This window comes from Mangifera indica, chromosome 1 (genome assembly GCF_011075055.1).
Source record: "Mangifera indica cultivar Alphonso chromosome 1, CATAS_Mindica_2.1, whole genome shotgun sequence".
Lineage (NCBI taxonomy): Eukaryota > Viridiplantae > Streptophyta > Magnoliopsida > Sapindales > Anacardiaceae > Mangifera > Mangifera indica.
Genome location: NC_058137.1, coordinates 14,022,079 through 14,094,167, shown reverse-complemented (window position 1 = coordinate 14,094,167; position 72,089 = coordinate 14,022,079). Strand labels below are relative to the sequence as shown.

At 35.7% G+C, this 72,089-nt stretch overlaps 2 protein-coding genes across 2 annotated transcripts; one reads left to right on the top strand and one right to left on the bottom strand.

Moving 5' to 3' along the window:
* Positions 1 to 7,786: 7,786 nt before the first annotated feature.
* LOC123217662 lies at positions 7,787 to 8,842 on the bottom strand. The gene has a single exon (XM_044638790.1). The coding sequence runs from the start codon at positions 8,840 to 8,842 to the stop codon at positions 7,787 to 7,789; it is 1,056 nt and encodes a 351-aa protein (XP_044494725.1).
* Positions 8,843 to 20,944: 12,102 nt separating this feature from the next.
* On the top strand, positions 20,945 to 22,348 carry LOC123217567. The gene has a single exon (XM_044638689.1). The coding sequence runs from the start codon at positions 20,945 to 20,947 to the stop codon at positions 22,346 to 22,348; it is 1,404 nt and encodes a 467-aa protein (XP_044494624.1).
* Positions 22,349 to 72,089: the final 49,741 nt, after the last annotated feature.

Here is a 72,089-nt window from a genome sequence, read left to right as displayed (position 1 = left end):
AAGTCATTTTGAGTGGAAACAGTTGGAGAAGTTACATTATCAAGTTATACACTTTGCACTCTTAAAAAACCTTTTATACTTTCTCTCTAAGCATTTCTTTCAAATACCTAGAGAATTTTTTACATTTAACTTATTGTAATCAGTCTTACAAAGACATTTTACTCATCTAATCTTTTATTCAAACTCTTTTAGGTTAATTCCATATAATTATTGTACTTGGTCACAATTTCAAATAACTAATGTAAAAAGTTTTCTATATTTAAAAGAATTGCACTTTGCCTAAAAAAATTGATGTAGGAGGCTTAGGTCGAAAAGCTCTTAACCATTAAAATTCCTAATATTTTATTTTGTGCTTATAATTATTTTGCTTGCATTATTGGTTTGTGCTATAAATTTTAATTAATCTTATTCACCTCCTCTAATTATTACTTGAAAATATTGAAGTGTTTTAGTACCCAAATTGATATTTATTATAAGTGCATATAACATTACTCTTTTTTTTTTTTTTTTTGGTTGGTAAGTATATATTAACAAAGAACAAGAAATACATCCTAAGGTCAACTTGAAGCATGAATCACCAAGCTAGCATAGCTTAGCAAAGACCATATAAAGGTCCATGTCAAGTCCTTTCCATATGACAAGTCCTTAAGTGAAAAGAAAATAAGGAGAAACAAACAAAGCAACATAAAACCTTCTTGAGAGCCAACCAATTTGTCACATTCTTCCATTGCCAATTTAGGCTCACCAATTTGACATAAACACGACACAACATTGTAACTCAAATTGCTCTATTGAAAGATCTCTCTCTAAATTCTCCTTGTCACCAAGTAAGCAAAAAATAGATGGGTAAGAGATTCCAAAGGCCTATGACAAAACACACAATCCATATTATTAATCAGACCAATTTGCATAAGGTGATCATAACATCCTTCTCAAGACACCTACCTTTATTTGGAATATACACCCTAAGAGACATGACCTATCAGACTCTCATGGTATGATATCACAGTTATTAGATGCAATACATTGAAAACAGACCCATAATCCCAAAAGTGTAATAAGAAAATATAGTACGATATTTCAACACTATCTGAATAACATATATGAGACCATCTAAATGTAAATATGAGTCCATACAAATCAAAGCAAAACCAATATCTATGAAATCCAAATGCATCAATACATGTAAAAGAATCCATAAAAATATAATGAATAATTCATAAATAAAAACATCCAAGCCCCCTGCCCTCATTCACTGTATAGAGCCATACCACTAGTCTCTCTATCACCACCCTGTTGCTTTGGAATTGTACCTATAAAATCACACAACAAACACATTAGTTAACTTACACTCAGTAAGTAACAAAAGTAATAGATGAAGTAATGTTACTTTTTTCATATGCACATCCACAGATGTATTCCCAACATCCTAGATACCTATTAGGATTATCTCAACATCTAGTGCCCTTATTTATATAACGAGGTGTCATCTCAAATGACTAACCTTTACAATGTACATCGATGTCCTGAACATCATGTGAAAGTTTTTGACATCTTGAATGCCATTTTTATGTGTAATTGATACACATACGGTCGGACTTAGGCTATTAAGACAATATTGCTCATATGATAGGTCCTTGGACTTTTTTTATCTTCGCACACGTGTCCCAAATGTTATGACGCCCATTATCGGTGTGAAATTACATAGATTTTATTAGTCCCATTGCTTTCACTGCCACTTTCATATAGTTTGGTGGCTTGTAACATTATTGTACATCATGTCCATTTTTAGATATGAACATGATTCGATAAAGTACATGCCATCGTCCACATAATCAAACATACTTTATTGATTTCCATCACCAACAACTCTCATTAAGGTCTTATTGTTGCCTTTCTTTCATCAACATCCCTTATAGGGGTAAGTTTATCATTTCTCTAATCCATATATTTATAATAAAGCTTTTACATTCTTTATCAATTTCAAGTGTTTACATTTCCAAGTTTCCCTAAATCAACACCGCTATGTATCCTTTACACAAGAGACGTGTATTACCCAATCTACATGACCCGCGCTCTAAGCACACGAGAGTGTATCCTTGGTACAAGGTATACTTTTGTGTGTCTCATAGCACACAGGCATATGTCCATCCCCAATTCCACACTCTCGTGTTACATGGATAAAATTTCCTAAATGTGCACAAACGTGTGTCACTAAAAATCCAAAATTTCCAGAATTTCAAATCTATGTTTCTTGCACTTTTTCAGACATCCATATATAACCAATACACTTATAAGAAAAACATACCAATAACTTAGAAATCACCAACATGGTTCACATACATACCTAATCTTTATGTCTCATCCTACACTACATTTCAAATGTATTTTCCTCCACATACAAATATAGGTGAAATTTCCAACATTCTATCAACCCCAATAAACCATTACAAAAATTTAAACAATTCATACATAAAGAGAATCAACACTTAACCAAGATCTAACAATTCCAAATTATAAATTGAACCATAACTATGCAAACTCAATTAATCCTAACATCAGTTATCAATCAACATATACACATAACTATCCTAAGTAATCAAACATCCCGTACACATTCAATTCAGGAGTTTTAGAAGTAATTCAATACAAAATATCACATGAAACCATGTTACTTACCTTGATACAATGACGACAATAGTTTTCTTATGGCTTGAATGGCTTTAAAAGCTTCTTTCCTAGCAAGACATGACTCAAGCACCTATTAAAAGCTTTAAAAACCATGTTTGACTGAAAGGATTTTAGAGAAAAAAAAGTGTTGCATGTTCTGCTATTTTTTTAATTTTCAGATTAAACAAACATACATAGGCATATATACTAAACTCATGGGCATGTATGCTTGTTATGAAGCATTAAAACCATGTCAAGCAATTTTTGTGAAACATATTCTTATCCCAAAGTTCAAAATTCGTTGACTAGACATGATCGTATACCTTACTTACACAGACATGTATTCTGGCCAACTTTGACCAAATTATCCAATACATAAAAAATGATTTTGCCTTCTCTAACACATCATGCATGTGCATGTAGCCTCTCATACATGGTCGTGCATGCCACAAATCATCAAAATAGCTTCTTAAGCACAACATCACATAGGAAAAATATTAAAAGACCAAAATAACCTCAAGCATACTTGTGGATGTTACAGTGATCTTTAGTTTGCAACTTTCCTTTCATGGCTATAATTGACAAGAACCAAAAGTATAAAAAATCTTGACCTAACAATTATAGATAATCATGAACTAAAGGTTTAAAAACATTGATCCAATGTCTATAATTGACATAAACCAAAGATATAAATTGGTGCTACACTCTATAATAGAAAAAAATAAGAGTGATAAGTCATATTTGAACGTCATAAGAAAATATTCTTGATAAGTTCATGAGTTCTCAAAAGAGCCAAAGGAATAGATCTCACAATTTCATTATGTTAATGTGTATCTTCTATCATAGGGTTACATGATTATTTATAGCCCTATTCTAATTAGGATAATAACAAACATAATCTCTAGGTTAATAACAATCTCAATCTAAATAAGATAATAATAATCATAAATAATAATCTTAATGTAATTATAATTCCTAAAGGAAATAAAACTAAGACTCTTAAAACAAATAAAACTCCTAAACAACTAGAAAACCGAAAATATTAGGAAGCTGAACTTTAATTGAATTCTTTGCTTCTTCACATGAATTTTGACCTAATAAAGCTTTCACTTCATAATTTGACAAGTAAAAATTGTCATTAACTTTTTTTTTTTGGTAAGTAATGATTTTATACCAAAGATAAAAGGATGTACAAATGGTTTATCTAGGACAAAAACCCCTAGATTAAACCTAATACAAGCATACCTAGGACAAGCCCCTAGATTATGCCAAAACTCAACATGGAACAAAGAGCATCAAAGCTACAACACAAAACAAAAAAAAAAACACAAGAAGGCAAACAACCACAAGGACCAATGGAAGCAAAGCAACCTGAAATAAGACTCTATACAAAGGAATCTCACACATAAAGCTAGAAACAAGTATCACAAAGACACAACACATACAATATTCGACACTCAATTGAAAGGCTAACGGAATATTGATCTTGGCAAATCCCATATCAATGCAATGGAGTCATTTATGAATGAGCTTGGAATGTTTAATAAGGATGACATTCTAGCGCTCATGTAATCCTTGATGGCAGCAATGATCCTATCTTCCGAAGATTTGCTCCTACCAAAGAGAACATGGTTTCTTTCATACCAAATGTGGTATATAGTGGCTCCAAAACATAGCTTGCAAATGATGTGGAGAAGAGTATCACTCTTCCATTTGTTTGCATAAAAAGGAACAAGAGTGCCCCATTGTTGGGGGGGATTATCCAAACAGCAAAGAGTAGCAATATAATTCCAAATGGAGGCAAAATAGGAACATTGAAAGAATAGATGGTCTATGCTTTTCGGAGCCAAATTGCAAAGTCCACACACATTGTTTGGAATGATGTCGAGGTTATGTAGCTTATCCTTGGTTTTCATACCACCCTTAATACCCATCCATGCAATGAATGGGTGCCTAGGGAAGTGTCTTTTGAACCAAATGATATTATGCCACGGAACCTTGGCTTTGGATTCCCTTATGTTGTTCCAAGCCGACTTGATGGAGAATTGACCATTTGAGCTTGGTTTCCACCAAAGGATATCTTCACCATAGGAGGGGGCTGGAATAACGGTATTTTTGATTTCCAAGAGGGCTGTAGAATATGTCAAAGGCCATTTCCATGCTTCTTCCTCAATTACCTCCTTTACTTTGCAATGCAACAGAAGCCTTGAGTCATAAACCACCCTAGGACCATACTTATCAATAAGGGGACTTAAAGGATGCCAATTGTCATGCCAAAGGTGAGTATTCTGCCCATTTCCCACAATTTTCTGAATTTTTTCTTTAATGTTTTTCCTAAGTAAAAGCAATTTCCTTCAAACCCAAGAACAATTGCCATTTGGTTTAACCTCCCAAAAACTCTTGTTACTAAGCCAATTATCATTGATCCAATCAGCCCATAAAGAGGTACTAGCTTTTTGAAGGAGTTTCCAGATATACTTCATCATTGCAGCCTTGTTCCAAGATTTACTTTTCATAATACCCAATCCTCCTTCTTCTTTTGGAAGACAAATATCATCCCATGCAACCTTTGCCTTCTTGCTATAGGTTATGTCTCCACTCCAAAGGAAATTTCTAAGGTAGCCATCAATTACCTTGTGAACTTTAGTGGGAAGGATAAATGTTGATGACCAATATACTTGGATGCTAAAAAGGATGGCTTTGATGAGAATAAGTCTTCCAGCATAAAAGAGGAACTTACTTTTCCAAGAGGATATCCTAGCCACAATCTTATCAATGAAGGGCTTGCAATCATCAACCTTAAGTTTGGAGGATATCATAGGTATACCAAGGTATTTAAAAGGAAGAGAGCCAAGCTCAATATAGAGAATGGATTTAAGGTGCTCCGCTTCAGAATTATTGACTCCGGAGAGATAAATATTACTCTTGGACAGATTTGTTCTAAGTCCAGACCATGAATGGAAGCAATCTAATATCTCCTTCATTAAAGATATGGAGCCCACATCCGCCCTACAAAAAATCATGAGGTCATCGGCAAAACACAAGTGAGTGATATTATTTTTCTTACACTTCCAATGATGGCTAAAACAAGCATTCTCCTTTAGTTCGCTAAGCATGCAAGAGAGCACCTCTATGGCAATGACAAAAAGATGTGAAGAGAAAAGATCCCCTTGCCTTAAACCTCTATTGCTCTTGAAGAAGTCAATAAGTTCACCATTTAGGCCTATCGAATACATAGGACTAGAGATGCAAGTCTTTATCCAAGTAATGAATTTTTGCGGCATATCAATGGAATCAAGGACAACAAGCAAGAAATCCTAATTCAAGGTGTCATAAGCTTTCATGATATCAATCTTTATGGCACATTTCTTTTCATGAGTGTCCTTTTGGTAGCTATGCATAAGCTTTTGGCATAATAAGATGTTTTCACCAATGCTACGACCTCCAACAAAAGCACCTTGAGCTTTGTTGATGAACTGCAGAAAAATGACTTTGAGGCGGTTTGCCATGATTTTAGTGATGCATTTGTACAAAGTATTGCAACAAGCAATAGGCCTAAAATCCTTACAAAGAGAAGGGTTAGAGACTTCTGGGACAAGAGCAAGTATAGTGCAATTTACCTCTTTTAAAAGATGTCCCGTTTTAAAGAAGTACTTGATTGCTTTTACAACATCATCACCAACTATGTTCCATGCTGCCTTGAAGAAGCATGCACCATATCCATCCGGGCCCGGGGCCTTGTTATTATCCATGGCAAAGATGGTTTCTTTGGTCTCCTCTGCTGAGATTTCTCTTGTAAGCATATCTTTTTCTTCACTTCCTAGCCAAATTTTGACTACTCTTTTAAGCTTCTCAAAGTTCACATTTGAATGCTCCTTTCCATTTAGGTCAGATTTGAAGTGATCCATAAATTCCTCCTTGACCTCCTCCATGTTATGAATAAAAGTTTCATTCTCCCTTTGGATCCCATAGATAAAGTTCCTATTTCTCCTATCTTTGATGCTCTTGAAGAAGAACTTTGTATTTTGATCACCTTCCTTCAACCAATGAACTTTTGATTTTTGTCTAGCTAAAGATTCCTCAACTAATGAAAGAGATCTATAGGATTCTAAAATTATTTTTTCCTCTCGAGCAAGTTCCTTATCCAAAGGGCTTATTCGAAGTAGCTCTTGGACGTTTTCAAGTTGCCTTCTAGCTTCTAGCACTCTTTTGAAAATGTGGCCAAAAGACTCTTTATTGAACTTTTTTAACATAACTTTCAGTTTTTTAAGTTTGTTTGTCACATTGAACATAGGGTTGCCTTGTGCTTCTTGGTTCCATACTTCAGCAACAATGTTAAGAAAGTTTTCATGGTGTGTCCACATGTTGAAGAATTTAAAAGGGACTTTCCTACAATCTTCTAAGGTTCCCATTCTCACCAAGCAAGGAGAGTGATCTGATATGGAAGGGTTAAGGAAATGAGCTATAGCATTCAGGAATATATCCTTCCAAGAATCATTAATAAGAGCCCTATCAAGTTTACATGCAATCCTTCTCTCACCTTCACTATAATTGCTCCAAGTTAGGAGATGACCCATGAACCTTAGGTTATCCAATTTAGCATCCCTCATGCAATTTCTAAGGTCTTCACAGTAGTAATTACCGCAAGTTGCCCTACCAACCTTTTCTTGAGGGTGTTTGATAGAATTAAAATCTCCCAATATAATCCAAAGGGAGTTTTGTATCATATGAGATTTATTTATGAGATTACGCTAAAGAACCTTCCTCTCCATAGGATTATTGCTGCCATAGACTATTGTCACGCCAATGCTAATATTTTCCCTTACAAGTTCCACATCACAATGCACATATTAGGTATCTTCCGCTAAAACTTTGAGTCTAATAGTAGTTTTATTCCATCCAATCCAAATTCTGCCTATAGAACCATCTCTTATATTACTACAATGTTCCCAATCTTCCCAAATGCTAGAGCATACTCTATTGACATTTGTACTTTGAACTTTTGTTTCAAGAATAGCCATGATATCAATTTTATTTTGCAAAATGAATCTACTAACCTCCTTTTGCTTAATAGGAGCATTTAGGCCTCTAATGTTCCAACATGCTAAATTGGTCATTAATGAGAATTGATAGGGGAAGAGTTTTGCCTTTGCTTCACCAATCTCCTCTGCTGCGATTTGCTTAGAGTGTCACCCTTCTCCCTTTTGAAATCCACCTCATCAATCTTAATTTTACCTCCAAAGTGATTAATTGCTAGAGATTCACAAAGCTTCTGATCAAAAACTTCATCTTTTGAAGGATTCTCCTCCACCAACTCTAAATTTGAAGGATCAGCTACTTTTGATAATATGGTGTTGGAAGAAGATGCCCCATGATTTGATTCCAATATATTCGAAGGGCCTAATTTCTCATATGCCTCACCTACCATGATAACCTCCCCTACATTTTGAGCACTCTTAATTTCACTATTTCCATTTGTGGCTAAGGCTGCAAATTTGTTAGTATTCAACACCCTCATACTATTGTCTTGGTTCTCCTTTCTGACCACAAGCTTCCTCCTTGGTATCGCTAAACTTAGTCTACCATTCCCATTATTAGCCTCTATAGTTTTGTGAAATTCAGAATTTGCCATCCCTACCTTTGCACCTGAGGTTTCCTCCTTACTACTCACCTTTTTCCCTTTATACAAACCAAATTTCCCTTTTTCAGCTTCACCTCTTTCCTCTCTCCTTTTACACTCTTCATTTCCGTGACCAAACATATTACACAAGTTGCATTTTAAAGGTTTCCATGCATACTCCAGCTGAATTTCAACCTTTTCTTTAGTTGGTAGGACAAGCTCTAATTTCTCCAGGAAATCATGGTTAACGCTAAGCTCCACATAAATATGTGCATACTCTAATCTACTCCCTTCCTCCGTGACTGAATCCACATAGAGGGGCCGGCTAAGAACGCTAGCAATATGGCTAAATCCCTTCAAACTCCAAAATTCCAATGGAATTCCATAGAATTTAACCCAAACTACTATTTTCTTAATGTTTTCTGCCACCATTGAAAGATTCTTTTCCCATCTCCTAACAAAAAGGGGCTGCCCTCCAATAATCCATGTCTCTTCTTCCAAGACTTTCATCATACCTTCTTCATCCTTGAATTTTAGAAGATAAACTCCCATTCTGGTGGATATAATATCAGTAAGCCTGTAGTTGGACCAATGAGAGATTGCATACCTTTTGACAAGAAGAAAAGGCATTCTTCTATCCATGAAGAAACCAATGGCACACTTCTCCCATTTCTTTGTACCTTTATTCACAACTTCAGGAATAGGGGAAATGGAGTATTTTCCTCTAGCATGGTTTTCCAAGGGCAGAAAATATTCTAGCTTCTAGCTTGATAATTGTTTCTCCTTAAATAGATTGTTCCAAGAGCGTTTTCCTTCAATCATCAGAACCAAGGGAGTGGTCACCAAAGAAGAGTGTTCAAGAGAGGACCCTTCTTTGCAAGACTCCTTAACGGAAATAATAGATGCATTTCCTACAACATTGCAGGACATGAGAGAAAGGTCATCATGGTGATTCATGCAAGAGGTAACGTGAGTTGACAAAAGACTTTCCTTTTTTGACATAACTTCTCCAAAGTGTATAGCCAAAAAGGAAAGAAAACCGGCCTAAGCAAGGTACAACAATCAAAGTTTCACAGATAAGAAAAGCACAGCAGTCTATGAACTCCGAAAATGGAAATAATAACACTGAAACAAGGAAAAAGAGACTGTTGCTTTCACCAAAAAGGGATGAACACAAAAAGATAAAAAAGTTGGTGATTTTAAAAATTGAGAGTGAGAGAAGAAAAATGCCAAGGAAGATGGAAGCAAACAACAAAGATGGATGCCAGGCAAAAATCAAACTGGAAAATGAGGGAACAAAGTAACAAAGCTGTGAATGTAGAGAAACTAAGAAAAAAGATTACACACAAAAAAACAAAAACAAAAAACTAATAGTAGTGGAATGGAAAGAAGACCGGATGAGAGAAAACAATGGGGAGAGCACCGATGACTGGTGGGGTCACCGGACTGGAGATTGGTGCCGAAAGGGCCACCAGCCAAGGGAGAAGTTGACGGAAGGTGGAAAATTCAAAAAGAAAGGGAGGAGTTTTTAGAGAGAAGGGAGAGCATTTTCAAGAGAGAGAAAGACACAACTATGTACGTCATTAACTTTTTCCATATCACCTCTTATGTGTTTGATGGCTTCTATGTCATTTGTCACGTCATTTTTTACTGCTATATAATGTTTCTTACTTTAACTTGTGTCTTCAACCTTTTCAATGCTATGTAGCCTACTACACTTTGCTATAATGCTTCATTATTAGATCACACGTTCTTGGTATTCTATGGATCACATCATTTCCCCTATTTTCAAAAGGATTTATCCTCAAATAGTCACTTTTAATGGAACTTTTATTTTGGCTTGATGACATGATTGTAACTTGTAAAATATGTTAGAAAGGACCTCACACACTTCTTCACATGTTTCACTTCTCTCCAAAAAAAGGTCACTCAATCACTTGTGTAATCGCTCATGTTTGCACACTTTAAATTGGTTTTTCACTCTAATGTGATTGCATTCTTACCTTTTTCCCACTTGATTAAACTTCCCTCTTCAATTCTTTATCAAACTAATAGAACTGAATAAAAAATACACTATTAACAAGCGAAAATCAACAAATTAGAATAAATGGAAGAATTAGACTCAATATGCACACAAAAGGAATTTAAAGGAAATAAGGCTATTTTGTTTAGTTCACTTGCTTCTTTCTTTTTCTTTTTCGTTCTTTTCCTTTTTTTTTCTAATTTTTCCCTTAATTTTTAGGTTTTTTAAATCCTTTTTTTGTTTTTTATACTACTCAAGAACGTAAATAACAAAAGCAAATAACTAGACTTAAAAGCTTATGCACACAAGTAACTTTGGAATTACACACAAGGGAAGAAACAAGAAACAAAACAAAATGAATCATTTTTTTTAATGAAAACAAAATAATTTTAAGAATAGGCAAACCTGATTTAGAGCCAAACTTTGATACCACGATGATGCGAACTCTAAAGAGCACAATCAGACCCACAAACAAAATAAGGAATTCAAGCCCCAAGAAGGCTAAATTAGATTTGTATAAGCGAAAACCTTGACCCAATGTTTATTAAGAACACAAACCAAAGGTATAAGAAAGGATTTGACTCCACACTCAAGAACAATTTGAGAATGTGAGTGATAAGTCATATTAGATAGCCACAAGAATAATCTTAATAAGATCAAAAAGTTCTCAAAAGCACCAAGAGAAAAGATCTTACAATTTCTTTTTTTTTGGTAAGTAATAATAATTTTATACCAAAGAAAGATGTACAAATGCCTATCTAGGACAAAACCCCTAGATTAAGCTTAAAACACAAGCATACCTTGGACAAGCCCCTAGGTTATGCCGAGACAACATAAAGCTCAAACCATTCAACCAATGGAACAAAGAAATCCAAAGATACATCACAAACGCAAAACAACATAACTCACAAGCATACCAAAGACAAGTCCCTTGGTTATGCTGAAACACCTACCTACCATCCATTTGCTACAAAACACATAGCATGACCTTACAACTCAATACCAAAACATAATACAAGCCAACACCACCACATCTATTCAAAAATTGTATGAGGAATATCCCAATTGTTTGCAAGAATCATATTTTCTCTAGACTTGGTAACCTTTCTCAAGCATGAAGCTCTAACTCTAACACCTTCTTGAATAAGCATACGGACTCTCTCCCTTGGTAATCCGGCTCTTCCAAAGCAAGTGTCATTCCTAGCCTTCCAAATGTAGTACACGGCTGCCCCAAAGCAAAGCTTACTCACAGTATTCTTGAAGCTATTTTCCTTCCATTTGTTTGCTAATTCCGGGATCAATGAAGTCCATGAGCTATACATGATTTGTTGATGGCAAAGATTGAGCATTCCATTCCAGATTTGGGAGCTGAAGACACACCTAAAAAATAGATGGTCCATGCTTTCCGGATCCACATTGCATAATGGGCATACATTGTGGGAAATAAGGCCAATTCTTGCTAACCTATCTCTTGTCATTAGTTTACCTCTAATACCCAACCATACAATGAATGAATGTCTTAGGAAATGCCTTTTAAACCATACAATGTTGTGCCAACTAACCTTGTCCTTCCTACTCCTCATAATCTCCCATGCCGATTTGATTGTGAACTTGCCATTAGTATTAGGGGCCCATGTTAGAGCATCCTCCCCTCCCATTGGGCAGCAAGGGAGAGCTCCCTTTATCTCCATGAGGTGGCAAGAATTCGCTGCTGGCCATTTCCACCCATGCTCATCAATGACTTCTTTTACTAAAGCATGCTTAGGAATTCCGAAATCATAGATAATCCGGTTACCAAACTTGTCCATTAATGGTCCAAATGGGTGCCAATTATCAAGCCAAAGAAAGGTGTTTTCCCCATTGCCGATGACTTTCTTGAACTTGGTTTTCATTTGTTCCCTAAGTTTTAAAATTTTCCTCCAAACCCATGAGCTCTCACTATTCGGTTTGATCTCCCAAAAACTTTTTCCTCTAAGCTTGTTTGCCTTAATCCATTCCACCCATAGTGAGTTCCCCTTATCAAGGAGAATCTTCCACATATTCTTTGTTATGGCAGCCTTGTTCCACACTTTGCACCTCATAATGCCAAGACCTCCCTCCTCTTTAGGCACACATACCTCTTCCCAAGCAACTTTTGCCTTTCTTCCATCCATGGCAGCACCATTCCAAAGAAAATCCCTCAATATTCCATCTATTTCCTTATGCACATTTGAAGGAAGAATAAATATAGAAGACCAATACACTTGAATGCTAAATAGGACAGCCTTGATAAGTAACAATCTCCCTGCATAAGATAAGGACTTGTTCCGCCACGAATAAATTCTCCCCACAATCTTATCAATGAGCATCTTGCAATCACTTCTTTTAAGCTTTGAAGAAGTTATTGGAACTCCTAGATACTTGAAAGGCAATTCTCCCACCTCCACATTGATAGAATCCGCAAGCTTGATCTTCTCCTCTTGGGGTAATCCGGAGATGTATATATTGCTTTTGTTGCAATTCATTTGGAGACCGGACCATTCATGAAAAAGATTTAAGGATCTTTTCATGAGAGTAAGTGATTCAACATCTGCCCTACAAAACAAAATAAGGTCATCGGCAAAGCACAAATGAGTTATGTTGTTTTTCTTATATTTCCAATGATGGCCAAAAGAAGGAATGTTCTTGAGTTCTCCAAGCATCCGTGAGAGGATCTCCATTGCCATGACAAAGAGGTAAGGGGATAAAGGGTCCCCTTGTCTAAGCCCATGAGAACTCTTGAAAAATCCCACCAATTCACCATTTATTCCCAAAGAGAAAGAGGGGGTTGAGATGCAGCTCCTAATCCATCCAATGAATTTTCCATGAAAACCAATTGCTTCAAGAATAGCAAGGATGAAATCCCAATGAACCGTATCATATGCCTTCAATAAATCAATCTTCATGGCACACTTCTTGTCTTTGCTCATTCTATGGTAATTATGCATTAGGTCTTGACACAGCATAATATTCTCTCCAATGCACCTTCCTCCCACAAATGCTCCTTGGGCTTTATCAATGAAACTCGGAAGTATGGCTTTGAGCAGATTTGCAAGGATCTTTGAAATGCACTTGTAGATTATATTGCAGCAAGCTATCGGCCTATACTCCATACACCTTGAAGCGTTAGCAACCTTAGGGACAAGAGCTAAGATAGTGCAATTTACCTCCTTGAGAAGATGGCCTGAAGAGAAAAAGTGCTGGACTGCCTTGATCACATCATTCCCCACAATCTCCCAAGTGGCTTTAAAGAAGAAGGCTCCATAACCATCCGGACCCGGAGCTTTGTTGTTGTCCATGGCAAAGATAATGGATTTGATTTCCTCTTCCCCCACTTCCTTGATCATGTTTTCTTTCTCTTGAATCTCTATTTGAAAATTAAGCAGCCTTTGAATTTCCTCTACATTGGAATTGCATGAAACCGTGGAGTTAAGGACCTTTTTGAAATAGCTCACAAACTCCTCTTTAACATCCTCCATATTACTAACAAAGGTTCCATCATCTAGGCACACCCCATTGATAGAGTTCCTACTCCTACGGGCTTTGATACATTTGAAGAAAAATTTGGAATATTGATCTCCTTCTTGAAGCCAATGAACTTTAGCTTTTTGGCGAGCTAAAGATTCTTCAGCTTCACTTAGATTTTTGTAGTTCTCCATCCAAACCTTTTCTTCCTTAGCTAAATCTTCATTTAGTGGGCTGCTTTGAAGTCTATTTTGAACATCCTCCAACCTTCCTTTTGCTTCTTCCACCTTCTCTGAAATTCTCCAAAACCCCTCCTTATTTAGCCTCCTAAGAACCTTTTTTAATCTCTTGAGCTTGCTGATGAGCTTATACATAGGGCTGCCTTCTACATCCTCTTGCCAAGACTCCCTCACAATATTAAGGAAATTATCATGTGTTGCCCACATGTTATAGAACTTGAAAGGGACCCTCCTCCTCCTTACACCACCTCCACAAGTCACAATGCATGGGGAATGGTTAGAGATGGAATGGTTGAGAAACATGGCAAAGGATTCCTCAAAAACATCTTTCCATTGTTCATTTACAAGGGCTCTATCCAACTTGCATGCTATCCTCCTATGTCCCTCACTACAATTACTCCAAGTGAGTTGGTTTCCCATGTACCGAAGATCATCTAGATTTGCTTCCTCACAACACTTATTTAGGTCATCACTATAAGTATCTCCCCATGACACTCCTCCAATTTTCTCACTTGGACCCCTAATTGCATTAAAGTCCCCCATTATTAGCCACGGTTTGTTCCCCATCCCATTGGAGATCCTATCAATTTCCTTCCATAGTCTTCTCCTTTCCATAGGTTGATTATACCCATAGACTATAGTTAAGGCTATAAGAGAGTTCTCCTCTACTAACCAAGCCTCCCCATGTATGAATTGCGGATTTTTCTCAATGACATTAAAACTGATAGTATCCTTATTCCATCCTACCCAAATTCTCCCATTAGGGTGACTATCATTGTTATTAGCATTCTCCCACTCTTTCCAAATATTACCATTCACTCTACTTAAGCTATCATTCCCCACTTTAGTTTCCAACACAGCCATTATTTCAATGTTATTATGCTTGATAAAATGCCTTACCTCCCTTTGTTTGATAGGAGCATTGAGGCCCCTAATGTTCCAGCAAGCTATCTTTGTCATTTGGATGATAGTGGAGGGGAATTTGCTTTCTTGAGCTTTGCCAATTTTTTCCCCAAGTTCATAGTCTTCGCATCCACTTCCTTCTTCCTAAAATCCATCTCATCCACCTTTAGTTTTCCTCCGAATGGGACTATTGTTGGAGAGCCCTCAATTACCAAGTCCTCCCCCCCATTTGTACTAGCTCCTTCTTCCTCCATATCTATTCCTTTTGCTGTTGTACCTTGACTACTCTTGGAAGTGCTAGCTTCATTCAACTTCTCTTTTCCTGCCGAAATGACTTCTTCATTGGTTTTCTCCGGGTTTACCTCTTCTACCATCATTGTGCTCCTTTTGATTTGCTCATTGGACTCATGGTTGGCTAATGCTGAATATCTATTGTTCTTATTTGTGTTTCCCCCCAAATTATGAAACTCCACGCCTTTACCTTTGGCCTTTTTGTCATTGCCATTTGCCACCTTTAGTTTACTGTCTTTCCCAATTAGCTTCTTTGTTGTTATCATTCCATCCCCAACCTTGAGGTTTTTCCATGAAGATGTGCTACCTTCATGTTTCGGAGCACAATGACAATTGGCAGTGGAGTGTCCAAAGCATTGGCACCCATTGCATTTTAGTGGTTTCCAACTATACTCTACATTGATCATCAAGTTTTCACCATTTGGAAGAGTTAAGTTGATAGTCTCCGGGCATTCCTCATCCACTTTGATCTCAATACATATCCGTGCAAACTCTAATCTTGTCCCTCCTTCCATAACAGCATCCATATAAAGAGGATTCCCAATGGCATTTGCTATGTAGCTAAGTCCTTTTGGAGACCAAAACTCAAGTGGAATGCCATACAATCTCACCCATATAGCCACCTTTTTGACATAATTGATCATCATGGGAAGGTTTGTAGTCCATTTCCGAACTATAAACGGCTGCCCACCAATTGTAATCTGTCCTACTTCCACCGCTCTAGAGACTCCATCCATGTCTTGAAATTTTAGTATAAAAACTCCTTGACCAGAGGTCATAACCTCTCTTAGTCCGTATGATGCCCATATCTTCTCTAGTGTTCTTTTTACAGTCAAGAATGGAGGCCTTTTGCCTAGGAAGAATCCCACCGCACAAGTTCTCCATTTTGCAGCTCCCTCATCCGCAATTTCTTGAGGAGGAGCTACACACACACGCCCTTTTGCATCTCTTCCACTAGGCTCATAATATTCCAGCTTAGTACAAGGCTCCTTAGGAGAGAAAAGGGAGCTCCATGAAGCCTTCTTATCTTTCTCTCCAACGGAAACCACAGCTGCTTCAGAAGGTTTGACTTGTCCAGAAGTTGACATACTAATAAAGGTTAAGCACAATATAGGATAAAGGATGGGAGAAAGAGAAAGGTGAGACCAAATTAATGCAAGACAGCCTGTTACACTGAGCAGACCAAAAAGCACAGCAGCCTAAACTATCCTGAAGAGGAAAAGAGGAAGCCTGCCACGGAAAGCAAAGAACAGATTGCACCAAAGAGGAAATGGCGCACAGCACAAGCCACCTTTTGAAAATTTGAAATTTAGAAGAGAGGGAAACCTGCAAAGGCTTACAAACTCCTGAGCAGACCGGAAAAGGAGTAAACCACCGGAAAAGAAGACAGAAAACCGCACCTGGGAAAGATGACACCGGAGGTTTAAGACTGGAGAATCATTTAAAAATCACAACCTACAAAACAAGAATACAAGGACTCCAACGCTAACATCATTATAACCGACTATGATATTAAACAGGCCGGAACAGGAAAGGGAGCCGGTGACCAAGGTCACCGGACCGGAGGAAAGGCCTTGGAAGTACCACCACAGCCGAGAAGGAAGACACTAGGCCTAAAAGGATATGGAAGAGGGGAGAGGGGGATTTTTAGAGAGAAGGGAGAGCATATTTTAGTGAGAGGATGTTTTTGGTACGCCTAGATACTTGAAAGGCCTAAAAGGATAGAGATCTTACAATTTCATTATGCCAATATGTATCATCTGCCTCAAGGCTTACACGCTTATTTATAGTCATAGTCTAAATAGGATAATAACAATCCTAATCTAATTAAGATAATAATAATCCTGAATACTAATCCTAATGTAATTATAATTCCTAAAGAAAATAAAACTAAGACTCTTAAAACAAATAAAACTTTTAAACAATTAGACAACTAGCAATACGAGGAAGTTGAACTTCAATTGGATTCTTTTGCTTTCTTTACATGAATTTTCACCTAATAAAACTTCCTCTTCATATTTTGACAAGTAAAAATGTCACCAAGGATGTGTCATATCATTTCCTATATGTTTAATGGTCGCCATATCATTTGTCATGTCATCTTTTACTACCATATCATGCTTCTTACCTTTAACTTATGTCTTTAATGTTTTCAATGATATCCAGCCTACCATACTCTTGTTATTGTCCTTCATTATTGGATCACCTGTTTTTAGTCTTCTATAGATCACATTATATCCTCTATAGTTAAGACATTTTAATAAATTTTTAATGGCATAAAAATAAATTATTAGACATTTATAATAATTCAAAAGAAAGTAATTAAAAAATAAAAACTAAACTCTTTGGATTTATTGGTTAAAAGAAATTGTAACCTTATCCAATTCTAATGTTCCTCTATTTCGAACCCAACACCCTTTTTTTATTCTTGTTGTAACATCAATCATAGGTCAAGATAAGTTGGGTTGTTGATGAGATTGATTCAAAAGGACAATTGCTAGAGAAGATTTGGAACAAGAACGAAGAATAGTGATGTGAAAGCAAGAAGCTTTAAAAATCCAATTACCATACTTAACCTTGTAAAGATAAGCACAATTGTAGGATACGTCTTTACCCACACACTGGAGTAGCTTAGAATCTTACCTTAGTAGCACTTGGAAGTGTTGATACTTCTTCTTGTGTGAAGACATTGTCATTTTTGTCTATGTTAGAGTCGATTTCTCCTCATATGAGTCACCCATGAATCAATCTTTGAGTTGGTCACTTAGTTCAAGTTCAATAATGGCTTTTCTAAGGAATCTATAGTTGGAAAGGTAATATCTTTTCCATGTTCATGGAATATCCATATGAGTGGCTTTTTTATTGTACCAATCTCCTTGTAAGTCTATGCTTAGACCCAATGATAGAGGCATCGCAAGCCCATTGAGCCATCAAGGAGATCTGCTACATATTCCGATTAGGCCAATTACGACGAGCAGAGCTAAGAAGATGCATGCAACAAGCCTTAGTTGGACTCGTGGAGGGCTACTTGGAGACTAAGATAAGCTTACTCAAGGACGATTGGATGCTTGAAGGAGCCAACAGAGAGGTTAACTTGATTCAGGCCTAAGCTTATATACGAACAAACTTTGAACGACCATAACTTTTGATCTTGGAGGAGTTACGAGCCTGTAATACATCAACGCAAAGCTTGTTTCAAGCTCTATAACCGCAATCAACTTCGCCAATTGCACCCAATTTGGAGGCCCAAATAACATCGTTTCAGTTCGTATTTCACAGTTTTTTGTTTACCCAAATTTAGGATTTTCAGTTTTATGATTTTGATCTTGTTTGTGATCGGCTAGAGTTTATTAAGCCCAAGTGATATATTTTCTTTTAATTTAATTAGTGCTTTGGGTAGTTACTTAGGTAATGGGCTTTGGGAAGTTTGGAAGTCCATTGGGTCATGGGTAGTTTAGGGTTAAGTTGGCATTGTACTATAAAAACAAAACATTTTCATGAGGAAAAAAAAACTTTTTTTTTGGTTGACTTTTCACAAATAGATTGTTTATTGTTGAGTTTACAATTTTTGAACTTATCAAGCCTGTCTTGAGGCGTTCACCATTCTCAATACCAAGGTTCGTTCAATTCCATATCGATTCGGGTCAAGGTTTAATTACATGACGAAACCGATTCAATCCTAAGAAAATATCTTCTTGAGTGTTGGGTCTTGCATCAAATCATCAAGGTTCGCATCAGTTGGTATCAAAGCCTAATCGAATCAGGTTTCGTATCTATCTTTTCTTGTGTTTTCAATTAGGAATTCTCTTCTTCATTAGTCATGATTTCATTCTCTCGGTGATTTCGTTTTCGTTCTTTTGGTTATGTTTTGGTGTCCTTGCTTCCATCAAATTCTTGAACTCTTGATTGTGTTTTGGTGTCCTTGTTTCTATTAAATTCTTGATTGTGTTTTAGTGTCCTTGTTTCTGTCAAATTCTTGAATTCATGATTAACCTTGGAATAGTCAAATTCTAGGTTGTGGGGGTGTCTAATTGTCTTCTTGATTGATCCAAAAAAAAAAAAAAACAAAAAAACAAAAAAAAAAGCAAAAAACGATATATATATATATATATATATATATATATATATATATATTGTTGAAGGCCGAAAGTAATTTAAATTGAGGGTGGCATGATTTTTTATCTAGATTCAAACAAACCTTTGGGGAGTGAATTAGGGATTAGCTTTGTGTGGGATTCTTGACCTCTTGGGAAAGATTTTGTTGTTGCCGAAAGTGCAAGGGTAGTTCTTGGTGGAAATCATTGTTTGATTGCCTTGATTGTCAAAATAAAAAAACAATATAATTAAAAAAAAAAAGTGGGAAGAAAGTAGGGATTCTAAAATTAGGGAGAATAATCTTGGATTAGGATTGCCTTGTTTCCTTTAATCTTTAGGAGAAACATTGTAATTATCTAAGTTGGGAGATTGAGTTCTTGATTTGTTCCTAAAAATTTAAATTTTCCTTGAAAATTTTGGTATTCCTAGATTAGACCTTGGTTATTCCCTTAATTGCTTTGAATTTTTTTTAGGAAGGGATTTTGTGTGATCTAAAGAAGTTATTTCTTTCCCATTTTTGGCCAAGTAGCTTAAAAAAAAAAAGACAAAAAAAACAGTAAAAAAAAGATAGAAAAAAAAGCAAAAAAACTTTAAAAAAAAAAAGAGAGAGATAAAGGAGAAAGTTAGCACACTTACCTCCTTTGAATTTGATTTCTTTTATTCTTGTCATCTCTTTTGAATTTCTTTCCCTTGACTATTCATTCTTGTAATTGTGTTCATTTTTTTTTTCCGATTCTGAAAATTTTCTTTCTTCTTGAATCTTAGTCTTTTTATTTTAGTTGTCAGTAATCGTAACATAACCTAGATTGACTAGTAGTTATTTGTCATAAGTACCATTTTGATTAGAGAGTTCGTGAGAACATTAGAGTGAAAACACAAGTGCGAGTGTAAACACGTGAGGGAGCGTGTGAGGATTATTGTTCACAAACACATTTTATTTTCTAAAATTATAACATGGTAGAAGATTCAGGTAAAACCGAGGCTTTTACAATGCAAGCAATCCAACAACAATTTGAGTGAACTTCATTCTTGATTGAAGTTTGTTTGCAAGAGTGAGAAAATGCTCTCCCTTCTCTCTATAATCCTTACCCTTTTCCTTCAACATCTCCACCCCATTGTCAACCTTTCCTTAGGTTGGTGACCACTCCGGCACCAACCCTTGGCCGGAGACCCCTTGGTCGCCGGCTCCTCCCTCCGTGCAGCTCCTCTCTCCTGTTTTCTCTATTCGGACATCCTCTTGTTTCTAGCTTTAGTTCTTTTAGTAATGCAAGCTGTGTTTTCTTCCATTCTCTTCCCTCTTCCCCTATTACTATGATGTTGTGTTTTTATTTTTTCTCGCATTTTCAGTTTGCATTGCTCCGGTGACCTTAGTTCTTCCTCTCCTTCCTTCCTCGGTGTGTCTAAACCCCTCCAAAAAATTCAAATTTCAAAGTTTTTACTCTTTCTTTGGTCTTTCCTTTTTTGGAAGTCTGCAGCTGTCTTCTTTTCTTCCAAAACTGAACTTTCCTCTTTCGGCATTGCATAGTCTGCTGTGCATTGTCTCTTCCGTGTATCTTTGACTGCTGCGCCTAGCATAGGCTGTTTTTTCTCCTTTCTTGGCATATCCACTTGATTGAAGACATGCATAACAAGGAACCTTCTTTACCACCTCATTTGTCAACTTCTTCTCTTCTCCAAAACAGGTTGGTTCCCCTTGCCATTGAAAAGGTTTCTACTTCTTCCCCTAACACTCCCTCGGCAGTAGCTGGAGAAGGTGAAAAGAAAAGTTCATGGAACTCCCTTTTCTCCCCTCGGAAACCCTCTATGAAGCTGGAGTTTTTTGAACCTAAAGGGAAGGATACCTTGGGGCGAATTTGTGTGGCACCTCCTCCCGAAGTAGCTGAGCAAGGAGCAACTAGATGGAATTCATGTGCGGTGGGCTTCTTCCTTGGCAAAAGGCCACCATTCTTGACTGTTAAAAGAGCTTTGGAGAGGTATTGGTCCTCGTTTGGCCTCAAAGATGTTATGACCTCCGGCCAAGGTGTCTTCATCCTTAAGTTTCAAGACATTGATGGAGTTATGAGAGCTGTGGAAGAGGGACAACTAACCATTGCAGGGCAGCCATTCCTTGTTAGGAAATGGACTACAAATCTTCCAATGGTAATCAATGATGTCAAAAAGGTTGCTATTTGGGTTAGATTGTATGGCATACCTCTTGAATTTTGGACCCCAAAAGGTCTTAGCTACATAGCAAGTGCAATTGGAAATCCTCTCTATGTGGACTCCATAACTGAAGAAGGGACAAGGCTGGACTTTGCAAGAATTTGTATAGAGGTAAAGGTGGATGCGGAATGTCCTGATTCAATATGTTTAGCTTTGCCGAATGGAGAATCAGTGATAATCCAAGTGGAATACACATGGAAACCTATTAAATGCAAGGGATGTCAATGTTTCGGTCACACCACAACAAGTTGTTCTCTAGCACCAAAGCAAAATGTTGTCTCTATCCCACGGAAAACTCCAAAGGAAGGGGCTGGAAGAGTGCTCCCTGTGAACTTTAATGGGAAAGACAAACTAGAGCAAGTAACAAAAGACTTTGACAATAAAACCAAAGGTAGAAAGATGGAGGTGCAAAAGCTGGAGGGGAAAACTTTGCTAACTCATAAGAATAATAGATTCTCTGCATTAACTATAAAGGAGACTCAAGAACTTGGAAAGGAGAATATAATTCTGACTGAGGAAGGAAAGCATGGGATTTCCACTGGTGATAGTGATGCCATAATGGAGGGTAAGAAATACACTACATCGGCAGCAAATGAGAAAGCTCAAGAGAATGACGAAAGCTCCAAAAGCAGCACTAAAAATGCAACTGGAGGGGATGACTCGGACCAAGTTGCCTCTCCTATGATGCTTTCTTTTGGAGGGAAACTAAGAGTGGATGAGATGGACTTTAAAAAAGAAGATGCTGATTTGAAAAGTAGGAACTTGGGGAAGAAAGCGGCAAAGCAAAGAAAAGAAAATTCCCCTCCCATCCCATCCAAATGACAAAAGTTGCTTGCTGGAATATTAGGGGCCTTAATGCCCCTATTAAACAAAGAGAGGTTAGACATTTCATCTTGCAAAATAATATTGATTTCATGGCTGTTTTAGAAACTAAAGTAGGAGCCCATAATATCACTAGTGTGACTCGTAATATATGGAGGGAATGGGAATATGATAATAATAATGAGGTGTGCCCTAATGGAAGGATTTGGGTAGGATGGAATAAAGAAGCAATCAGAATAGACATCAAAGAGAAGGCCTCCCAATTCATTCATGGTGATGCTTGGTTAGTGAAGGAGAATATTCATGTGGCTTTATCCATAGTCTATGGATTCAATCAACCATTGGAAAGGAAAAGTCTATGGAAGGAACTTAGTAAGCATTCAAATCAGTTGGGTAATAAGCCTTGGCTAATCATGGGGGATTTTAATGCAATTAGAGGGCCGTACGAAAAAATCGGAGGGGCTGCATGGGGAGACACTTATTGTGAAGACTTAAACAATTGTTGTAGAGAGGCTAACTTAGATGACTTGCGGTATATGGGGAACCAGCTCACTTGGAGTAATTCTAGTGAAGGCCAAAGGAGGATAGCTTGCAAATTGGATAGAGCTCTTGTCAATGAGCATTGGGGGGATGTGTTTCCGGATTCCTATGCTAATTTCCTCAATCCTATTATTTCAGATCACTCCCCATGTGTTGTGACGTGTGGGAGTATTGTGGAGAGGAGAAAGGTCCCATTCAAATTCTACAACATGTGGGCGAATCATGAAAACTTCCTACATGTTGTAAGGGAGGCTTGGAAAGAGGATTTTAATGGCAGCCCCATGTTTAATCTTGTCAACAAACTCAAGGGTTTGAAGGGAGAGTTAAGGAAGTTAAATAGAAGTGGTTTTTGGCAAATTTCCGAGCAGGTTTTGGAAGCAAAAAATATGGTTGAAAATATTCAAATGAGGCTCCAAAGCAACCCACTTGATGAAGATTTAGCCAAAGAAGAAAAGACTTGGCTGGAAAATTACAGTAGACTTAGTATGGCAGAAGAATCTTTGGCTTGCCAAAAGGCCAAAGTCCATTGGCTCAAAGAGGGGGACCAAAACACCAAGTATTTCTTTAAATGCATTAAAGGCCGCAGTAATAGAAACTCCATAAATGGTGTATGCCTTGAAGATGGAACCTTTGTGAATAACATGGGTGATGTCAAGAATGAGTTTGTTAGTTACTTCAAGAAGATCCTCAACTCCTTGGATTCTTGTAAACTGAATTTTGAAGAGATTAAAAGGCTGGTCAATTTCCAAATTAAGCCTCAAGATGTGGAGACTATGACAAAGGATGTGGAGGAGGATGAGATTAAATCCATAATCTTTGCCATGGACAACAACAAAGCTCCAGGACCGGATGGCTATGGTGCTTTATTCTTCAAGGCAGCTTGGGAGATTGTTGGGAGTGATGTAGTCAAAGCTATCAAACATTTCTTTAGCTCCGGTCACCTCCTTAAAGAGGTAAATTGCACTATTCTTGCCCTTGTTCCTAAGGTTGCAAACCCTTCCTTTTGCAAGGACTATAGGCCTATCGCTTGTTGCAACACAATTTATAAATGCATTTCTAAAATCCTTACCAATCGCCTCAAAGGTATCCTCCCTAATTTTATTGATAAGGCCCAAGGAGCCTTTGTGAGTGGAAGGAACATTGGTGAAAATATAATGCTTTGTCAAGACCTCATGCACAACTATCACAAAACAAGCAAAGATAAGAAATGCGCCATGAAGATTGATTTAAAGAAAGCCTTTGATACGGTTCGGTGGGATTTCATTTTGGCAACTCTTGATGCTATAGGCATTCCTGGAAAATTTATAAGCTGGATTCAAGGCTGCATCACCTCTCCTTCATTCTCCTTGGGGATTAATGGTGAATTAATAGGCTTCTTTAAGAGTTCACATGGGCTAAGACAAGGGGACCCGATTTCCCCTTATCTTTTTGTCATTGCTATGGAGGTTCTCTCCCGTATGCTTGGGGAGCTCAAGAACAATCCTTCTTTCAGCCATCATTGGAAATGTAAGAAAAACAATCTCACCCACTTATGCTTTACCGATGATCTAATGTTGTTTTGTAGGGCGGATGTTGAATCAATTTCTCTCATGAAGAACACTCTTTCTCTCTTCCATGAATGGTCCGGACTCCAAATGAACTGCTCTAAAAGCAATATTTTCCTATCCGGAGTTTCCAAGGAGCAAAAGACTACTCTCTCGGCAACAATTAACATGGCGGTGGGAGAATTGCCGTTTAAGTATTTAGGTGTGCCAATCAAGTCCTCAAAGCTCAAAAACAGTGATTGCAAGCAGCTCATTGATAAAATTGTTGGGCGAATTTCCTCTTGGCGGAGCAAATCTTTATCCTATGCCGGAAGACTCACTCTCATAAAAGCAATCCTATTTAGCATCCAAGTGTATTGGTCCTCCATATTCATTCTCCCCTCTAGTGTCCATAAGGAGATTGATGGTATCTTAAGGAAGTTCCTTTGGAGTGGTGTATCAATGGATGGGAAAAAAGCAAAAGTTGCATGGGATGAGGTGTGCACCCCTAAAGAGGAGGGTGGTTTAGGTATTATGAGGAGCAAATCATGGAATACCGCAGCTGTTACCAAGCACATGTGGAAGATCCTTGCTGATAAGAGTACATCACTTTGGGTGGATTGGATCAAAGAAAACAAGCTAAAAGGTAAATGCTTTTGGGAGTTAAAACCAAATGGGGAGAGTTCATGGATGTGGAGAAAGATTCTAAGGCTTAGGGAACAAATGAAGAACAATTTCAAGAGGATCATCGGCAATGGAGAGAACACATTCCTTTGGCATGACAATTGGCACCCTTTTGGACCTTTGCTGGACAAATTTGGTACTCGGATCATTTATGATTCGGGCATACCAAGAAATGCATTAGTAAAAGAAGTGATGGGCGGAAATAGGTGGAAATGGCCGGTGGCTAATTCATGTCACCTCTTGGAGATAAAGGAATCTCTTCCTTGCTGCCCAATGGGAGGTGAGGACACTCTAATATGGTCCCCTCAAACCAATGGCACCTTTTCCATCAAATCGGCTTGGGAGGTAGTTCGCACTAGGAGAGAAAAGGTACCATGGCACAAACTTGTGTGGTTCAAAAGGCACTTCCCAAGGCATTCATTCATCACTTGGCTGAGTATAAGAGGTAAACTTATGACAAAGGATAAATTACTAAGTATCGGTATTGGCACTCACAATATTTGTCCTTTGTGTAACGCGGAGCCGGAAAGTATGGAGCATCTCTTCTTCAATTGCAGCTTTAGTTCTCAAATTTGGTATGAAATTCTTAACCTTTGTCATCAACTAATTCTCCCCCAGCCTTGGATCTCCTTGGTCACGGACTTGGCTAGAAAATGGAAGAAAGACAACTTTAAGAACATTGTGAGCAAGTTAAGCTTCGGTGCTGCCATCTATTATATTTGGAAGGTTAGAAATGACATTTGCTTTGGAAGAGGAGGTCTACCGAGGGAAAGAGTAATGGCGCTTATAAAGGAATGTGTTAGAGTTCGGGTGACATGCTTGAACAAGGTAAGCAAGACTAGAGGAAATGAATACATTGCAAGCAAATGGGGTTTCTCCCCTTCGATTTTCATGTAGTCCATGTAGACTGATTTTGTTTAGATGAATGGTGATATTTGGAGTTTATATGTAATGCTTTTGTTCTTTTGTTCTTGTGTTATTTGCAATACCTAGGGGTTTGTCCTAGGATTGCATGATTAGGCTAAATCTAGGGGCTTTGTCCTAGATAAGCCATTGTAAATCCTTTTCTCTTGGTATAAAATTATTACTTACCAAAAAAAAAAAAAACAACAGTTTGAGTGACTTTTTGATGTAATAGGGAGTGTTAACGATAGATTGGACAGATTAGAGTAGCAACAGAGTGATAGAGGGGAAAGTAGTACAACTAAGGGTAGGAGAAAAACACCAGTAGTGAGGGATGAGGATAGGATAGTTATCGACAGTGAGGATGATGGAATAAGTGATAGGTTGAATAATATAAGGAGTAAAGGAGGACATCGAAGTCATAGAAATAGTATGAATAGAGAGAGTAGGCAGAATGATAGTAACCTTGTAGCATTAAGATTAAAATTCCACATTTTCAAGGTAGAAACAATCCGAAAGCCTACTTAGATTGGGAATGAAAAGTAGATCAAGTTTTTGATATACATAGGTATTCTGAGGAGAAAAAGGTGAAGTTGGCTGTTGTAGAATTTACTGATTATGCTAGCATTTGGTAGGACCAGTTGTTGAAAAGTAGACGTAAGAGCTTGGGTAGACCTATAGATACTTGGGATGATATGAAGAGTGTAATGAGGCAGCGTTTTGTTCCTAGTCACTACCATAAGGATTTACTTCAGAAGTTACAAAAGCTTAGGCAAGGGACCAAGAGTATGAAGGACTATCACAAGGAGATGGAGATAGCCATGATTAGGGCTAATATAGAGAAAGATAGGGAAACCATTATGGCTAGGTTCTTAAATGGGTTGAATAGGGAAATAGCAAATGTTGTAGAGCTCTAACACTATCTAGAGCTAGAGGATTTGATACATATGGCAATGAAGGTAGAAAGACAATTACAGCGTAAAGGTAAAAGGGATGTAGTTTCCTATTCTAATCCTGGGAAACCGAGTGTGTCAAAGAGAGATGATAGGCTAACTTTTAAGCCAAAAAATGAGTACTCTAAACCTAAAGGAGAGGAGTCCAATCAAGAAAAGTCTAGTGTTAAACCTGAACCATCGAAGAGGAACAGTGAGATAAAATGTTTTAAGTGTTTGGGTAGGGGTCACATAACTTCCCAATGTCATAACAAAAGAACCCTGGTGTTGAGAGAGGATGGTGAATATGAGACAGAGGAAGAGTCTAGTGATGAGTCTATGCCACCAATAAAGGATGCTAGTGATGTAGAGTTGGAGTATGCAGTAGAGGGCGAGACATTAATGTCTATGAGAGCTTTGAGTTTACACTATAAGGAAGAAAATGAGGAGCAAAGAGAGAATATTTTCCATACTAGATGTCATATGAAGGGTAAGGTGTGTACTTTAATTATAGATGGGGGTAGTTGCACGAACGTAGCCAGTACCAAACTTGTAAAAAAACTTAGTTTAACCATAATCAAACACCCTAGACCTTATAAGCTTCAGTGGTTGAATGACTGTAGAGAAATTAGGGTGAACAAACAAGTAGTGGTGGCTTTGTCTATAGGTAGGTATTAAGATGAGGTGTTGTGTGATATAGTACCCATGCATGTTGGACACATCTTGTTAGAGAGACCATGGCAATATGATAGAAAAGTGACACATGACGGATTTAAGAATAAATACTCTTTCATGATAAGCCATAAACTCATCACACTTGTACCATTGTAACCAAAGCAAGTTTTTGAGGATCAAGTAAGGAGACGAAAGATGAATGAAGAGAGAAAAGAAAGTAAGAGTGAAAACAAAAAGAGCGAAAATGTGAATGAAGATGAGCAAAGAAAAAGTAAGGCTGAAAAGAGGGGAGAGGAAAAAGAGGGTGAGCAATTCGACCATAAGAGAAAAAACAAGAGAGAAAACAAGGAGCGAAAAAAAGAGAGTTTTTATAGGAAGATGAGTGATGTGAGGACTGCCCTTGTGACTAAACAATATCCATTATTGTTAGTTTACAAGGAAAGTTTTATATCTTTCACTAATGTTGACAATTCTCTTCCTAGTATGTTTGTTTCTCTTTTGCAAGAGTTTGAAAACGTATTTCCTGAGGAGATTCCTGATGGACTACCTCTAATTTGTGGGATTGAGCACCAAATTGACTTCATACCTAGAACGGTAATAGCTAACCGACCAGCCTATAGAAGTAATCCCAAGGAGACAAAGGAGCTTCGAAGGCAAGTGAAAGAGTTGATGAAGAAGGGATACGTGAGAGAGAGCATGAGTCCGTGTGTCGTACCAGTGATTCTAGTGCCTAAGAAGGATGGGACACGGAGAATGTACGTTAACTGTTAAGTCGTCAACAAAATCACTGTAAAGTATTGTTATCCTATACCTAGGTTAGATGATATGCTTGATGAGTTGCATGGATCTTATATCTTTTCAAAAATTGATTTGAAGTGGGTATCATCAGATTAGAATGAAAGAAGGCGATGAATGCAAAACTACTTTTAAACCCAATCATGAACTATATGAATGGTTGGTAATACCATTTGGGCTTACTAATGCGCCTAGTATGTTTATGAAACTAATGAACCATGTCTTGCATGCATTTATTGGCAAGTTTGTAATCGTTTATTTTGATGATATTCTCATTTATAGTCATAGTCTAGATGAGCATATAGGACATGTGCATGATGTTTTGCTTGTGCTTAGGAAAGAGAGGTTATTTGGTAATCTTAAGAAATGTTCCTTTTGCACTGACCAAGTTGTGTTCCTAGGATTTGTGGTTTCATCTAAAGGAATTAAGGTAGATGAGGAGAAGGTCAAGACTATCCGAGAGTGGCCAACACCTACTTCTATGACCAAGGTTAAGAGTTTTCATGATTTAGCTAGTTTTTATAGGAGATTTGTATGAGACTTTAGTACACTAACGACACCACTAATTGAAGTTATTAAAAAGAATGTAGGATTTAGGTGGGGTGAGGAATAAGAGCGTGCATTTGCATTAATTAAGGATAAGTTAAGTTCTGCACCTTTACTTACGCAACCTGATTTTTCTAAACCATTTGAGCTTGAGTGTGATGCTTCAGGTATTGGTATTGAAGTTGTTTTGATGCAAGAAAATAGACCCATAGCGTATTTCAATGAGAAGCTCAACAGACCCACTTTGAAGTACCCTACTTATGACAAGGAGTTGTATGCTTTGGTGAAAGCGTTGGAGACGTGGCAGCATTACCTTTGGCCACGTGAGTTCGTCATCAGGATAGATCATAAGTCCTTAAAACATTTAAAGGGACAAGGTAAGTTGAACAAGAGACATGCAAGGTGGGTTGAATACATCGAAACTTTTCCTTATGTCATTCATTACAAACAAGGTAAGGAAATTGTTGTGGCAGATGCGTTATCTCGTAGGTATAATCTAATTTCGACCTTAGATACTAAGTTACTTTGTTTTGAGTACATAAAGGATTTGTATGTGAATGATTTTGACTTTTCTAGTATTTATGAAGCTTGTGAGAAAACTGCATTTGGTAAATTTTATAGGCATGATGGTTATTTATTTTGTGAAAATAGATTATGTGTGCCTATGATGTGGTTTTAATTCAAGTTCAACTAATAGGTGAGTTATATTAGGATGACCAAGCAAGTTCGATCCCAAACACAACTTCTAAACTACCAAACTCAATAGAAAAAGAACAAATTCCAGCCAAATAGAATTCAAGAGAGATTTCAGCCAAGGAAGAAAATGATAATAAATGAGATTAAGAACAAACAAACAACAATCTAACCAATAAACCAAGGCCTAAAGGGAAACCCACCAGCCTTGAATCACCACCAACCCCTTGGTCAAGAGTTGGATAAAGAGAAATTGCAAACAATTGCAAGAAAGACTTTCTTTAATATTCAAGCTAAGTAAAAACGTACATAAGCCAAGGATAGTTTAAATAGGCTTCAAACTACAATTAAATGAAACCTAAATGAAGCTACATTACATTTCAAGCTCATTTCAAAGGCATTTGGCTCTAATCTTCATGTTAATCCCAAAGAAGAATGCAAGGCAAGGGAAGGCCAAATTGTCATGAATTGTCTTGCCAAAAGAAATAATTCCTAGAGCCATGTGATATGTCAACTCTTGTCTCTTTCTTTGAGCTTCTTTGACTTGCTTAGCTTCACCCAAGGCAACTAATAAACTGAATTAAACATAATCTAGCACAAACAACAAGTAAAATGCATAATTAGACAATAACATATTTAGAGCTAATTAAACACACTATTGGGCTTGTTGGACTTTTAATGGATCCAAGTGATAAAAGAGTGACCAAAGGAGGGCTTAGGACCCCAAAATGAAGGAAGGGACGAAATGGGCTTGAACATAGCTTGGTTTTGTGCTTGCCTCTCTTCAAAACAAGGTTTTGGGCTCCACACTCCATGTAGGGCCGAATTTGACAAGTGATGAGATTGGACTTGGTATTCTTCCATTGGATTCGGGTTTGGATCAGCCTATGAGTTCCTTACGTGAATTGCTTGTGAGGGAAGCACATGGGGGTGGATTAATGGGTCATTTCGGTATAGCTAAGACTTTAGATGTACTACAAGAGTATTTATTTTGGCCACATATGAAACGAGATGTAGAGCGTGTTTATACTCGTTGTATTAAGTGTAAATAGGCCAAGTCTAGAGTCTTATCCCATGGTTTATATACACCTTTACCTATTCCTACTGTACCGTGAAAGGATATTTCTATGGACTTTGTTTTAGGGTTACCTAGGTTTAGAAGGGTAGTGATTCAATTTTTGTCATAGTTGATAGGTTTTAAAAAATGGCACACTTTATTTTATGTCATAAAACTGATTATGCAACTTATATTACTGATTTATTTTTCAGGGAGATTGTACGTTTGCATGGAGTTCCAAGAAGTATTGTATCCGATCGTGATATGAAGTTCTTAAGCTACTTCTGGAAGGTATTGTGGGGTAAGTTAGGTACTAAACTACTATTTTCTACAACATGTCACCCACAGATGGATGGACAAACAGAGGTAGTCAATAGAACTTTATCTCAGTTATTGCGTGTTGTATTAGAAAAGAACTTGAGAACTTGGGAGGATAGCTTGCCACATGTAGAATTTGCATATAATAGGGTTGTGCATACATCCACTGGTTATTCACCTTTTGAAGTTGTTTATGATTTTAATCCACTTACGCCTTTAGACTTGTTACCTTTACCTGTTGAGGAACGTACCAAGCTTATGCGCGAACAGACTTTGAACAACCATAACTTTTGATCCGGGAGGAGTTACGGAGCCTATAATATATCAACGCAAAGCTCGTTTCAAGCTCTATAACCAGAACTACTTTGCTGGTTACACCTAATTTTAAGGCCCAAATAACATTGTTTCAGTTCGTATTTCACAGGTTTTTGTTTACCCAAATTTACAATTTTCAGTTTTATGATTTTGATCTTATTTGTGATCGGGCTAGACTTTATTGAGCCCAAGTGACATATTTTCTTTTAATTTAATTAGTACTTTGGGTAGTTACTTAGGTAATGGGCTTTGGAAAGTTTGGAAGTCCATTAGGTCATGGGTAGTTTAGGGTTAAGTTAGTATTGTACTATAAAAACAAAACATTTTCATGAGGAAAAAAAAAACTTTTTTTTTTTGGCCAACTTTTCACAAATAGATTGCTTACTATTGAGTTTACAATCTTTGAACTTATCAAACTTGTCTTGTGGCGTTCACCATTCTCAATACCAAGGTTCGTTTAATTCCATATCGATTCGGGTCAAGGTTTAATTACGTGATGAAACCGATTCAATCCTGGGAAAATATCTTCTTGAGTGTTGGGTCTTGCGTCAAATCGTCAAGGTTCGCATCACCCAAGTTCTTTAGCCTTCTGTAAACACTAGTTAAGGCTATCAATGGGCTACAAAATTAGGCTTAGTTTGTTCAAGCTTCGTCTTTGAAAGAATTTCAGCCTTTTGTTTCGAGCTTATCCATTCAAGCTTAAGACCTTTTTTTCAAGCCTGATTAATAAAATTTTTTCGAGTTTTGGGATTGTTTTAGGTCTATTTTATAATTTAAAAACATGTAAAAACACCCTTACATTTGTCAATAGGTTTGAAAACTTAACAAATATATCCTTACCCACAATGAATATTTAGGTCTATCATGTCTTTAGCTTGAATAGAGGTTGTTCAAGTTTTATCCAATAACTTAATGGACAATTTTTTTGGCTAGGCTTACCCAAGGCCTAAATTTTGTTCAACTTGAAACTAAGTTTTTCGAGCCAAACAATTAGGCCATGTACCTAGCTCAATTGATAATCCTAACACCAACTAGCATTTTAACATGAACTGGTATGTGTTAATTGGATCCGTTTGAAATGCTTGCAAGGAAGAGTTGAAGTTATGAATCCTAAAAACTCAAGTTGTTTGATAAAACTCTATTGCCATATAATAATGCCTCAAGAGTCTAAGTATGAAAGGTTTAAGCTTTGGAATAAGTAAGGTGAAAACTAGTTTGAACTCACAATTAGGTAACTCTAGTTTGCATGTATGTATAGTATAATCATATCATAGTTAGTAGTATGGGTCGTTATGAGGGGGCACTTGTGAGATACTTTTTACACTACCTGTAATAAAACATTGCTTGTAGTAAGGTGTAATGGTTCACAATAGAACTTGATCACTCACAATAGTGTGGTAGGTCGTAGTAGGCTTGATTTAGAGACATAATCCAATAGTTGGTGTAAAGAGAGGATTGCATAGTAAGCACACATACTTACATGGTTAAGGTGTCAAATCCTTATATCAACTTAGTCTAACTAGCAAGTCAATTATAGTCCAGTTCAGTTATAACTAAGCAAGCTTTCACTTATGTGTTTTCAAATTAGCAAGTCATCCTAGATAAGATCGTAAGGAATCAAAGGATGAGCATCATGAAATATAAGAAATTTTTAGGTAGGTTTAGGGGGACTAAGTAGATCCCAAAGTTACAATTAAGTGACAAAAGGTTCAAGTTATCAAAGTTAGAGTATGTAAGATACTCTCGATGATCAAGTTAGGGTGAATCATGTTGAAAGAAAAAATAGGAATTATGAAAGTATTTACATTATGCTTTTACTTACTGAGTGTTTATCACTCATGTTGCCTATTTTTTTTATTTTGTAGGTGATTGACAAAGTGATGGTTGTATTGTGCAAGGTTAGTTGGCGTGAACTTCATAAAGACATATTTTAGGGAATTTGTAACGTTCAAGCAACAAGATATGCAATTAAAAATTTTAAAATTGATAAACAAACTATAAATCTTCTTTTCTAGACCTTGTGGTAAAATTAAACCACAAACATACATAACACACATAGAGGGTGTTTACTAAATCATACCTACATTGGCGACTCTTTCATCTTTCTTTAATTAAGAGAAAGAATACATTTGCTAGTAGACCAAATGAGACCTAAAACGTGGTATCCATACAAAACTCAAATGGGAATGGAGGTCAGTTTCGCACTTTGATGTCTACTAAAACTCGAGTATGGATATGTGTTTGAGTGAGATGCACGAAAGCTCTCAAGCAACTAAGGTAAAAATACTATTATATATGTATATATGTGTGAGGCAAATGTCTATATTTATATACATAAATAAAGCTTGCCATACATAAGGAAATGTACAGGTAGTCTTGTGCTTGGACTATTTGGTCCTTGCACTTTAACTAGCCAGTCTTTGCCTTATACCATGTGGGACTTCTGCAAATCATGAGAAATCTTTGTTTTGTATTGCTCAGGCTTTGCACAAGTCCCAAGTGGTTTTTGCATTGTGTCACCTGTACATTTCACAATGAACAGGCGGTCCCTTCAATTCCTTATCCCATATTTTTGACAATTAACCAAAATCACAGTCATGGATAAGGATAAGATAAAATCCTTATCCATAATGACTAAGCCAATAGGAATCTTAAGGGCTTGGATAAATCTAGCCCCATGCATCCTCACAAACACCCTTAAACACCAGGATTATTAGACTTTAGTCTTCAAGTGTCATAAACCACACTTTGATCCAAAGACCATTCTGAGACTCGAGACCTTCTATCTAGAATTTGAATTTGATCTAACACGGATAATCCTATGCCTTTAGAGTTCAACAATCCTAAGCCAACAATATGCAAATTTGGGTCAAATCCAAACATTAGCCTTTAACAAGGCATCATAGCCACTCGATAATACAATGACAGTGAAATACTCTAAGCCTTTATAACTCTATGGTTATGTATAATAAGATCCTTTTGTCAACTTTATGGTTATGTATAATAAGATCTTTTTGTCAACTAATATCTATAACGCCTCTTTCTATATACATACCTTACCCAAGATATGTACCCAAATAAAATAAAGGCATGGTATTTATTTTGAATCCCCAAAATCCCCAAAAGTGTAATTAATGAATTCGATATCACTATAAATATTATTTAAATCTAGTGTCTGAAAAAAACTTAAGATAAATCAAATACAAAAATATGTCTTACGCAAATACAATAAAAACATGATCCATATTGGCAAATGACTTAAATTCTCTCTGCTGATTTAATATCCCAAGTTAAGCTATTGGCTTTATCGTTGCCTTATTGTTTTACGATCCTACCAATAAAATCACAAAGGAACATGATGAGTGAAATACATAGGCAAGTAGGTGATCCCTTAGTACCATGCATATAACAGTAAACCCATAATAAAAAACGAATCATTCAATGTCCTATCTAATTGTGGTTTTTGGTTATTTCACTAGAATTTGGGATGTCCATCAAAATATCTGGGCATCTAGTGCCCTAAACTTTAATATCTACATCATCCCGGATGACAATGTCAAATGATGTATATTGATGTCCCTAATACTTAGTGAAAGCACATGACATCCCTAATGTCATTTATATGGTGTATCTTGTACATATACGAGCTAGGCTTTGGGTTGTAGTCACATAGATGGTCTCATAGACTAGCCCTGGTGCTTTCATAGCCATACTACACATAACTTATGCCATGATCATATTGCATATAGCTCGGTGATAAATCACACTACACACAACTTGATGGCAAGTCACACTAAACATAACTTAGTGATGAGTCATACTACACATAGCTTGGTGATGAGACATACTACATATAGCTTGGTGATGAGTCATACTACACATAGCTCAATGATGAGTTACATTACACATAGCTCAATGATGAGTCTACACTACACTAAGTTTAGTGGAATAACCACATTGCACTTAGTTTAGTGGTGAGAATAGGATAATACATTGTTTTAATTTTTGACTCAAAAACACTTTAGTCTGGATCTATGCTTTTGTTCATATAGTTAGGCATATGCATGATGATTTCCATCACATACTGCCTTCATTGCAGTCTTATCCTTTATCCATCTCTTATTCATTCCTAATATGGTTATAATAGTCATTACTATTGTTGTATCTAAACCTTGCTAATATTTCAAACCTTCTTTTCCATTTTCCTTAATTTATACACGAAGGTGTGTCTTTTATACATGGGGGTGTGTGTCTATTTCCCAATATACTTACATAGGTACACATCTAATATACACAAGCTTGTACCTTAGGACAAGATACATGAACATGTGTCCTATACCACACAGGTGTGTACCTAAACCCAAAATAACATGTTAGTGAATTTTTTCTACATTGGGACTATTCATCATTAAAAGTACACGATCATGTATTCCCTATACACAGGCATGTAACATCATTTTCCAAAATTTCATCTTCACCTAAATCTTCATTTTTCCAGCTACCTAACTTAATTCTAAGCATTCAACTACTCATCATGCAATCTAGTATCATATATATACTTAAACTTCCTCTATAATCCCCAGTCATACTCTTATATTATGAATGCTATACATCTCTCACCAAGGCATAAAATATTATTTCATCAAGGATAATTTTTTAGACAACTTTTTAGTGTAATTTACATATAAACTAATCTATAACACATTAACATGTTGTTAACAATTCAACAACAAGAATTAACACAATCCATATCTGAACATCATAAATTTGAAACTCTTATAGAAGCCACAACTATCATAATAATTCTACCATTATACCCTCAAGGAATATTCAGACAACATTATAATCATCACTAACATCATTCAAAATCAAAAGTATCATAGAGATTCATAAACCAAAACTAGTCATTGTATTTACCTTTCCTCTATCGTCCTAGCAATTTTTTGGTGGCAAGAATTGGTTCCTTACAATCCCCTACGACTTCCTTTGGCACTAATATTCTCCTTGGCTTTCTTAACAATTTGATCTTTTTGGGAACAAGGTAAGAATAATGAGCCAAAATACATCTAGGTTCATTTTATTTTTGCTTGTAACGTGTGATACACAAGCATGTAGGTACTATACACAATCATGTATATGGTTACTCAATAATGGCAGTTTCTAAAATCACCACAAAACTTATTCTTATCCAAAAATTCAAGCACGTTGACCATACACGAGCATGTATGTCTTCCAAACTTAGCCAATTTTCATATGTTACTCAAGAAAAGACTATTTTGCCCTTACCATCACATACATTGGTATGTGGCCTACCCCACGGCCATGTAACCCCAAAATAACACATGCAAAAATAAACACATTTATAAGGCAAAAGACATAAATTCCCTAAGACATAATTATAGGTGCTACAATATCTCTCAAGGTTAACACATAGATATAGTGCCTATCTCATCACCTGTATGATTACCCTATTTACAATGATACATTAGGGTGGAGTCAAACCATATCGATCATTATACAAGATGGTCCGACGACCTCAAGTCAAAGGATCACATGCTCCTATGAGTTAGAATATGTATTCCATAGATATTAAAACAACTATTTATATGAAAATCCTCAAGTTGGGTTAGTTTGATGAACATGTCTAGAATGTGCATCTATTGTTGCACTAAGTTATCGATAAACAACTTCAATATGTGAGAATTATTGCTACCTTTTAGGGAAGTCACTCAATTGAAAAAATATGGTAAAGAAAAATGAGGAAAAACAACATGCATGTAAAAAAGATGTAATAATCAACACAATACAAGCATAATGAAGAATGTTAGATTTTTTACCTACTTCAAGCTTGAATATTTGATGTAGAATGATGGTGAAGGGCTTGACACTTGTCAAGCCTCTAAAGGAATCCACTAAACCAAACAATGTCTCATTGGCAAAATATGTATAGAGAAGAAAAAGGAGGATTTTTAGTCAGATCAGTAATTTTAGTTCAAATAAACTCCTTCATACTTAAAATGAACTAAACTCATGTTTATATAAGGTAGGTTTAGTTAACAATTCATTAATTGTTACATGACCCTTGTAGATTCTTAATTTGAACAACGACCATGCATGTATATTATACATACATTAGCCACTCTAAATTTATCTCGTAAACATCTTAACTCTTAAAATGTTATTTTGCACCTATATAACAATTTATATGATGAAATCTTTATTACCCCTTGGAAGGTGCTAGGCAACCCTAGATAATCATCTCATATTCTCTAAAATGCTTGGTTTATTGTGTAATCTTTTAAGATCACTGTGGTATAGTCATGAGCCCTTTTCAAACGATCCAAAAAACATGTTTGCAAACTCAATGACTATGGTAAATATCTAATAATATGTCATAACCCTTAAACCATAATTAAAAAAACACTCTATCAAAGCTATTCTTCTAATCATACATTTTATGTAGGTAAGATCCTTTTGTTGTCCAATCCTCATCAAGTTTAGGCTCATGGTTCATCAAAACCTTAATCTCTATATCTTACAAATTATCTATTGATATATTCAAAACATGTCATCATGAACATCTTTTATATGACTTATATTATACTTTAGCAAGAGATTTTGGTTTCTTATATTTATCAACATTTATTTAGGAACTCAGAATCGAATAATTCTCAAGTCATTGGATACTTTGAGTCTAATAAATCAAAGTCAATAGATTCCATCTTGGTCATTATTCATCTTCGCATAAAAACACCATATGACCAACATAGTCTTTCATATAAAACATGACTAATCCCCTATTTATACACCATATGAGAGAATGATTTGAGAGAGCTTGGTTGAGGAAGGTGACTATCGAAAGAAGGAAAGAAGATTTCTATTTATCATTGATAAGAGCTTTATCAAGTTTACATGCAATTAGGTTATCTTCCTTACTACAATTGTTCCAAGTCAAATGTCTACCTATGTATCTTAGGTCTTCAAGCTCCATTTCTCTATAACAACTATTCGAGTCCTCTATTGATACTAATGAAGAAAGAAGGAGAAGTAATGTAACAAAAATATTTTCTCTCCTTTTTCTCTAAAATGAGTGTAGTTGGTTTCCATTCTTCTTGTTTTGTATTATGATTCAGTCTTCCATCCTTTGAGTCCAACTAGTGGCCTTTCTGGCACTAATCATCCTAGCCTGGACCCACTAGTCTCTAATGTCAAATTCTAGTATCGTTTATTTGAGGTTTTTTTCCTTTAGGTTTTTTATTTTTCATTTTTGGAGACTACTTAGTTGGACTCTCTGGAATTTCATTTTTGGAGACTGCTTAGTTGGACTCTTTGGAATGTGAGGGTTGTCTATTTTTACTCTTTGTTTGTAGCTATTGGTGGTTCATGTTTGGTGGTGCCTATTGCTCTGATTATTCCTTTAGTGAGCAAATGTGTTTGTTGTCAAAATTTTCCCTTTTTTAGTGTAGTGACTCCTAGGACTGTTGCCTTGTCTGTCTTAGTTTAATGTGTCCTTTTTATTCTACTTTGTCATCAATTTGTCCTTGGTTAGTCAACCTTTGAGTCTATTAAAAGTTTTCTATCTTTATATATTGTGTTATCTCATTGATTTGTGCTAGAAATTTGTTGGTTTACTTGTTTGTGAGGTAGTAAAGTTTTATTATTCCCATTTAAATCTACATGTAATGTTCATCATTCCTCTGGCCATCTTATGTTCTTGTTTTATAGCATCATTTTATTTTTATTCATTCCAATGAGTCCATTAAAGGTTTCTAGCTCCAGTGATGGCTAATTTGAGAAAGCTGGTGAAGGGGATACTATCACTCCATCAAAGCATGCTTAGAAGAGTCTTTTTGTAGCAAAATTTGTGGGTTCTCCCGCTGGGGTTTATTAAATACCTTAACTCCAAAAACAATGGCAAAATTTACATCCCTCTATCAGAGGAATGAGTTAAGCTTGGTAGAAGACTACCTTTCATGGTTGTTAAAAAATCTTGAAGAGAATATGGGCGAGCTTCAGTATGAGTAACATCACTTCTTATGGACAGGGGATCTTCATCATTAGATTAAAAGATAATAAGGGCATGATGAAAGGGGTTGAAGAATGTGTTAGGGTAGGTACCCTAGAGCCAATTAAATTTGGCATTTGTGGATATAATTTTATATTAATAATTAATAAAATGATTGCTTGTTATTCAATTCATAATTTGACTATTCATATGATCATATGAATAACATGCTTTTAAAATGCTATAACTATGACAAAAAGATAAACCGATTGATTGTGAGAACCCTATGCAAAATTTAATGGCAATTCTAAGAATGTTGTAATCTTAACATTACAATGAATTAAAACACTTGTAATGATGATAAAATTATCATAGTGTTAAATGACCCTACTAAAAGTGGTAACATTTCTCACGTATCAAAGCTATTATAGATAGTTTGGTGTAACATATGGGTAAACATTGTAGATGTGTTCATCAGACTGACCTGACCAAAAGGTATCCATCAGATGTTTGCTCTAGTAACTATGGAATAAATTCCTGAAACACCACAGGTGCATATGATCCTTTGCCTTGAGATTGTCAAATTGTCTCGTGTAAGGATCAGTATGGTTTAACATTATCTAACATGTTGTTGTGATTAGGATAACTATAAAGATAGTATTCAGCCATATTGTGAGATACAGGAAGCTATAGTTGATCGATAAAAGATTTATCTCTCTTTAGTACATGAGAATACTTAATAACATTTATGAGAGGTTGAATCTATGGCCATAGTAGGATAAGGCTGTAGCCTAAATTGTGTATTAGTTCGTACCAAAGAATCACTAAGACAGACACATTTCTATGTCTTAGTCTCGAAAGATATTGATTGATGAAATAATTAAATTGCATGTACCTATGATATTGTAAAAGTTTAAGAGATATTCATTGACATTTTGTCATTTATGTGGCCATGATGCTTTGCTAAAGGCCAACCTTGGTTTGTGTCCAAATTCACCCCAAATTCAAATGCTACTAGCTTAATAAAGAGCTTATGGGTCACACACACAAATTAGTTAAATTAAACTTAGAAAAGTGGATTGTTTGTTAAATATCTGAGTGTTCAACGCTGAGAAAGAGACTATGAATAGACAGGGTTTACCCGATGGGTTGAGATGACCTAGTTCGATCATGCCTTGACCAAGTGCCACCTGTGCACTTGGTGTAATGGTGTTAGTTGGGACCATGTATGGCCTAGCACTATCGACAAACATACACACACACACACACACACACACACACACACACACACACACACACACACATATATATATATATATATATATATATATATATATATATATATATATATATATATATATATATATATATATATTTAAGGCATAAATTGATATGAAAAGAGAGGTAACGCACAGAAGCAAAAATAAGAAAAACCATAACCACCTTTTCTACTTTCTTTCCTTCTGCCTAAATAGTAAATCTACTTAAAAGCTGTAGCGACCTCTTTACTTAGATTTCCTCTATCACGTTCGTGCTCTGTGTGGATACTAAGGCATTGCCTCATGCAGGTTGGATAACATTCTTTTTCTTGCCTTGAATGTATGTTTAAAATAGGTATCCTAATCATGGTTTTTAGGTTTGTTTGTTTTTAAAAATTTTAAACTCTGTTACATTACAGGTTATCGGTCCCTTGAAAACTTTATAGTGGTATCAAAGCCACCATTTAGCATGTATTCATGAAAATTATACCTGTTGATTATTTTGATTAATTTTATATGTTGATTACATGTAATTGGATTAATCAAGACTAGTTTAAATTTGTAAAGATGATTTACAATCTTGTTGTTACATAATTTATTGAGTATCATGTGTGATGTATACTGTGTTAAATTATTAAGTGATGATTCCTAATTTTTATTTGAGTTTTGTTGATATATGTAGGTTTGATTTTAGTTGAATGTCATAGGTTTCATGTTATTGCATGAAATCACCTTCGAATCTTGTTGATTGCATGATTTGAGGGTTACCACCAATGTGAGTATGGTTTACATGTCGTATTCTCTCACCCCAATAGTTTGCTTACCAAAAACTCAGAAATTTTCTAGATTTTCTACAACTAAAGGATTAAAATATAAAACATGGTTAGACCAATTTTTGGCCTAGCCATGACTGTTTCTTGGTGCCTTGACACTATGAATCTTGCATGACTAGACTAATTTTTAGTCCAACCATGACTCTTTATTGGTGTTTGGCACTATGTGCTTTGCACAACAGGACCGATTTTTGCCTAACTGTGATCTATCCTTAGTGCTAACCACCTTGATTCTTTCCAACTGTGCCTAAACCATGACATTAGCCATACAACATTCTGGAAATTTTGTTGAATTTTTTATGCATGGTTGGACATCACACTTGCACACCTAGTAAAGTTGAAAATTTCAATTTAGTCATGTTTTGTTAAATTTAGATTGAATTGATATTTTCTTGAGCTTCGGGGTTGAATTATAATTTTGCCAAACTTCAGGTACCAAAATGAATTGGCACTTGGGATAATAATAATTAAAATTTTTATTTTTTAATTGCTATGTATATGTATGAATGTATGTATGCATGGTGTCCAGTATACAACCAAAAAACCTTTGTCAATTTTTTTTAATTTCATTTTTAGGTTGTAATTTTTAAATAGGGTCTCGCATCCTACCTTTATCTTCTTTCTTCTTTTCAATTAGGTTGCTTTATTTTCTTAGAATTTTGTATCTAAGAAACAAAGTCATATAATAATTGAAAATTATAGGCAATAGATCAAGCGCAATGACTCGAAAATAAAAATTCATCTAAGTTGACCAATTAAACTCTTTTTAGCTCGAAGGGCTTGACATTAGTTATGGTTGTGTGCTGACACATTTTTATTTTATGTTGCAAAATGTATATATAGGTTTTATTTTGTAAATATCACCTAACAAGCAACTAAAATTTGATAAGACTAAATAATAAAACCCTCAACTTAAATATTAAGTCTAAGATTTAAATTGGTGTCTTCCAACATAACACTCTAATTAAGCCCTTGTTTGTTGGAAACATATTCGTCAAAGTGAATGGTACACTTCTACCAGGTGGAAAATTAGGTAATGGTCATATTGGGTTTGACTTAACTAATGTACTTGTTTGTCAAAACGAAGGTGAAGTATGTTAGTGGTATGAGTAGAAAATGCATTTGTCGATGCGAGAAGATATGTAATATCCACTCTACTAATACCAAGAGTCACATTTGAGGTTGTATGATTTGTCAGGTTAACTCTGACTTGTGATTGTGGGTTTTTGGTGATTAATTTGAAATTTGCCTATTCAATTAATTCAAACTTGTTCGCCAAAATGAAAGGAAAAATTAATGTGATGGGATCTCGGTCCACTAGGAAGTTCATCAAAACTTTTTTGATACAAAAGTGAAGGCTATTGCCTAGAGAAAAATAGTGATAGCATTTTAATTATTAAATTTGTAATTAAAATAAATATTAATAATTAAATAAAATTGCTAATTTTTTTATTTATAAATTATAGATCACAAAATCACTATGTCAAACATAATGTATCGATCTATTCTCGAAAATAAAAATAGGCTCATTGGAAGCAACTTCACTGATTGGTACATAAATCTTCAAATTATTTTACATTAAAAGAAGAGTTTGTACAACCTTAAGGGTTCGTTGCTCTCTAAACCTGGTCCCAACACCACCCAGGAGTAAAATGATACTTTTAATAAGTATCTTGATGACTCTGTGGATGTTCAGTGCCTCATGTTGGCTTTCATGTCATTTGAGCTTTAAAAACAACATGAGAAAATGGATGCCAATCTATACTTGTACACCTTCGAGAGTTATATGACACTTGTGTGAGGGCTGAATGATATGAGGTGTCAAGTATGCTATTTGATTGCAAACCATTTGAGAGAGGACAAATTGGTCCTCATGGGGTCAAGATATTCAAGATGATTGGGCATATTAAGTTGTTGGACAATTTAAGCTTGATCATAGGCAATGAACTTGTTGTTATTGATCTAGTGCTAAAATTTCTTCCTAAGTCATGGGTTAATTTCATTATAAATTTTAACCTAAACAAAAAAAGAAGACCCTTAAAGAGTTATTGTATATGCTCGGGCAAGCTGAATAAGAAGTATGAAAGGTAGCTTCAACTAATCTATTTGTGGTTTAAGCTCAAGCACCAAAAATCAAGGCTAAGTGTATAGGTAAGGCTACACTAAACCCAAGCCCAAAGTAAAGAAAAAATATGATACCGTTACTTAGCCTATAAGTGGTGTAAGGAAAGGTTGTTTGCTTTTATTGTGGCAAGGCAGATCACTAAAGTAGACATTATAAAGCCTTTCTAGAGAACAAAAAGAAGAAACAGTTGAAGCCTCTAAATTAGATATGTTTGTCATTGAGACAAACTATTTTCCTTGTTCATCTTGGGTTATAGACACATGATATAGTTCTCATATTTGTTCTAATATACAAAGATTGTAACAAAGTTGATTGTTCACCAAAAGAGAGGTTGACTTATGTATTGAAAATAAAGCATGTGTTGCTGCATTAAACATAAGTGTTTATTATCTTAGGTTATCTAATGAGCTAGTTTTAAAATTAAAACATTGTTATTATGTACTTTCCATTTCTAGAAACATAGTTTTTGTGTATGTTTTGGATAAAAAAGGATATTCATTTTTTATTGCTAGTGGTATTATACCCCTTAACTTAAATAATATTCTTTATGAAAAAGCTAAATTGTATAATGGTTTATGTATTTGAAACTGGATAATGAAATTCTCAATGTGCAAAATAATAAATAATTAAAATCGAATGATCTGAATACCACATATCTGTGGTATTGCATGTTAGGCCATATAGGACCGAAACATATGTTAAGACTTCTTGAACAAAGAATCTTGCAATCATTTGATTTCCAATCACATGATGAATACAAATCATGCCTATTGAGTAAGATGGCTAAAACACCCTTCATTGATCATAGTGAAAAGGCAACTGAATTATTAGGGATCATACACAATGATGTGTGTGGGCCCATGATGGTGTATAACAGACATAAGGAAGCCTACTTCGTCACATTTATTGATGACTTTAGTAGATATGGCAATGTGTTTTTTTATAAAACATAAGTTTGATAACTTCAAAGAATTCAAGACAAAAGCATAAGACAACTTGCCAAACAAATCAAAGTCCTTTGAAATGATCAAAGAGGTGAATACTTAAGTGTTGAATTTAGACAATGCTTGAAGGAATATGGGATAGTATCTCAACTCATGTCCCATGATGTATATCATTCAAAAGATATGTGTCTTAATGCACAATTTGAAAAGAGATAAGATAAGTAGGATCTCATATGTCATGCTATGGACGAAAATTGATGTCTTATATACCTTAAGCATTTGTAACGGATATCAATTTGATCTAGGTGAAAAACACTAGATGACTATTAAGAACATTCTAAAGTACCTAAGAAGAACTAAGGATACATTTTGGTTTATGGAGGGGAATTAGAACTCATTATAAAAGGTTAAAATAACACCAATTTCCTAACTGATCGAGATGACTATAAATCCTAATTAGGGTTTATGTTTAGTTTGAATGATGGTGCAGTTAGCTGAAAAAGTTCCAAGTAAAGTATAATAGTTGATTTTACAACAAAGTCTGAGTATATTGCCCTATCAAAAGTGGTAAAAAAGGTTGTATAGATCAAGAAGTTCATAATTGAACTTCAAATGGTTTTGAGTGTCGCAAAAAGCTCTATTATAGTAATAATAGAGTAATTGCTCAGGCAAAGAAATCAAGATTTCATTAGAGGTCTAAACGCATGCTCAGATGATATCATCTAATTTGAGAGATTGTACAACAATGTGACATACATGTATCAAGGATTGTTACAGATGACAATTTGACTTACTTACTGACAAAGCCTTTTTCACAGTAAAAACATGATAAACATATAACTAAGCTCAGTATTAAATATATAATCTATTGGCTATAGTGCAAGTGGGAGATTATTAGGGTAGGTGCCCTAGAGCTAATCAAATTTGACTTTTGTAGATGTTATTTTATATTAGTAATTAATAAATGGATTTCTTGTTATTCAATTCATATGTTGACTATTTATATGTCATACAAATAACATGCCCTTAGAATGATAGAACTGTAACAAAGGGATTAGGCAATTGATTATGAAAACCTTCTATACAAATTTAGTGGTCATTCTAAAAACATTCGTAATCCCAACATTGCAATGAATAAGGACAAGTGCAATGATGATGTGATTATCATAGTGTTGAGCAATCCCACCAAAAGTGGTAACAATTCTCACATGTCAAAATTGTTATAGACATTTTAGTATAACATATGAGTATATGTTGTAGATGTGTTTATTAAACTGACCCGACTAGAGGATATCTATATAGATGAATGCTTCAGTATCTATGGAATAAATCCTTTGAACATTGCAAATACATGAGATCTTTTGACTTTAGGTCTCTAGACTATTTCGTGTAAGGATTTATATGGTTTGATGCTATCTAATATGTTGTTGTAATAGAGGTAACTATAAAGGTAGTAATTTGTTATATTGTGAGATATATGGAGGCTATGGTTGATCAATAAAGGATTTGTTACTCTTGAACATAGAAGAAGATATCTTACATAAGAATATTGAATGACATATATGATAGCTTGAATCTATAACCATAGTGAGTTGAGTTATAACCTAATTCATGTTAGTCATTGATGTGTATGGATTTATACCTTGGAATCATTGAGATAGACACATTCCTATGTTTTAGCTTCGAAAGATATTTGTCAATAAAATGATTGATTTGTACATAACTGTCATATTGTAAAAGCTTAAGAGATATTGACCAAAACTCTATCATCCAAGTGGCTATGATGCTTTGCTAGAGGGTAATTTTGGTTTGTGTCTGAATTCATCTTGAATTCAAACACTACCAACTCAATAGAGAGCTTATGAGTTACACACATAAAAAAGTTGAATCAAACTCAGAGAAGTTGATTGTTTATTAACAATCTGAGTGTTTAGGGTCGAGAAAGTGACTCGGTTCGATCATGACTTGATCAAGTACCATTCGTCCACTTGGTGTAATGGTGGTGGTTAGCACTATGTATTCAATGGCCTAGCATGACTAACACATATTTGTGTACAACAGTGCAAGGCATAGCCATGTTGACTAGCACACTTTAGTATGCCAACCGTGCTTTTCAACCAACACATATTTTTGTGCCATCCGTGCAAGGCTTGGCTTTGTATTATGCTAATTGTGTAATTATTTGTCTAATTATGCATGTGAGTTGAAAGTGTTATACGCACTTAGAATTCCAGTTGTCCTTAGATACTTGCACACACACACACACACATATATTTAAGACATGAATTAATTTAAAAAGAAAGTTAACATAGAAGCAAAAACGAGAAAAAGCCTAGCCGTTTGTTTTGTTTTCTTTCCTCTTATCTATATAGTAAATCTAATCAAGAGCCCTAGTAGCCTCATCGCTTGGATTTTCTCTATCACATTCGTACTTTACATAGATACTAAGGCACCATCTCGTAAGTGTTGGATAACGTTCTTTCTCTTGCCACATAAAAATTCGGAGAAGCCATCAACACAGGTATAAACCTAGATGTTCATGAATGTATTTTTAAAATGGGTATCCCGGTTAGGGTTTTTAGGTTTGTTTATTTTTAAAAATTTTAAATTTCATTACGCTGTCAATTATCAATATCTTAAAAACCCTACAAAGGGTTCATAGAGTGTGGGCAACATGCCTTTCTTTATTAGGAAATGGACTCCAGATCTCCCCATGGTGGTTAATGATATAAAAAAAGTGTTGGTGTAGATAAAATTTTTTGGAATTCCTCTTGAGTATTAAAATGCTTAATTTATGTAGATTCTATCATAAATGAAGGTTCTCGTTTAGAATATGCCAGAATTTGTGTTGAACTTGTTGTGGACTCTTCTTACATTGACTTTATAGATTTGTGCCTTCCAAATAGAGAGATGTTAAATATTTGACTTAAATACCCCCACAGAAGCATTTAAATTCTCTAAGTGTAATTGTTTCAGTCATGGTGCATGTGAATGTGTTTTACTCTGAAATAAGGAGAAAGGTAGTAACTGTTAGGGTAGATGCCTTAAAGCTAATTGATTTGACATTTGTAATTATAATTTATCTCATTAATTAATAAAAGGATTTATATTTATTTAGTGTACATGTTTATCTATTATATGATTGTGTAAATAACATGTTCTTAGAATGGTAGAATTGTGATAAGGGATTAGATGACTGATCGTGGGAATCCTATGCACATGTTAAATGGTCATTCTGGAAATATTCATAATCCTGCATTACAATGATTGAAGGCACATGTGGTAGTGATGGAATTATCATAGTGTTAAGCGACCCTATTGAAAGGTGGTGATAATTCTTATGTGTCAAGACTGTTTGTTGACAATTTGGTACAACACATAGATATATATTGTAGATGTGTTCATTAGACTAACCCTACCAAGGGGCATTCACATGGATGGTTGCTCTAGTGTTTATGGAACGAAACCTTTGAATACCATGGGTGCATATGATCCTTTGACTTTAGGTTATCAAACCTTTTTATGTAAGGATTGGTATAGTTTGACACTATCCAATGTATCGCTATAATAAGGGTATCATAAAGGTGGTGAACGACCATATCATGAGATTCATGGAGGTTATGGTTGATCAATAAATGATTTGTCACTCTTGAGCACAGTTGAGATATCTCATATGCGAATGTTGAAAGACATTAATGACTACTTAAATCTATGCCCATAGTGGGATGAGATTATAACTTAATCCATGTGAGTCATTAATGTGTACTAACTCATAGCAAAGAACTACTGAGATAGACACTTTTCTATGTCTCAATCTTAAGAGATATTGGTTGATGAAAAGATTAAATTACATGTAATTGTGATGTTGTAAAAGTTTATAAAGATGTTTGCTAACACTCTGTCATTTGGGTGGCCATGATGTTTTGTTAGAGGCCAATCTTGATTTGTGTCTAAATTTGATCTGAATTCAGACACTATCAATTTAATAAAGAGCTTATGGGTCACACACATTAAAGGGTTGATATGAACTAAACGACAAAGATTGTTTAATGACAATCTTGAGATTACAGAAAGGGAGAAACGTATGGATATGTTTTGATTTGAATCATTTGGTATGCATTATGCCACATGGCATCATGCAAATGCACTGCATGGTTTTAGTTAGACCTACATAAGAGTCCAACCGAGCAAAGCCAATTGATGGATATGAGTCAACTAGCTGAGTCAACTTGTAGGTCAGGTGTTTCAGTTAAACTTCAAAGTCTTTGTTTGATAGAAAGTTTTGGTTGAGTTGAAATCCTAATTTAATTAGGATTCCTATGCATTAAAACTTTTAATAAATTTAAAGTCCTTGTTTAATAGAAAGTTTAGGTTGAGTTGGAATCCGAACTTAATTAGCATTCCTATGCATTAAAACTTTCAATAAATTAATAGTCTTAATTTAATAAGAACTCTTGGTCACCTTATCACCTAAGTAGCTACAGTCCTAACTAACTTAGGATTCATGCACACCTGATAAATAAAGATGTTCAGTTTGAGTGAATTTTTTTTAACACAACAATCCTAAACACACATCTTTATGCCTAGAATCTTGTTGATGCAAACTTCTCTTGTCGTGATCTAATTTCTAAGATTCAATCGACAAAAGCCCTAGTAACCTTATTTTTGGATCGCCTCCTATTTGTGCTCCGTGTGGATTCCAAGGCACTGTCTTAAGAAGGTTGGATAGTGATTTACACATAGTTATATGAAATCTTGGAGGAGCAACAACTTCGATATAATTTCGAAACACCCTATGTGTATTTAACATGTTCATTAATCTATGTATTAAAACAAGTATACTAGATGGGTTTTAGGATCTTTGATATTTTTTTAAAATTTTTAATTTTACTACACTGTCAGTTAATGGTGCCCTAAAACCCTATAATAACATGATAGAGAAAGGAAGATATGAGCATTGAAAGAATAAGGGTTTGATTCAAAAACCTAATGGTATGCAAATAAGCTCAAGGTTGAATAAAACTTACATTACCCCATCTAAGGGTGTTAAAGGAAAATCTCCAGCAAGGATTGGTTGTGACAAATCAAAAAGTAGTAATAAATTCCTTATTCTTGAAAAAGTGACCAAAGTGGACAAGCATGGGGAAAGTAAGCAACCTCTTTTACCGCTACAAGTAAGTAGAAATGAGAATAAAGAGTATGAAAATTCGGAGGAAATGTTAAATAAGACTGAAAAATAGGGAGGGTAATAAGGTGATTGGGAATTTTAGTTATTTGAGGGAGGAAAAAACAAAAATGATCGAAGGTGTTTTGATGGAGTCAGATTCAGATCATGTTTTCTCTCTAGAAATCACCATATTTGGCCATAACCTTAATATTGATGAGAAAGACTTGAGAAAAGATGAGTTAAAGGCTATTTCAAAGAGTCTAAAGAGAAAGTTGGCTAAGAATAGGAGGACTCCTCTAACATTAAAATTAAGCAGTCCATGATTGTTGTAATGTGGAATATAAAGGGTTTAAATTCCCTATTGAAATAAAAGAAGGTAAGACACTTGATTAGGAGGAATAAAGTTTCTATTATAGGATTCTTAAAATGAGGGTGAAAAAGAATAATGCAATGAAGATCAAAGAAGCCATTTTTTTAAGATTAGGAAACCATTTTCAACTGTGAGGATTGTTCTAGAGGAAGAATTTTGGTTTGTTGGAACAAAGAGCTACTAAACTGTAACACCCGGATTCAGGTATGCCAGTGAACTCTATTTCCAAAATTACACCCTAGAGTTGACTTTATAACTTATTGTTTAAAGAAATTGTAAAAGAATTATAGAAAACTACTAAATGAGCAATAATTTTCAAAGGGGGTAAAATGGTCATTTTAGAAGGATTTAAGAGACAAAGTGGGAATGAAAATTGAATGGCACACTTGAAATTATATGGTGGTGCTAAGGGTTTTTGGTAATTGGCTAAGGATAAAATAGTTATTTATGGAAAAGGTTAAGGGTAAATTGGTCTAAAAGGCTTATAAAACCCATCAACTATTTATTTTCTTCTTCCTTAGCCGAGATTCTCCATAATTTAGCTAAAATTTTTCCTTCAAGCAAAATTCATCAAAAAACCTAGCTAAACCACCTAATTTCCAAAGCCTCTAGTTATAAAAAAGTGTAGATCTATCAATTCTGGTAAGTTATAAGGTAAAAAGTTTAATTTTTAAGAGATGTCAAGTTTAGGGTTTTGATAGATGATTATATTTTTGGTTGATTAAGGTTGCTAGAAAGAAGAAAAGAAGGAAGATAAACTTAAATCACCTAATTAGCAAAGAAAAGGTAAGAATTTCATACTTTACATACTTGAAGTAAATTTGAGTTAGGTTATTTAAATAACCTTTACATGTATAAGTGTGTAAGGTATTAGAATTAAGGTGATTTATGCTTAAAAAGATAAAGAAATTCATTACGATTCATGATGTAATTTTTGGTCATAAGGGTATTTTAGACATTTCATATTCCTAGGGTTAGCTCAATGGATTTTGTGTGTTGAATATATGAGAAATGATGAATTGATGAAAGAATTTGCATTAAGGGTAAGCATGTAATTTTATCCATAAGGGCAAAAGTGTCATTTTATGTACTGTGTGGACAACAAAGAAAAATATCAGTTGTACTGTGTGGACAACAAAGAAAAAAATAGTGAAATATGCATGTAAGAGAGAATTGTATCTTGTATGGTGACTACAGGTATTGTCATATGTAGTCTAAACCGGTCAATGAAAATATTTGAAAAAAAAAAAGAGAAAGAATTAGTAAATATTTTATGAAAGTCATTTGCTTTAGAATCATGTATGCAAACCTATGTGGCTGATAAATAGTTGAGAAAGATGTACGATCAAAAAATAGAAAAGTCATGACACTCATACATGCATAAATCATAACGAGTGAATCATATTTGTATAGTAAGGAAATGAATACATGGGTGAAAGAAGAGAATTTTGATATGTGTTTAATACGTGTTTCGTGTCAATTATTTGATATATGAATAGCCCAAACATGCTTAGTATGGAAGAGATTAGTATTAGTATGAAATACTTTGAGTATTGAGTATGGTCTTCTTATTGAGCCATGGTCGCTCACTCCATTTAATTTAATATTTTACGAGTAAAGAGTTACAGCAAAGGTTCCCAGGAAGTACTAGTGAGACATAAGGCTAAGGGAGGAAGACACCATAATTTTGTTGATTTATATGTTTTGATGTATCTGTGAATATATATATATATATATATATATATATATATATATATATATATATATACACACACACTTGATGTAGATATTGGTATATATATATATTTTGTTTCTTATATGTATATATGTGATTGTGTATAGCTATATCTATATATGTATATATATATATATATATATATATATATATATATATATATATATATATATATATATATAGCTAGTTATGAAAATTGGTTTTAAAGTTTCTATGGGTGATAATTTTTATGATGGTTATTATTATGTACTTATTTTATTAATTGTGATTAAGTTGATAAAAATTCAGTCGGTCGGTAGGATTAGTTTGTGTGAATTGCTAATTGGGAGTGTTACAGGGCATAATTAAAAAAAAAAAAATTCCCTGAGCCCTCTAAAATAGGAAAACTCTTGTCGTTTTTCTGTAACACACCTATTAGTTAGGAGAGGTTACATTTTTGGTATCAGAACACGATTTTGGGCACTTAAAGGTGGATATAATAGAATATGTTATAATATAATATAATATTTATATATAGTTTTGCATTCTGGTATTGCACAGGGTGCCTCTCATGTCTCATAGATCAGCTCCCGGGAATCGACTGTAGTAAGTTGTTTTCTTTGCCTGTATTCAAATAATACAATGATAAAATCTTTATGTAGTTACACTTATGCAGTTATTAGATGAGGAGTACCACAAGATGAGGACGGGGTCATGGAAGGGGTATTCATAGAGAGATGAGAGAACTGTCTAACCCTGCCCCGTCAGGTGGTTCAAGATTTAGGCTAGCAGAAATCAGAAATATAGTTCGTCAGGTGTTGACCGAGAGTCAAGATAGCCCACACCTGAAAATATAGCCAGAGATGCCATCTGAGATGAGATTAGAAGTGAGATTTGTGAGGAGGTCATAGAAGAAATCAGAAATGAAATGAGGAATGAAGGGAAAGGAGAAGTTGGAGCTCAAAGGCGGCTTGAGCCTATTTATTCCTTACCTAGTCAGCATACCCCTCTTGAATTTAAAGGTACTAAAGATCTTTTGGTGGCTGATGAATGGATTAAGCAGGTGGAAAGTACCATGGATTTGTTCCCTATGACAGATAGAGAAAAAGTTCGGTATGCCAGTTTCTTGATGAGAAGAGAAGCCAGCGTTTGGTAGGACCTAGTTAAATAAACCAGAAATATGGATCTGATGACCTGGCAGGACTTCAAAAGGGCATTTGAGGCCCAATACAGAACAACTGATATGGTAGCAGTCAAAGTTTAAGAGTTTATTTCTTTGCAGTAGGGGGAGGGTTCAGTAAATGATTATTCTACCCGTTTTGATGTCTTATCTAGTTTTGCTCTAGGTATGATAAGTACACCTAGTCTCTGACTGATAGATTTCTTCAGAGCCTTAGACTGGAGATAACCTTGCATATGCTAGCTAGACCACAACCTCCTCAAACTTATGAAGAGGCATTGGAGAGAGCATTGAGGTTAGAGGTATATGTTAATAAGCTACCCAGGAATGCACCCTCTATGACAACACCTCTATCATTGATAACACCCCAAACAGTGATGCCAAGTCGGTTAGCTCTACCTACTTCATTGATGGTTTCAACACCTGTTACAACATCAAGGGGTAGTTCAATTAGCTCCAGTTTCATAAACAACAGGGGAAAAAGAAAATTTCAATCAAAAACAAGTAGAAAAGGCAAAAAGAGTGACAAAAAGCCTAAGAAAGAAAATATTCCCTAGTATCAGATTTGTGGGAGATGTCATAGGGCGGAATGTTGGTACCGATAGAAATAGGTGATTTGTTATAGATGCCGACAGCCAGGGCATATAGTAAAGGATTGCTAGAGTACCGAGGTGCCAGTCCCGATACAACCACAACAAATCCTGATTTCGCCAGTGCAACCAGGGAGAGGTACTAATGCATGGGTCTATACAGCTACACATAGTCAGGCGGAGGCTAGTCCATCTGCTGTTACTGGTCAGCTCTTATTCCACTCTATTTCCTTATATGCATTGATTGATACAGGAGCTACACATTCCTTTTTTGCTCCGAGGGTTATTGAAAGGGTAGGTTTAGTGTCTGTAAGATCTACCTATTCCATTAGAGTTGAGATGCTAGATGGTGGGTGTGTGATTACTAATAAGATGTTAAAGGACCAGAGGGTAGTGATACATGGGAGAGAGTTAAAGGTGAACTTGATTGTCTTTGATATGCCCGATTTTGATGTTATCCTGGGCATGAATTTCTTAAAAAGATATGGAGTTGAGATTGACTAGAAAGAAAAAGGCTCGATTCCAACTTGACAATGGGGATCACTTCAGTTTCGGAGAGGGTCATCGACCTAGTATGATGATCAACAGTGTAAAAGCGCAAAAATTGTTGAAAAAAGGGTGTTTGGGATATTTAGCTCATGTGGTACATGAGCGTGATATTCAAAGATTGAGTGTTCAAGATGTCCCAATAGTACGAGATTTCCTAGATGTTTTTCCTAATGAGCTACCAGGTTTACCTCCAGAGAAAGAGTTGGAGTTTAGTATCGAGTTAGAACCTAGTTCAGCCCCAATTTCAAAGGCCCTTTACTGGATGGCTCCAACTGAATTATAAGAATTAAAGAAACAGTTGCAAGAACTTTCAGATAAGGGTTTTATTAGACCCAACCACTCTCCTTGGGGAGCGCCCATACTATTTGTCAAAAAGAAAGATGGGTCACTTCGTATGTGTATAGATTACAGGGAGTTGAATAAACTTACAGTGAAGAATAAATACCCGTTGCCTCAAATTGATGATTTATTTGATCGATTGAAAGGAGCTTCTGTGTTCTCCAAAATTGACTTGAGGTTGGGTTATCATCAGGTGAGGATTGCAGAGCAAGATATTCCAAAGACACCTTTTCGAACCCATTACGGGCACTACGAGTTTGTGGTAATGCCTTTTGGATTGTCTAATGCTCCAGCAATCTTTATAGATTTAATGAATCGAGTATTTCATGATTGCCTTGACAAATTCCTAGTGGTATTTATTGATGATATCTTGATATACTCTAGATCAGAAAAAGAACATGTCGAACACTTGAGATTTGTGCTATAAAGATTGAGAGAAAAGAAATTGTTTGCCACATCCTCTAAGTGTGAATTCTGGTTGGACCGAGTAGTATTTTTGGGACACGTGGTTACTAAGGAAGGTATAGCTGTAGACCCTGGTAAAGTAGAAACAATACTTGAATAGGTGAGGCCGAAGATGGTGAAAGAGATAAAAAGCTTTTTAGGGCTAGTCGGCTATTACAGAAGATTTGTACAAGGTTTTGCCCAATTGGCTAAGCCACTTACAGCTCTTACTACATAAGGAACTCCCTTTCTATGGACTGATGCTTGTGAAAAGAGTTTCCAAGAGCTAAAAAGGCGGTTGACTACAGCTCCTATTTTAGTATTACCAGAGGAGGGTGTAGACTATGATATTTATTGCGATGCCTCGCATAATAGCTTGGGAGCTATACTGATGCAAAGGGGTAAGGTGATAGCGTATGCCTTTCGGTAATTAAAAGATTATGAAACACGCTACCCTACATATGATTTGGAGTTAGCAGCAGTGGTTTTTGCTTTAAAAATTTGGAGGCATTATTTATATGGAGTTAAATGTAATATCTACATTGACCATAAAAGTCTAAAATATTTTTTTACTCAGAAAGACTTGAATATGCGACAAAGAAGATGGTTGGAGCTAGTCAAAGATTATGAATGTGATATTAAATACCAGCCGGGTAAAACAAATGTGGTAGTCGATGCCTTAAGTAAAAAGATTGTCATAGCTCATCTCACCACTCAGATAGAGTTACAGGAAGATTTTCAGAGGGAACAGATTGAGGTGATAAGGAGTCGGATGGCAAAATTGGAAATTCAACCTAATCTCCTCAATGAAATAAAAGAAAAGCAAGTAGAAGATTTGTAGTGCCAGAAAATGAGTCAACAGATATGTGAAGGGAAAGCAATTGAGTTTCAAATGATAGATGGTGTGCTTAAGTTCAAAAATAGGGTATGTATTCCCCAAGATCTGGAATTGAGAAAGAAAATATTGAGTGAAGCACATGATGCACTTTACACTGCCCATCCTGGGGGAGTAAAGATGTATCAGGATTTAAAGAAAACTTATTGGTGGATAGGTATGAAGAAAGATATTGGTGACTATGTAGCTAAGTGCTTGGTATGTCAACAGGTCAAGACTGAGTATCAGAGACCTTTAGGTTTGCTCCAGCCAGTTAGTATTCCTGAATGGAAGTGGGAAGATATTTCAATAGATTTCATCATTGGCCTACCTCGAGTACAAAAAGGCTATAATGCACTATGGGTGATTGTAGATAGATTGACTAAATCGGCACATTTTATTCCAGTGAAAGATAGTTTTGCTTAAGATCAACTGGCCCAGATTTATATACGGGAAATTGTGAGATTACATGACGTGCCCAAAACTATTGTGTCGGATAGAGACCCTAAATTTGTTTCAACTTTTTGGGGTAGCTTACAGAGAGCATTGGGTACTAGGCTAGCATTTAGCACAGCATATTATCCTCAAACATATGGCTAGATAGAAAGGGTAAATCAAATACCAGAGGCTATGTTGAGGGCTTGTTGTTTAGATTACAAAATGACTTGGCATGAAATGGTTCCATTGACAGAATTTGCATATAATAATAGTTACCAATCCACCATTTAAATGGCACCATATGAGGCTCTTTATGGAAGAAAGTGTAGATCCCTATTACATTGGGATGACATAGGAGAGCGAAATGATTTCAGTTAAGTTCTTGGGCCTGAGTTAACCCAGAGGATGGTGGAAGATATAAAGCCTATTAAGACTAGATTAAAGCAAGCTCAGGACAGACAAAAGAGTTATGCAGATTTGAAAAGGAAAGAAGTAGAGTTTCAACCGAATGACAAAGTTTTTGTGAAAGTAGGCTCTTACAAGCACGTGATGAGATTTGGAAGAAAAAATAAATTTGCTCTAAGATTTATTGGCCCATTTGAAATTTTAGAAAGAGTAGGCAAGGTGGCTTATAGACTTGCACTTCCACCTAGTATGGATTGAGTTCATAATGTATTTCATATTTCTTTATTGAAAAAGTACATTAGCGATCCTTCACATGTATTTAAATCAAAAGATATGGAATTAAAAGAAGATTTAGCTTATGAGGAGCAACCGGTGCAAATACTAGACAAAAAATAAAAGAGCTCTGAAATAAGACAATTCCATTAGTGAAATTATTATGGAAGAATCATGTAACCTCTCCTAACCATTGGGTGTGTTACAGAAAAACGGCATGAGTTCCCCTATTTTAGAGTGCCCGGGGAATATTTTTCTCTTTTTCATTATGCCCTGTAACACTCCCAATTTGTAATTCACACAAACCAGTCCTACCAATCGACTGGATTTTTATCAACTTAATCACAATTAGTAAAATAATTACATAATAATAACTATCATAAAAATAAATTATCACCCACAGAAACTTTATAACCAATTTTCAAATCTAGTCATATATATATATATACATCATAACATTTAAATCAACAAAATTATGGTGCCTTTCTCCCTTAGCCTCATGTCTCATTAGTGCTCCCCGGGAACCTTTGCTGCATTTCTTTACCTATAAAATATTAAATTAAACGGAATGAGCGACTATGGCTCAGTAAGAAAATCATACTAAACACTTAAAATATTTCATACCAGTATTAATCTCTTTCATACTCAACGTGTCTGGGCTATTCATATATAAAATTATTGACACGGACACGCATTAAACACATATCAGAATTCTCTTCTTTCACCAATTTATTTATTTTCTTACTATACATATATGATTCACTCATTATGATTTATGCATGTATGAGTGCTATGACATTTCTATTTTCTGATCGTACATCTTTCTCAACTCTTTATCAACCACACAGGCTTGTATGCATAATTCTAATGCAAATGACTTTCATAAAATATTTACTAATTTGTTGCTATCTCTTTCTCATTGATCGATCTAAACTACATATGATAGTACTTGCAGTCACCATATAAAGTATAATTCTCTCTTACACGCATATTTTTTTTCTTTGCTGTCCACACAGTACAGCTAATATTTTTCTTTGCTGTTCACACAGTATAGCTGATATTTTTCTTTTGCTGTCCACACAGTACAACTGATTTTTTTCTTGGCTGTCCACACAGTACAGCTGATATTTTTTCTTTGCTGTCCACACAGTATAACCGATTATTTTATTTGTTGTCTACACAGTACAGCTGGTTGTCCACACAGTACAACCGATTATTTTATTTGCTGTCCACACAGTACAGCTGGCGTGTAAGGATTTTTAGTATGTTTTCTGCTTTCCTGTATCATATGAGTCATTATGAAAGCATGCATGACTTAGAAAATATTTTTCCTCTTTCTTTATTTTTTTCTAAATCATGCATATGTTATGATTCTTCATGTATGCATATATAACCATATTATGAAATATGCGCATTTGTTATTTTCCCTTATTCTTTTCATTCATTCTCAAACATCATATTATTTTCTCACGCATTTATATATATATATATATATATATATATATATATATATATATATATATATATATATATATATATATATATATTATGCCTCAAATTAATCAATTATACAATATAGGCTTAATATAAGGGTTATTTCACATAACATGCACATAATTAAACAACATTAACCTATATCGCATAAAATGACATTTTTGCCCTTATGGCCAAAATTACCTTTTTTACCCTTATGGCTAAAAATTACATCATGAATCCTAATGAATTTCTTTATTCTTTTAAGCATAAATCACCTTAATTCTAATACCTTACATACTGATATAAGTAAAGGTTATTTAAATAACCTAACTCAAATTTACTTTAAGTATGTAAAGTATGAAATTCTTACCTTTTCTTTGTCAAATAGGTGATTTAAGCTTATTCACCTTCTTTTCTTCTTCTTGGCAACCTTAATCAACCAAAAATATAATCATCCATCAAACTCCCAAATTTCACATATCTTAAAAATTAAATTTCTTACCTTAAAATTGACCAAAATTGACAGATCTATACTTTTTATAACTGGAGCCTCTGAAAATTAGGTGGTTTAGCTAGGTTTTTGGACGAATTTTGGTTAAGGGAAAAAGCTTAGCTAAAACCATGGAGTTCTCCGCTAAAATGAAGAAGGAAGTGAATAGAAATAAGTTTATAAGCCTATTGGACCATTTTGCCCTTAACCTTTTCCATAAATTACTATTTTATCCTTAGTCAATTACCAAAAACCTTTAGCACCACCATATAATTTCAAGTGTGCCCTTCAATTTTAATTCCCACTTTGTCCCTTGAATCTTTATAAAATGACCATTTTACCCCCTTTGAAAAATATTGCTCATTTAGTAGTTTTCTCTAATTCTTTTGCAATTTCTTTACACAACAAGTTATAAAATTCATTCTATGGGTAATTTTGGAAGTGGAGTTTACTGACACACCTGAATTCAGATGTTATATTTCTTCCCCCCTTAAAAGAATTTCGTCCTCGAAATTTAAACAAATAAGTTGGAAAATCTCTCTCTCATTTGTTGCTCAACCTCCCATGTGGCTTCTTCCACCTTATGATTCCTCCATAATACTTTCACTAATGGAATTGTTTTATTTCGGAGCTCTTTTATTTTTCTGTCTAGTATCTGCACCGGTTGCTCCTTATAAGCTAAATCTTCTTTTAATTCCACATCATCTGATTTCAAGACATGTAAAGGATCGCTAATGTGCTTTCTCAATAAAGAAATATGGAATACATTATGAACTCGATCCATACTAGGTGGAAGTGCAAGTCTATAAGCCACCTTGCCCACACTTTCTAAAATTTCAAATGGGCCAATAAATCTTGGAGCAAGTTTCCCTTTTCTTCCAGATCTCATCACGTGCTTGTAAGGGGCTACTTTCACAAAAACTTTATCACCCGGTTGAAACTCTACTTCTTTCCTTTTCAAATCTGCATAGCTCTTTTGTCTGTCCTGAGCTTGCTTCAATCTAGTCTTGATAATCTTTATATCTTCAACCATCCTCTGGGTTAATTCAGGCCCAAGAGCTTGACTCAAATCATCTTGCTCTCCTATATCATCCCAATGTAATGGGGATTTACACTTTCTTCCATAAAGAGCCTCATATAGGGCATTTTAATGGTGGACTGGTAACTATTATTATATGCAAATTCGATCAATGGAATCATTTCATGTCAGGTCATTTTATAATCTAAACAACAGGCCCTCAACATATCCTCTAGTATTTGATTCACCCTTTCTATTTGGCCATCTGTTTGAGGATGATATGCTGTGCTAAATGCCAACCTAGTACCCAATGCTCTTTGTAAGCTACCCCAAAAAGCTGAAATAAATCTGGGGTCTCTATCTGACACAATAGTTTTGGGTATGCCATGTAATCTCACAATCTCCCGTATATAAATTCGGGCCAATTGATCTGAAGCAAAACTATCTTTCACTGGAATAAAATGAGCCGATTTAGTCAATCTATCTACAATCACCCATAATGCATTATAGCCTTTTTGTACTCTCGAGGTAGGCCAATGATGAAATCCATTGAAATATCTTCCCATTTCCATTCAGGAATACTAAGTGGGTGAAGCAAACCTGAAGGTCTCTGATGCTCGACCTTGACCTGTTGACATATCAAGCACTTAGCTACATAGTCACCAATATCTTTCTTCATACCTATCCACCAATAAGTTTTCTTTAAATCCTGATACATCTTTACTCCCCCAGGATGAGCAGTGTAAAGTGTATCATGTGCTTCACTTAGGATTTTCTTTCTCAACTCCAGATCTTGGGGAATACATACCCTGTTTCTGAACTTGAGCACTCCATCTATCATTTGAAACTCAGTTGTTTTCCCTTCGCATATCTGTTGACTTATTTTCTGGCACCATAAATCTTCTATTTGCTTTTCTTTTATTTCATTGAAGAGATTAGGTTGAATTTCCAATCTGGCCATTTGACTTCTTATCACCTCAATCTGTTCCCTCTGAAACTCTTTCTGTAACTCTATATGAATGGTGAGGTGAGCTATGGCAATCTTTCTACTCAAGGCATCGACTACCACATTTGCTTTACCCGGCTGATATTTAATATCACATTCATAATCTTTGACTAGCTCCAACCATTTTCTTTGTCTCATGTTCAAGTCTTTCTAAGTGAAGAAATACTTTAGACTTTTATGGTCGGTGTAGATATTACATTTAACTCCATATAAATAATGCCTCCAAATTTTTAAAGCAAAAACCACTGCTGCTAACTCTAAATCATGGGTAGGGTAGCGTGTTTCATAATCTTTTAACTGCCGAGAGGCATACGCTATCACCTTACCCTTTTGCATCAGCACGGCTCCCAAGCCATTGTGCGAGGCATCACAATAAATATCATAATCTACACCTTCCTCTGGTAATACTAAAATAGGAGCTGTAGTCAACCGTCTTTTTAGCTCTTGGAAACTCTTTTCACAAGCATCAGTCCATATAAAAGGAGTTCCTTGTCTAGTAAGAGCTATAAGTGGCTTGGCCAACCGAGCAAAACCTTGTACAAATCTTCTGTAATAGCCAGCTAGCCCCAAAAAGCTTCTGATCTCTTTCACAGTTTTTGGCCTCACCCATTCAAGTATTGTTTCCACTTTACTGGGGTCTACAGCTATACCTTCCTTAGTAACCACGTGTCCCAAAAATACTACTCGATCCAACCAGAATTCACACTTAGAGAATTTGGCATACAATTTCTTTTCTCTCAATCTTTGTAGCACAAATCTCAAGTGTTCGGCATGTTCTTCTTCTGATCTGGAGTATATCAAGATATCATCAATGAATACCACCAGGAATTTGTCAAGGCAATCATGAAATACTCGATTCATTAAATCCATAAAGATTGTTGGAGCATTAGTCAATCCAAAGGGTATTACCACAAACTCGTAGTGCCCGTAGCGAGTCCGAAAAGTTGTCTTTGGAATATCCTGCTCTGCAATCCTCACCTGGTGATAACCCGACCTTAAGTCAATTTTGGAGAACACAGAAGCTCCTTTCAATTGATCAAATAAATCATCAATTCGAGGCAACGGGTATTTATTCTTCACCGTCAGTTTATTCAACTCCCTGTAATCAATGCACATACGAAGCGACCCATCTTTCTTTTTGACAAATAGTATGGGTGCTCCCCAAGAAGAGTGGCTAGGTCTAATAAAACCCTTATCTAAAAGTTCTTGCAACTGTTTCTTTAATTCTTGTAATTCAGCTGGAGCCATTCGGTAAGGGGCTTTTGAAATTGGGGCTGAGCCAGGTTCTAATTCGATACTAAACTCTAACTCTCTCTCTGGAGGTAAACCTGGTAGCTCATCAGGAAAGACATCTGAGAAATCTCGTACTATGGGAACATCCTGAACACTCAATCTTTGGATATCATGCTCATGCACCACATGAGCTAAATATCCCGTACACCCCTTTTTCAATAATTTTTGTGCCTTTACACTACTGATCATCATACTAGGCTGATGGCCCTCTCCGAAATTAAAGTGATCTCCATTATCGAGTTGGAATCGAGCCTTTTTCTTTCTACAGTCAATCTCAACTCCATATCTTTCTAAGAAATCCATACCCAGGATAACATCAAAATCAGGCATATCAAAGACAATCAAGTCCCCCTTTAACTCTCTCTCATGTATCACTACCTTCTGGTTTTTTTTAACATTTTATCTGTAATCACACTCCCACCATCTTGCATCTCAATTCTAATGGAATGGGTAGATCTAATAGGCACTAAACCTACCATTTCAATAACCCCTGGTGCAATAAAGGAGTGTATAGCTCCTGAATCAATCAATGCATATAAAGAAATAGAGTGGAAAAATAGTTGACCAGTAACTGCAGATGGACTAGCCTCCGCCTGACTATAGGTAGCTGTATAGACCCGTGCATTAGTACCTCTCCCTGGTTGCACTGGCAGAATTAGGCTTTGTTGTGGCTGTATCTGAACTGGCACTTCGGTACTCTGGCAATCCTTTGCTATATGCCCTGGCTGTCGACATCTATAACAAATCACCTGTTTCTGTTGGTACCAACATTCCCCACTATGACCTTTCCCACAAATCTGACATTGGGGAATATTTTCTTTTCTAGGCTTCTTGTCACTCTTCCAGCCTTTTCTACTTGCTTTTGATTGGAATTTTCTTTTTCCTCTATTGTTTCTAAAACTGGAGCCAATTGAGCTACCCCCTGATGTTGTAACTAGTGCTGAAATAGTCAATGAAGCAGGTAAAACTGACTGACTTGGCATCACTATCTGGGGTACTGTCACTGATGGAGGTGTCGACATGGAAGGTGCATTCCTGGGTAGCTTATTAACATATACCTCCAACCTCAATGCTCTCTCCAATGCCTCTTCATAAGTTTGAGGAGGTTGTGGTCCAGCTAGCACATGCAAGGCTATCTCCGGTCTAAGACCTTGAAGAAATCTGTCCAGTCGGAGACTAGGGGTACTCACCATACCTGGAGCAAAACTGGCTAAGACATCAAAACGGGTAGAGTAATCCTTTACTGAACCCTCTCCCTGCTGTAAAGAAATGAACTCTTGAACTTTGACTGCTACCACATCAGTTGTTCTATATTGGGCCTCAAATACCTTTCTAAATTCTTGCCAGGTCATCAGATCCACATTTCTAGTTTCTTTAACTAGGTCCCACCATACGCGGGCCTCTCCCCTCATCAAGAAACTGGCGTACCGAACTTTTTCTCTATGAGTCATAGAAAATAAATCCATAGTACTTTCCACCTGCTTGATCCAGTCATCAGCCATTAAAGGATCTTTAGTACCTTTAAATTCAGGAGGGGTATGCTGATTAGGTAAGGAATAAATGGGCTCAAGTCGCCTTTGAGCTCTAATTTCTCCTCTCCCTTCATTCCTCATTTCATTTCTGATTTCTTCTATGACTTCCTCACGAATCTCACTTCTAATCTCATCTCGGATGGTATCTCTGGCTATATTTTAAGGTGTGGGTCTATCTTGACTCTCAGTCAACACCTGACGAACTATATCTCTTATTTCTGCTAGCCCAAATCCTGAACCAACTGACGGGGCAGGGTTAGACGGTTCTCCCGTCTCTCTCTTAATACCTCTTCCACGACCTCGTCCTCGTCCTCGTCTTATGGTACTCATCATCTAATAACTGCATAAGTGTAATTACATAATATTCTATTATTTGAATACAGGTAAAGAAAATAACTTACTGCAGTCGATTCTCGAGAGCTAATCTGTGAGACATGAGGGGCACCTGTGCAATATTAGAATCAAAACCATAGATATATTGTATTATATTACCACACATTATATTATATCTTCCTTTAAGCGCCCAAAATCGTGCTCTGATACCAAAAATGTAACCTCTCCTAACCAATGGGTGTGTTACAGAAAAACGGCATGAGTTCCTCTATTTTAGAGAGCCCGGGGAATATTTTTCTCTTTTTCATTATGCCCTGTAACACTCCCAATTTGTAATTCACACAAACCAGTCCTACTAATCGACTGGATTTTTATCAACTTAATCACAATTAGTAAAATAATTACATAATAATAACTATCATAAAAATAAATTATCACCCACAGAAACTTTATAACCAATTTTCAAATCTAGTCATATATATATATATATACATCATAACATTTAAATCAACAAAATTATGGTGCCTTCCTCCCTTAGCCTCATGTCTCATTAGTGCTCCCCGGGAACCTTTGCTGCATTTCTTTACCTATAAAATATTAAATTAAACGGAGTGAGCGACTATGGCTCAGTAAGAAAATCATACTAAACACTTAAAGTATTTCATACCAGTATTAATCTCTTTCATACTCAACGTGTCTAGGCTATTCATATATAAAATTATTGACACGGACACGCATTAAACACATATCAGAATTCTCTTCTTTCACCAATTTATTCATTTTCTTACTATACAGATATGATTCACTCATTATGATTTATGCATGTATGAGTGCCATGACATTTCTATTTTCTGATCGTACATCTTTCTCAACTCTTTATCAACCACACAGGCTTGTATGCATAATTCTAATACAAATGACTTTCATAAAATATTTACTAATTTGTTTCTCTCTCTTTCTCATTGATCGATCTAGACTACATATGATAGTACTTGCAGTCACCATACAAATTATAATTCTCTCTTACACGCATATTTTTTTTCTTTGCTGTCCACACAGTACAGCTAATATTTTTCTTTGCTGTCCACACAGTACAACTGATATTTTTTCTTTGCTGTCCATACAGTACAGCTGATATTTTTTCTTTGCTGTCCACACAGTACAGCTGGTTGTCCATATAGTACAACCGATTTTTTTATTTGCTGTCCACACAGTACAGCTGGCGTGTAAGGATTTTTAGTATGTTTTCTGCTTTCCTGTATCATATGAGTCATTATGAAAGCATGCATGACTTAGAAAATATTTTTCCTCTTTCTTTATTTTTTTCTAAATCATGCATATGTTATGATTCCTCATGTATGCATATATAACCATATTATGAAATATGCGCATTTGTTATTTTCTCTTATTCTTTTCATTCATTCTCAAACATCATATTATTTTCTCACGCATTTCTATATATATATATATATATCATGCCTCAAATTAATTTCAATTATACAATATAGGCTTAATATAAGGGTTATTTCACATAACATGCACATAATTAAACAACATTAACCTATATCGCATAAAATGATATTTTTGCCCTTATGGCCAAAATTACCTTTTTTACCCTTATGGCTAAAAATTACATCATGAATCCTAATGAATTTCTTTATCCTTTTAAGCATAAATCACTTTAATTCTAATACCTTACATACTGATATAAGTAAAGGTTATTTAAATAACCTAACTCAAATTTACTTTAAGTATGTAAAGTATGAAATTCTTACCTTTTCTTTGTCAAATAGGTGATTTAAGCTTATTCACCTTCTTTTCTTCTTCTTGGCAACCTTAATCAACCAAAAATATAATCATCCATCAAACTCCCAAATTTCACATATCTTAAAAATTAAATTTCTTACCTTAAAACTGACCAAAATTGATAGATCTATACTTTTTATAACTGGAGCCTCTGAAAATTAGGTGGTTTAGCTAGGTTTTTGGACGAATTTTGGTTAAAGGAAAAAGCTTAGCTAAAACCATGGAGTTCTCGGCTAAAATGAAGAAGGAAGTGAATAGAAATAAGTTTATAAGCCTATTGGACCATTTTGCCCTTAACCTTTTCCATAAATTACTATTTTATCCTTAGTCAATTACCAAAAACCCTTAGCACCACCATATAATTTCAAGTGTGCCCTTCAATTTTAATTCCCACTTTGTCCCTTGAATCTTTATAAAATGACCATTTTACCCCCTTTGAAAAATATTGCTCATTTAGTAGTTTTCTCTAATTCTTTTGCAATTTCTTTACACAACAAGTTATAAAATTCATTTTATGGGTAATTTTGGAAGTGGAGTTTACTGACACACCTGAATTCAGATGTTATATTTCTTCCCCCCTTAAAAGAATTTCGTCCTCGAAATTTAAACAAATAAGTTGGAAAATCTCTCTCTCATTTGTTGCTCAACCTCCCATGTGGCTTCTTCCACCTTATGATTCCTCCATAATACTTTCACTAATGGAATTGTTTTATTTCGGAGCTCTTTTATTTTTCTGTCTAGTATCTGCACCGGTTGCTCCTTATAAGCTAAATCTTCTTTTAATTCCACATCATCTGATTTCAAGACATGTAAAGGATCGCTAATGTGCTTTCTCAATAAAGAAATATGGAATACATTATGAACTCGATCCATACTAGGTGGAAGTGCAAGTCTATAAGCCACCTTGCCCACACTTTCTAAAATTTCAAATGGGCCAATAAATCTTGGAGCAAGTTTCCCTTTTCTTCCAGATCTCATCACATGCTTGTAGGGGGCTACTTTCACAAAAACTTTATCACCCGGTTGAAACTCTACTTCTTTCCTTTTCAAATCTGCATAGCTCTTTTGTCTGTCCTGAGCTTGCTTCAATCTAGTCTTGATAATCTTTATATCTTCAACCATCCTCTGGGTTAATTCAGGCTCAAGAACTTGACTCAAATCATCTTGCTCTCCTATATCATCCCAATGTAATGGGGATCTACACTTTCTTCCATAAAGAGCCTCATATAGGGCATTTTAATAGTGGACTGGTAACTATTATTATATGCAAATTCGATCAATGGAATCATTTCATGCCAGGTCATTTTATAATCTAAACAACAGGCCCTCAACATATCCTCTAGTATTTGATTCACCTTTTCTGTTTGGCCATCTGTTTGAGGATGATATGCTGTGCTAAATGCCAACCTAGTACCCAATGCTCTTTGTAAGCTACCCCAAAAAGTTGAAATAAATCTGGGGTCTCTATCTAACACAATAGTTTTGGGTACGCCATGTAATCTCACAATCTCCCGTATATAAATCCGGGCCAATTGATCTGAAGCAAAACTATCTTTCACTGGAATAAAATGAGCCGATTTAGTCAATCTATCTACAATCACCCATAATGCATTATAGCCTTTTTGTACTCGAGGTAGGCCAATGATGAAATCCATTGAAATATCTTCCCATTTCCATTCAGGAATACTAAGTGGGTGAAGCAAACCTGAAGGTCTCTGATGCTCGGCCTTGACCTGTTGACATACCAAGCACTTAGCTACATAGTCACCAATATCTTTCTTCATACTTATCCACCAATAAGTTTTCTTTAAATCCTGATACATCTTTACTCCCTCAGGATGAGCAGTGTAAAGTGTATCATGTGCTTCACTTAGGATTTTCTTTCTCAACTCCAGATCTTGGGGAATACATACCCTGTTTCTGAACTTGAGCACTCCATCTATCATTTGAAACTCAGTTGTTTTCCCTTCGCATATCTGTTGACTTATTTTCTGGCACCATAAATCTTCTATTTGCTTTTCTTTTATTTCATTGAAAAGATTAGGTTGAATTTCCAATCTGGCCATTTGACTTCTTATCACCTCAATCTGTTCCCTCTGAAACTCTTTCTGTAACTCTATCTGAATGGTGAGGTGAGCTATGGCAATCTTTCTACTCAAGGCATCGACTACCACATTTGCTTTACCCGACTGATATTTAATATCACATTCATAATCTTTGACTAGCTCCAACCATCTTCTTTGTCTCATGTTCAAGTCTTTCTAAGTGAAGAAATACTTTAGACTTTTATGGTCGGTGTAGATATTACATTTAACTCCATATAAATAATGTCTCCAAATTTTTAAAGTAAAAACCACTGCTGCTAACTCTAAATCATGGGTAGGGTAGCGTGTTTCATAATCTTTTAACTGCCGAGAGGCATACGCTATCACCTTACCCTTTTGCATCAGCACGGCTCCCAAGCCATTGTGCGAGGCATCACAATAAATATCATAATCTACACCTTCCTCTGGTAATACTAAAATAGGAGCTGTAGTCAACCGTCTTTTTAGCTCTTGGAAACTCTTTTCACAAGCATCAGTCCATATAAAAGGAGTTCCTTGTCTAGTAAGAGCTGTAAGTGGCTTGGCCAACCGAGCAAAACCTTGTACAAATCTTCTGTAATAGCCAGCTAGCCCCAAAAAGCTTCTGATCTCTTTCACAGTTTTTGGCCTCACCCATTCAAGTATTGTTTCCACTTTACTGGGGTCTACAGCTATACCTTCCTTAGTAACCACGTGTCCCAAAAATACTACTCGATCCAACCAGAATTCACACTTAGAGAATTTGACATACAATTTCTTTTCTCTCAATCTTTGTAGCACAAATCTCAAGTGTTCGACATGTTCTTCTTCTGATCTGGAGTATATCAAGATATCATCAATGAATACCACCAGGAATTTGTCAAGGCAATCATGAAATACTCGATTCATTAAATCCATAAAGATTGCTGGAGCATTAGTCAATCCAAAGGGCATTACCACAAACTCGTAGTGCCCGTAGCGAGTCCGAAAAGCTGTCTTTGGAATATCCTGCTCTGTAATCCTCACCTGGTGATAACCCGACCTCAAGTCAATTTTGGAGAACACAGAAGCTCCTTTCAATTGATCAAATAAATCATCAATTCGAGGCAACGGGTATTTATTCTTCACCGTCAGTTTATTCAACTCCCTGTAATCAATGCACATACGAAGCGACCCATCTTTCTTTTTGACAAATAGTATGGGTGCTCCCCAAGGAGAGTGGCTAGGTCTAATAAAACCCTTATCTAAAAGTTCTTGCAACTGTTTCTTTAATTCTTGTAATTCAGCTGGAGCCATTCGGTAAGGGGCTTTTGAAATTGGGGCTGAGCCAGGTTCTAACTCGATACTAAACTCTAACTCTCTCTCTGGAGGTAAACCTGGTAGCTCATCAGGAAAGACATCTGAGAAATCTCGTACTATGGGAACATCCTGAACACTCAATCTTTGGATATCATGCTCATGCACCACATGAGCTAAATATCCCGTACACCCCTTTTTCAATAATTTTTGTGCCTTTACACTACTGATCATCATACTAGGCTGATGGCCCTCTCCGAAATTAAAGTGATCTCCATTATCGAGTTGGAATCGAGCCTTTTTCTTTCTACAGTCAATCTCAACTCCATATCTTTCTAAGAAATCCATACCCAGGATAACATCAAAATCAGGCATATCAAAGACAATCAAGTCCCCCTTTAACTCTCTCTCATGTATCACTACCTTCTGGTTTTTTTTAACATTTTATCTGTAATCACACTCCCACCATCTTGCATCTCAATTCTAATGGAATGGGTAGATCTAATAGGCACTAAACCTACCCTTTCAATAACCCCTGGTGCAATAAAGGAGTGTATAGCTCCTGAATCAATCAATGCATATAAAGAAATAGAGTGGAAAAAGAGCTGACCAGTAACTGTAGATGGACTAGCCTCCGCCTGACTATAGGTAGCTGTATAGACCCGTGCATCAGTACCTCTCCCTGGTTGCACTGGCAGAATTAGGCTTTGTTGTGGCTGTATCTGAACTGGCACTTCGGTACTCTGGCAATCCTTTGCTATATGCCCTGGCTGTCGACATCTATAACAAATCACCTGTTTCTGCTGGTACCAACATTCCCCACTATGACCTTTCCCACAAATCTGACATTGGGGAATATTTTCTTTTCTAGGCTTCTTGTCACTCTTCCAGCCTTTTCTACTTGCTTTTGATTGGAATTTTCTTTTTCCTCTATTGTTTCTAAAACTGGAGCCAATTGAGCTACCCCTTGATGTTGTAACTGGTGCTGAAATAGTCAATGAAGTAGGTAAAACTGACTGACTTGGCATCACTATCTAGGGTACTGTCACTGATGGAGGTGTCGACATGGAAGGTGCATTCCTGGGTAGCTTATTAACATATACCTCCAACCTCAATGCTCTCTCCAATGCCTCTTCATAAGTTTGAGGAGGTTGTGGTCCAGCTAGCACATGCAAGGCTATCTCCGGTCTAAGACCTTGAAGAAATCTGTCCAGTCGGAGACTAGGGGTACTCACCATACCTGGAGCAAAACTGGCTAAGACATCAAAACGGGTAGAGTAATCCTTTACTGAACCCTCTCCCTGCTGTAAAGAAATGAACTCTTGAACTTTGACTGCTACCACATCAGCTGTTCTATATTGGGCCTCAAATACCTTTCTAAAGTCTTGCCAGGTCATCAGATCCACATTTCTAGTTTCTTTAACTAGGTCCTACCATACGCGGGCCTCTCCCCTCATCAAGAAACTAGCGTACCGAACTTTTTCTCTATGAGTCATAGAAAATAAATCCATAGTACTTTCCACCTGCTTGATCCAGTCATCAGCCATTAAAGGATCTTTAGTACCTTTAAATTCAGGAGGGGTATGCTGATTAGGTAAGGAATAAATGGGCTCAAGTCGCCTTTGAGCTCTAATTTCTCCTCTCCCTTCATTCCTCATTTCATTTCTGATTTCTTCTATGACTTCCTCACGAATCTCACTTCTAATCTCATCTCGGATGGTATCTCTGGCTATATTTTAAGGTGTGGGTCTATCTTGACTCTCAGTCAACACCTGACGAACTATATCTCTTATTTCTACTAGCCCAAATCCTGAACCAACTGACGGGGCAGGGTTAGACGGTTCTCCCGTCTCTCTCTTAATACCTCTTCCACGACCCCGTCCTCGTCCTCGTCCTCGTCTTATGGTACTCATCATCTAATAACTGCATAAGTGTAATTACATAATATTCTATTATTTGAATACAGGTAAAGAAAATAACTTACTGCAGTCGATTCTCGAGAGCTAATCTGTGAGACATGAGGGGCACCTGTGCAATATTAGAATGCAAAACCATAGATATATTGTATTATATTACCACACATTATATTATATCTTCCTTTAAGCGCCCAAAATCGCGCTCTGATACCAAAAATGTAACCTCTCCTAACCATTGAGTGTGTTACAGAAAAACGGCATGAGTTCCCCTATTTTAGAGGGCCCGGGGAATATTTTTCTCTTTTTCATTATGCCCTGTAACACTCCCAATTTGTAATTCACACAAACCAGTCCTACCAATCGACTAAATTTTTATCAACTTAATCACAATTAGTAAAATAATTACATAATAATAACTATCATAAAAATAAATTATCACCCACAGAAACTTTATAACCAATTTTCAAATCTAGTCATATATATATATATACATCATAACATTTAAATCAACAAAATTATGGTGCCTTCCTCCCTTAGCCTCATGTCTCATTAGTGCTTCCCGGGAACCTTTGCTGCATTTCTTTACCTATAAAATATTAAATTAAACGGAGTGAGCGACTATGGCTCAGTAAGAAAATCATACTAAACACTTAAAGTATTTCATACCAGTATTAATCTCTTTCATACTCAACGTGTCTGGGCTATTCATATATAAAATTATTGACACGGACACGCATTAAACACATATCAGAATTCTCTTCTTTCACCAATTTATTCATTTTCTTACTATACAGATATGATTCACTCATTATGATTTATGCATGTATGAGTGCCATGACATTTCTATTTTCTGATCGTACATCTTTCTCAACTCTTTATCAACCACACAGGCTTGTATGCATAATTCTAATGCAAATGACTTTCATAAAATATTTACTAATTTGTTTCTCTCTCTTTCTCATTGATCGATCTAGACTACATATGATAGTACTTGCAGTCACCATACAAAGTATAATTCTCTC

Bases quoted from the DNA above. Each gene is read 5' to 3' on its own strand.
- LOC123217662 (XM_044638790.1), bottom strand. From the start codon at position 8,842: ATGGGAGTTTATCTTCTAAAATTCAAGGATGAAGAAGGTATGATGAAA.
- LOC123217567 (XM_044638689.1), top strand. From the start codon at position 20,945: ATGCATAACAAGGAACCTTCTTTACCACCTCATTTGTCAACTTCTTCT.